The 71,307-nt window shown below is 45.2% G+C and overlaps 1 protein-coding gene across 5 annotated transcripts; it reads left to right on the top strand.

Annotated features, from left to right (window-relative positions):
• Positions 1-23,480: 23,480 nt before the first annotated feature.
• Positions 23,481-68,119, top strand: TROAP (trophinin associated protein). Of its 5 annotated transcripts, none has more exons than XM_030196809.1 (17): positions 23,481-23,521; positions 24,741-24,954; positions 28,330-28,525; positions 29,079-29,215; positions 43,006-43,099; positions 43,795-43,898; positions 45,024-45,166; positions 45,265-45,479; positions 45,671-45,846; positions 45,932-46,016; positions 46,339-46,442; positions 49,584-49,661; positions 58,341-58,439; positions 58,803-58,913; positions 65,733-66,222; positions 66,431-66,663; positions 66,877-68,119. In XM_030196809.1, the coding sequence occupies exons 2-17, from the start codon at positions 24,769-24,771 to the stop codon at positions 66,907-66,909; spliced, it is 2,484 nt and encodes an 827-aa protein (XP_030052669.1). In that variant the 5' UTR covers positions 23,481-23,521; positions 24,741-24,768; the 3' UTR covers positions 66,910-68,119. The 5 variants fall into 5 exon arrangements, with proteins under 5 accessions (XP_030052669.1, XP_030052672.1, XP_030052670.1 ...); XM_030196812.1 differs by having other exon boundaries at positions 23,483-23,622; positions 43,801-43,898; XM_030196810.1 differs by having other exon boundaries at positions 23,483-23,622; positions 49,587-49,661.
• The last annotated feature ends 3,188 nt before the right edge of the window (positions 68,120-71,307 follow it).

The raw sequence follows: 71,307 nt of genomic DNA, 5'->3' as shown, positions 1-71,307 counted from the left end.
TTAATTTGGTTTCATTCAACTCTGCCAGCCAAATTGGTTGCTGCTTTGCATATGTAGTTGCATACATAGTTCTCAGTTTATATAAAATGTCCTTTGGTGTATCTTTTCCCTCCACTAATATGGCTTGTTTCTCTGAGAGAGCTTCCAAAAGCATGCACTTCACATAATAGTTTGCATTGTCCCATTCAGCCATATTTTCAGCTGTTCTGTCTTGGTCTAAGCATATATCTAATCTTTTTGCTCGAAGGAAACATATGAATCTTAATTCCCACTGCTGATAATTAAACTCAGTTAATTTAGGCACCTTGAGAGAATAGAACAATGGTGAATTTCTTCCCTCAGCCATTTTCTTAGCCTTCTGTCTGCTGTGTGGGGGGAGAGAGAGACAGACTGAATCTTTCCTTTAAAACTTAAGAGAAAAATGTGGCCTTTTTTTCTGCCTGGTAATATTTCTCTTCTTTTTCAATTCCTGGCCCTGGGCCCATAACCCTTTTGTTGGATTATTTGTAGTAAATAATTAGCAGATTTTAGTACACACAGCTTCAGCTTTAGAAATGTTAATTTCTTTCTTCATCTCTCTCTCATTCACCCCTGAATAATTCACTGCTGAGTCACTTTAAAGTTGAAGTAACAAAACATCTGTTTACTCACAGTTTGTAGTTAGATTATAATCAGACAGGCTTATATATACATATTACTATACATTTGTATTATCAGCTCCTTCCATGTGCTTAGATGGTAATGGATGCTCACACCACCATAGATCCTCTCAGGTTAGGAGAGATCATGAGCTCCATGTGCTCCATCTGCTGCATCTGCTGTGTCTGAACCCCCACAGGAAGTTGCATAGCTGTGTGACCTCTCTAAGTAATTCACATCAGAGGTCACAGAGTAATCACAGAGAAATAATAGCTGACAGGCAATGCATGTAAAATACAATTACATTCCAACACAGCATGCCAAGGCCCTCGAGAACGCGACAGGCATGGATGGATATGGATGGATGGAAGGGTAGGGATCAGGGAGAGAGGGGGAATTGCTGGATAGGGATGAATGGAGGGGGCAGGGGACAGATGGGCATGGATGGATATGGATGGATGGGAAGGTAGGGCTCAGGGAGCGAGGGGAATTGCTGGATAGGGATGAATGGAGGGGGCAGGGGACAGATGGGCATGGATGGATATGGATGGATGGGAGGGTAGGGCTCAGGGAGAGAGGGGAATTGCTGGATAGGGATGAATGGAAGGGGCAGGGGACAGATGGGCATGGATTGATATGGATGGATGGGAGGGCAGGGCTCGGGGAGAGAGGGGACTTGCTGGATAGGGATGAATGGAGGGGGCAGGGGACAGATGGGCATGGATGGATATGGATGGGAGGGCAGGGCCCAGGGAGAGAGGAGAAATTGCTGGACATAGAGGGGAGGGGAGGGAAGAGAGATGAAGGAGATGAGATGAGGGAAAAGGAAGAGAGGAGAAAAACTGCACATGGATGCAGAAAATAGGCAGAAGCTGGATCCACTGGACAGTCAAGTCTACGGAGGACCCAGCTTTTACTTATGGATATAGAGCAAGAAATGAAGATGAAAGGAGGAAAGTAAAGAAATAAATGGAAAGGAAGCACTGGAAACGGAGTTAAGAGGACAGATAGCAGCAGAATCAGATACTGGGCCAGCATGATCAGAAAAAGAAAGTCACCAGACAACAAAGGTAGAAAAAAAATCATGTTATTTTCATTTTAGTGTTTGGAATATGTCCACTTTGAGAATTTACATCTGCTATCTTATTTTGCAATGTATAGCAATATAATGGAGCTGTAACAGCTTACAGAAATTATTTATAATGAAAACAAAAAAAAACCCACAAGTTATTTTTCTTCTATATTGGTGTAATATTTTCAATGATGCCATAGCTGGTAAAAGGGGTGTGACTACTGTAGGGGCGGAGCCATAGTGATCCTGCCCCTGGATGGGTAGGGGCGCCGACTAATAGGCTGCAGGAGGGCACCAGAAATCCTTGGCACGGCCCTGCTTCCATCTTCCATAAAGCAAAGAATTCACTCAACCTCCCTGAGTGCCCCTCTTGCTCCTTCATAATTTAACAGTCCCATAGATTCCCTTGCTGGCTTTCTGCTTCTGAAAAAGTTGTTACTGTGAGTTTTTGCTTCTGTGGCAAGTTTCTCTTTTAGCCTTCTTTGTCAGTGCTTTGCATCTAACTTGCCAGTGCTTAAGTTGCTTCTTATTTTCTTCATTCAAGTCCTTTTTCCATTCTCTGAAGGATGTTTTTTCATCTCTAATAGCCTCTTTCACTTCACCTTTTAACCATTCTGGCTACTGTTTGCACTTCTATCCACCTTTGTAAATACGTGCAATACATCTAGTCTGGGTTTCCAAGATGGTATTTTTAAACAACACCCATGTCTGATTTAAAGTCCTAACTTTTGCAGATGCTTCTTTCTTAACTGTTTTCTCATTTTGTCATAGTCGCTCTGTTAAAGATTAAATGCTCCGTTCTCTAGCGCCCTCTGGGTTTCTGCACTGTCTTCATCCAACTGTAGCAAAGCTACTAGTGTCACAAGGTGGTAAGAAAGCCTCCCCTGGATTAAGACACGCATTCACCCGTAACCGCTTCAGAAGTTAAAAAAAAACAGCGTTAGCACCGAAACATGTGATAACCCTTAAGAAAAATAAACACACATTTTTTTAAGAGAAACTTCTTTATTGCCCCATGGCAAAAGAAAAAAAAAACTCGTGAAGTTGCTTTTCTTTAAAAGTAGAGTCAAGCTCTCAAAATTATCTAGAATACCTCTAATATCCTCTCATGAAATCGCATTCTCTAAATGCAGTATTTTTTACAATTGTAACATTAACCTTAAAATACATTACAATGTTTATATCACTCAGTTACTAAAAACTATGTTATTATGTGTTACAGTTCATTTCTCCCTCTCTCTTAGAAAGTTGCTTTTCTTTTAATTAAAGGACCCGCCTTCTAGATAAGGAATTTCATAAAAGAATTCTTAAGAAAGTTCTGTTTCACAGTCTTTCCTTAAAAAAAAAAAAAAAACCCACTTTCAGTTAACTATTTAAGTAGTTCGAAAGCAATGTCTTTCAAAGGAACAGAGAAGAAAAAAAATGTATTGACCCAAAAAGAAAAAAAAAATATATATATATGTATATGTGCACACAAAAGGTTTATACTTGCAAGATTTTTCTCAAAAAGGCTGTTTGCTCTGCCTCCCTGTTAAAGCTCTGTTTCAGCAGTTCTGGTCTCACAGCTTTCTTTCTTTTAGTTGGAGTTCTGATTCTGCAGCTCTGTCTCTCTCTGCTGAGGTCCTGAATCTGCAGCTCTGTCTGTCTGTCTCTCTCTTCTCTCAGCTCTAATTCATCAACTCTGATTCTTCAGCTCTGTCTTGCTGGGCTGGGGTTTTGAACCTTCAGCTCTGTCTCTCTCTCTCTGCTGGAGATTTGAATCTGCAGCTCAGTCTCTCCTAGCTGTAGATTTAAACTTGTAGCTCTGTCTCTCCTTTGAAGCTCTGATTCAACAGCTCAGGATAAGCCCTTTTCCCTAATCTTTTCAGACATTGATACCTAATCTCTCTCTCCCTGTAAAATTCATAACAGCAATAACCCTTTTCGTTCTTTTTTCTACACTAAGAAACAAACTTCCTAGTCTTCCTTTAGCTGTAACCATAACAACCAGAACGCTCTGACATCATCTTTCCCTTACTATCCAATCAAAAAGTCTTTCAGGGAAGTCACAGTTTGTACTGATGAAGATGGAACTTTGAATCTTTAAATATCAGCTCCATTTTTGAAACTGAATTCCCATAGACTAATGGGATAAGACATTTTCTTCAATATGTTAACACCCGAATATGATACCTCTTCCCCACTTGCTGCACCCCTATAGCACACCTCTTAAGACCTCTTCACAAGTTTAGATTTTAAAAATCTGTCACACCCTGAAAATGCCACATTTTCCCCATTAAAAACAACCAAACCATTACTGAAATTCCCCATTAATCACTTAATAAGTTCCCATAAATTCCCTCTATCAAGTATTACCCTTAGAATATTAAAACAGGTGCTCAAAGATGCGCAGCCCCCTTGAAACTGCGCCTTTCTATAATCTAGCCTCAAACCAACTCCCCTTTCCGCCAGACCCCAAAGCTCACCTGCACTTATCCCCTTTTCATGCCCCAAGTGCTAAAAAACCAACATATACAGTATTCTCCTTCACTCACAGCCAGCCAGCCCAGCTTTTCACAGCTTATGCCAGCTCCTGTTCTGAACCCCCAGGTATTTATTAATTTCTTTTACTGAGCCTACACTTTGTTACTTCACTCCAGATTTTAGCTCAGATTTGATCGTTATGATCACTGTTTCCCAGCGGATCCAACACTGTTACTTCTCAGTCTTGCCAACTCTGAAAAACAATGTGTTATCAAAATTTCAGAATCTAACAAACAGATCCCTATTCAGACACTTGGCCTTGCAGTCACACATGTAGAACAGAGATAGCCCCTCTTCAAATTCTTCAAAAATTAACCTGAAATCCTAAGAAGTTAGACTCTGCATGCAGCACAATACCATCGAGCACAGCTTAGGATCTAGCTAGGACAGACTTAATCAGCATAAACTAACATATTCTACAATCTGAGTTGGATAGACTAACAGGAGTTACTGAAATGGGAATGAGAGATAGGTGATGGTTAGGAATTGAAATCAGGCATCTAGCCCTCCTGTCCTGTGAGTTGCTGTGTTGGGTGTGGGGGGGGGGGGGGGGGGTGGAAAAGGGTGGGTCAGGTGCAGCACTAAACAGCAGTCTCTTACAAAACAAGGGTCCAGGCTCTGCTGTGCTGTCTCTGTCTGAGCCCTCTCTGGGCAGAGGACAGAGGTTAGCTGAGCTCCCACAAGTTATTTCAGAGCCAGATTCAGTTGGAGCAGTGATGTTCTCTGACAAACACAAGGAGGATATTTCTCTGCTTGGGAGGGGGGAGGGGACGGGACAGAGAGCTGACAGCTTTGGAGCCAGACTGAGATGAGCAGCAGAAATTAGATAGCAGAGCTTGCAAAGTGACGCCCTTGAAGGCAGGCGCCCTCCTGCAGTGCTTACCCTGCTTACCGGGTTTGACCGGCTCTGAAGCATGGGAAAGTATGAGGAAGGAGGAATTTGAGACAGGATGAGAATTGTTGGGAGGGAAAGGGGACATGTAAGAGGCTGTAAATGCAGAGGAAGCTAGAATGAGGCAAAGGAAATGATTGAAGGTAAGAGAGATGCTGATGAGATGGCATGCTTCAGGAGAGGTGGATGGATAGATTACAATTTTCAGTTTCATGAAGAGTTTAGTTCTGTGATGCAAGAGTCTCACCTTGTTCAGTTTACTCCTATCCAGTCAGCCGAGATGTTCACTGCTTGCTGCCATCCTTTGAAATAATAGTTCCCCTGAGAAGCTCAGCCTTTTATAAGCCAGCTCACTGTCATTGTGACATAATAAACTGGTGGGAAAGACCACCTTGGGGTTGATTTTATGGAGGGAGGGTGTCAATGGATGACCCCATTACCTCAGTAGAGGGAATTTAATTATAATAATGAAATAACTAATCTATGAAATCTCCAGTTTAGGTTTTCCTGATCTCCCCTGTACTGTTTTTCCTTTGTTTTTCTTCTTTATTCAAACTCTCTCTCTCCCCTTGACTTATAGCTGCTTGTTTGCATGGCACAGACTTACTATTCACATCACAGTGAAGATTGTGTCATTGATTGCAAACCCTGAATGTATCTTGTTAGCTGGACCTGAAGTACCAGGCAGAACCCAGGGGACATTTAACCCCAAATTAAATTCACTTGTGAGAAAGTGAGATCTTAAACTGAAGAGGAATCTTTTCATCTTTTTTATTTTGAAGCCACTAACCCATAGCTATTGATGCTACTGTTGCTATTACTACTGGGGACCAGAATCTTTAGCCTTGTACGCACCTCCCCCCCCCCCAAAAAAAAAAAACAAAAAAAAAAAACCCTGAGTCTGCCAGAACAGGTTTTAGACATGGCTCGGGCTCCAGGAGAAAAATCTCCAGCATTCTCCAGCAATAGCAGTGGTAAATCTCCTTCTGTGGGATAAGCCACCATTGGCATCTCTGGAATATCCATGAGATAGATTTGCATAAAAAGAAGGCAGTACCTAAAAATCTATTTTATGCATATTCATTGTGAATATCCTGAAAACCAAAATGTCTACATGAGTTCTGAGGGCTGAATATAAGAATTAAGTTAAATGGTGCTGCTGGCATTTAACTTAAACCAGTGATTGTGCCAGCTGAAAATGTACCCCTGTTTATGCAGTAACTTTGTTTGAGTTTTTTCAGTATCCTAGCGTGCATGGCATCTGATCCATTTGATTTACTAGTCTTGAATTTGTCAATTTGGCTCAGTATGTTTTCCAGGTTCACTGAGATTTCTTTCAGTTCCTCTGCATACCAAGGTGTCTGGGGATGTTGTTTCTGCAGAGCTGTGGTTATCCAAATATAGGCTGTTTTTCTCTCTGTGATTCTGCAGGAGAAAAGATAGCTTTATTTCTTTCTTGCGGTTAGCCATGTGTTGTTTTTCTCTTTGGATGTTATGTAGGTCCTCTTTAAGTTGGTTCCTATGATGTGGATGGAGTTCCTACATGTTCCTCATGATTTCATCCCTTCGGGTTTGTATTATTCTCTTTTTCTTGTAGAGTTGATTTATGAGTTCATTTCTTAGTTTCTGACTAGTGCGTTTGCAGATTTTCTCTGCATAGTCAGAATTGTAAGTGGTAGCCAAAGGATTTTTGATCCTCAGTCCTTTGGGAATGATGTCATTCTTCTTGCAGATTGTCAGAAAGTAAAGATAGCTGTTCACTTTTGTTTCTTTTTCCAAAAGTTTGTTCATTTGCTTTTTCATGCGGCTGTATGCGGTATCTTCCATCTTAAGTAGAGAGGTGTGGTAGCTGTGTTAGTCCACTCTTAAAGGTTATCAATAGAAATCAAACAAAATAAAACATGGAAAAGAAACACTTGTTTTTCTGTCTACATCCATTCATTGATGGGCATAATCCACATGTTCTTAACTGGTCTCGTATGGATGCTAAGGAAAGGTTTGTTATCAATAGACAAGCTGAAGTTAAACACCAAAGACCACCAGCAAACAAGGCATTCAAAGCTCCCACATAAGACCTATCTGAGGACAGGGAAGTTCAGGGAGTTCCAAGGTACATGTATGAGCAGAAAGCCAATCAGCGTGAAGCTTCTACAAGGACCAATCAGTTCAGGTGGAACAACTGAGTAGTGCCACATCAGAGGGCTGAGGCAGATGTCAGGAAGAGGCCTGCACTCATTTCTTATTTATTTAAATAATTTCTGTTCTTCTCCATCACTTTCAAAGCACTTAGACATACAACGTTCCATTGGTTACTATGAAACTTTGTAAGTCTAAATGCTTTGAAAATATGCCTCCATGTGTAACATACCAACTCATTCAACATAAAACATTAAAGCAAAAATAGAAAACAATGGACTTCTAGTCCACTATGTTACCAGCAGGTTTAGTGCAGATTACAAAAGAATTGAATCAGGGAGACACAATAAAATCCCTGAAATTTAACAATAATAAAATTAACTCCTATGAAAAAAAACAAATAAAGAAAAATTGTTAAAATAAAAACATCTTCAGCAATCTCCTTAAATGAAGATAGGAAAATTCTGTTTGAATATAAGGAGGTAACAAATTCCAATGCTTCACTGCTTGAAAAGGAACCAGTATAATATCTTTGATATCGAACAGTAGTCCTTGCTGGAAACTTTCTTCATATGAGAAGTTCTTTTAGGGAGGAGAGGAAGAAGAGGTTTACACATGTAACTGGGACCTAATTAATGGAGAACTTTAAATATCATAGTACATATTTTTAAAAAGCAACATGCCCGTATTTGCAGCCAATGAAGTTTGATCAAATATGGAGCCACTCTTTTGTTTACTGTTTCCAAAAATACTAGGACTGGGGGGCATGCGATGAAGCTACAAAGTAGTAAATTTAAAACGAATCGGAGAAAACTTTTCTTCACTCGTGTAATTAAACTCTGGAATTTGTTGCCAGAGAACGTGGTAAAGGTGGTTAGCTTAGTGGGGTTTAAAAAAGGTTTGGACGGCTTGCTAAAGGAAAGGTCCATAGACCATTATTAAAATGACTTGGGGAAAATCCATTGCTCATTTCTGGGATAAGCAGTATAAAATGTATTAAACTTTTTCAGGATCTTGCCAGGTATTTGTGACCTGGATTGGCCACTGTTGGAAACAGGATGCTGGGCTTGATGGACCTTTGGTCTGTCCCAGTGTGGCAATACTTATGTACTTATTATGTAGCATGATGAACATTAGAAATCAATTTTGCTGCTGTATTTTGAAGGACTTGTAAACAAGTTAAGGATGCTTCAGTGCATCCTGCATACAAGGTTGCAGTAATTGAAAAGAGATAATATAGAGCCCTGTTTACTAAGCCACGCTGTAGGTACGCTAAAAATTAGCACATGCTAATGCTAGAGACACCCATATATTCCTATGTGTGTCTCTAGAGTTAGCGCGTGCTCATTTTTAGCACACGCTAAAATGTTAGCGTACCTACAGCACAGCTTAGTAAACAGGGCCCATAGTGGCTTGAGTTAATATATTGAGATGCTCTGTCAAAAAATACTTACCAATTCGCCTTAATAATTTTAGCTTATAGAAGACTCCTTGAGATACTTTTGAATATGTTCTTTCATTGTTAAGCGGGAATCTAAAATCACCCCTAATACACATGATGAAAAACAAGATCTTGAAATCCATGTTTCTGATCTTTATATGCTCATCCAGACTGGAGATAGATGGAGGTTCAAACCAAATAAATTGTGTCTTTTCCATATTTAGCTTAAGATGAACCAAAGCTGCCCAATTTTCTACAATAGACACTCTGCTATAAGAGGACAGATCCAATAAGGAAAAATCAAATGGAATTATAACAGAAATATCATCAGCATATAGGCTGCTAATAAATCGATTTGTTATACCATAACTTGACCCAGAGATAATTGCAATTTTCTCTCGTGACAAGTGGGCATAATATTCTCACGTCGGTGATGTCATCTACGGAGCCCGATGCGAACACTGCCATAATGCACTGTCACTTTAAATCTTTGAGGCAGTGTCCCCACCGTGCATGTGTGGGTGCCTTCCTGCCCAACGCTCGAGCGCAGGACTAGGAGTCTAACATTTTTTGTGGAGCAGACAGGTTGGGTTTCTAATCTCGCCTCAGCACGTCAAACGTTTCCTTTTTGGGATATTTTTCTCATATATTTTCTTTTTTACTCTTAATTGTAACCAATTTAATGATTTTTCAAATTCTTTTTCTTTTTTTTCGGCCTTTTTGTAGCACAGGAGCATCAACAGTTTTGGGGTACAAAATTACTTGAGCTCCCCGAGCCATTGAGCTCCCCATGTTATTGAGGGTGTCAAGCGACTTTAAAACGTGTACTCAGTGCAATAAGACCCCCCCCCCCCCCCCATAACTGTTGTGTTCAGTGTTTGGGTCTGGAGCACCGGGACATACAGTGTGATCTCTGTCTGCGAATGCAAATGAAGAAACTTAAAGTCTGCAGAGTCCAGCGTGAAAAACCTTTTGGTTCTGCATCGGCATCAGCACTGAGCATGGCAGGGGATTCAGCACTGGACATGGCACCTGCATTGGCGTCAGCATCGACACCGGGTCTGCCAACGCAGCGTCAAGAAGGTCCAGCATTGGACTTGGTACCGCGACCATGTAAGGACTCCATGTCCTTATTGTTGATGCTGTGCTCGTTGAGGGATCTGCAGCATAAAAAAACCTAAGAAACATCACCACTGCTCTCCCTCCAGGCACGGTGCCGACACCTCCCCTACATCTACATCCTTAATGCACGGAAAGCATCCTTCTCTACAACTTATTTCCCATCAAGAGGCATCGAGGTCCTCGAGATCTCCCACGCCTACACAGGCTGCAACACAGGCTGCCTCCACACTGATTTCCCAGTCAGTATCAATGCTTACTCTATAGGAGGAAATCTGAACTAAGCTCAAGGAGGAGTTCTGAGGGGTACTGCATACACAGTTTATTCAGGCTTACAGGGTGATTGCGCCAGCCTCAGCCCAGCCCGTGGATACACTGGACAGACAGTCACGGGAGAGTTCCCACACACCAGCTCGGCATCAATTGTTGGGGGCACCACAAACCTGACTAACCCATGCGTCAACATCGGCAGAGGAACTCTCTCCAGCTTGGGGACATATCAGCTGACGTCCTTCCATGCAGAGCTTACACTCTACTTGACACACTCTTCCACATACTTCCCAAGAGGAGTACTTTCAAGAGATGGAGCAAGACCCACAGGACCTCTCAGCTGAGGAGTCCTATGGCATCCCATCTGACCCTTCTCTGCCACCTGAAAGACGTAAGTCTCCTCCAGAAAGTATATCCTTTCCTGGATTTGTCCGTGAGATGGCTCAGGCCATACCTTTCAAATTAGAAATTGAAGAGGAGCCTCGTTCAGAACTCTTTGCTGTTCTTTGCCAACACAGCATCAAGAAGGTCCAGCACTGGACTTGGTACTGCGACTGCGTAAGGACTCCACACCCCACCATGCACTATTGCTGAGATGTGATACTCTCAGCAACGTGTGTCAATATCGCTATGCGTGCCTGTTATTTTTGCTAATGCACCTTAGTAAAAGGGCCTTGCTCCTTTGCACGAATGATTTTATTTGGAGCTTGTTGAGGCTTTTTCCACCTTTGTATATATATTCTTTGAACTCTATGTGTTTCATATATTCACTATTTGGGGTGAGGATTGATTTTTATTTTTGGTGTACCAATTAAATATCCTCTTAACCATCCATTGTTGTAGTTTATATTTGGTCATTTTACTATTGTTGTGCCAGACCTGCCAAGTCTCCCGCTTTGGCGGGTCATCTCCCGCACTCCTGACAAAGCAGGAAAGTCTTCTGCTGAAACATGTGGTGGCGCTAAGCTCCCTCCATTTCCGGCCACTGCTGCTTCTCCTGTTGAGCATCAGCGGCCGCAACAACAAAAAAAAGAGCTAACAAACAAAAAAAAATGTAAAAAAGCAAGCGGGGCACCGCTGGCAGCCTTCAGGCATTGGCTGTCTGCTCTGCAGTTGCTCCTCTCTCCTCTCATGTCACTGCCCCTGGAGCGCTGGAGCAGGAAGTTGAGATCAATCCAAACGGAACTACTATAATGAAAACTAGGTTCTGACTTCAAAGACATGAGAAAGTTATACAAGCTACTGGATAAATTACTAGACACAAAATCAGTGTCCTCAACAAAATCAGGAATCCCAACAGCAGACGATCTTGCTAACTACTTCAAAGGCAAAATTGTCGATCTACGCAAAAATATGTCACAGGACTACACCAACCTTGATACCTTCCTTAATGAGCTAGACCCACGCTCAGAAGAATACCCAGCCGACCGAACTTGGACAAATTTCGCCCAGATCACACAAGAAACATTAGCACTAGCAACCAATAAGATCTCTACAGCCTACTGTCAATTGGACACCTGCCCCAATTATCTAATGAATTCCCCCCCCCCCCCCGCTCGATTCATCACTGGTTTTTGTCTATGCACAGCAGTGTTGCCAGGTGGGCGGTTTTACCGCCCAATTGGGCGGTTTTCCGCGCCCCGCCGCGGAAAATTTTTGCCCGCGGCGGGTTGCGGTTTTTTGGGCGGTTTTTTAGGCTTCTGGGTGGCTTTTTGATTTTTTTCGGCCGCGGGGGGCGGGGTTAGTGACGTTTTTGGGCGGGGTTAGTGACGTTTTGGGCGGGGCCGATGACGTGGGAGGCGGGGCCGATGACGTGGGAGGCGGGGCCGATGACGGGGAGGCGGGGCTGATGACGGGGAGGCGGGCCCGATGACGTGGGAGGTGGGGCCGGTGACGGCGGGGGCGGGGCCGGTGACGCGGGGGTGGGGGTGTCAGGGGCGGGGTTTGTGTTTGGGCGGGTTTTGGGCTGGTTTCTGGCCCGGATTGGGCTGGAAAAAAAATTTCTACCTGGCAACCCTGATGCACAGAAGCTGGATGGATTTGGGAGCTCTCAGATAAGACTATTTTCTGATTACTCCTACCTTACAGTTGTGGCTCTGGGCAACTCTCTCCCCCCCCAATCCTAGTCTGTCACTGTATTTCTATTATACCAGGAAAAAAAAAGACCCTACTTTATCTGCTCAGCTAAACTTGTGATCTCATAATCTGTATTTCCTAACTAACTGCTTAGTGGCTATTTCTAATTTCTAATTGATATCTGTATTCTATGTAACAGATTTTAAAACTGCTTATTGGCTATTTGTATTTGATAGTTGATAATCTGAGAACTGGATTTAACAAGTGCTTTAAAATCGGTAGTAGTTTCTCTTGTGTTTTTTTTTCTTCTGCTTCCATAGTATGTGGAGCCCCTCCCCTCCCCCATCTGCTTTTGTTGTAAGGCAGTTGCATAGCACAGGTGGAGCTTCTCTCCACCTGGTTTTTGTCTCTGCACAGAAGCTGGACAGATTTGGGTGCTCTCAGATAAGACTATTTTCTGATTACCCCTACCTTACAGTTGTGGCTCTGGGCATTTCAATGCTGTTCTAGAGATAGGTTAAACACATTCCATAGGTCTTAAGCGTAAGCCCACCCACCCTGCCCCACAACCTACCCACCCCAAGACTGACACTTCCTATATAGCTTTCCCAAATATACTACGTATCATAAATTAACCCCCCCTAATTATAACCCCATCATAGTACACCTGTTCATACCCATTTCAACAAATCAGGATGACTTTTATTCTCTGTAATAATTGTGGTGCTTTAGTTTCAAGGCCAAGCTTGACCTATCTGTCTTCAGCTCGCTAGTTTAAAACAGGAGCTCAGCAAAGTAAAGCAAGAATTGAATGCACTTAAAGCAACTTCTAGGACTGCACAGAATCATACCAAATTCTCACCACTGCCTCAAAGGATAATACCACCTAAGAATAGATGATTCACAGTAGGCTCAGGCAGGCTTCGTTATGTGACACAGAAGCATCCCACCTCACAAGTGTTGCCCCTACAGAATTCTTTTGCTCCACTACAGCACTGTGATGTTCCTGAAAATAAAACTGAGGCGGAAGAAAAAGAAAAAGCAAGGAAGGTGGAACAAAAAGATATGAAGGTACCCAAAGAGAAAAGACACCCCCAAATCACTAAAACCGAAACACATACTAGGAAATGTAGATGGAAAGCGATGACCACAAATGCTCGCAGTCTAAGCAATAAAGTTCATGACCTTCAAGCCCTGATGTTGGAGGAAGGATAGAGAGGGGCGTAAAGGTGGAGGAGTAGCTCTGTATGTGAGAAATGATATCACAGCAACTGAAATGACAGGGAACTGGGGAAAGGAAGAAGCGATATGGATCACCTTAAAAAGAGAGGATAGAACCTCTGTCCATGTGGGTTTTGTCTACAGACCCCCCGACACAATTGGAGGAACTAGATAAAGATCTGATCACTGATATTCAAAAGTTGGGGAAGAAAAGAGAGGTGCTGTTGTTGGGAGATTTCAATCTGCCAGATGTAGATTGGAAGGTTCCATCTGCGGAATCGGAAAGAAGTAGAGAGATCGTGGATGCTTTTCAAAGTGCTTTACTCAGACAAATGGTGACGGAACCCACAAGGGAGGGAGCGACGCTAGATCTGGTACTCACAAATGGGGATAGTGTATCAAATGTCCGAGTGGGTGCCCACCTGGGCAGCAGTGACCATCAAACGGTTTGGTTTGATATGACGGCTGAAGAGGAGGGTGGCCACTCAAAACTGAAAGTCCTGGACTTCAAGTGTGCTGACTTTAGTAAAATGGGGGAATACCTGAGGAAGGAGCTGATGGGCTGGGAGGACGTACGAGAAGTGGAAGGGCAGTGGTCCAGGCTGACAGAAACTATAAATAGGGCCACAACCCTCTATGTAAGGAGAGTAAATAAAAGCAAGAGAAAAAGGAAACCGATATGGTTCTCCAAGTGGCTGAGAAAATAAAGGCTAAAGAGTTGGCATTCCAGAAATACAGAAAAACTCAAAAAGAGGAACATGGAGAGGAATACCGGATGAAACTGAAGGAAGCCAAGAGAGAGATACGTCTGGCGAAAGCGCATGAGGAAGAACAAATGGCTAGAAAGGTAAGGAGGGGTGACAAAAATTTCTTCAGGTATATTAGTGAAAGGAAAATGACTAAAAAGGGAATTGTGAGACTGAAAGATGCTGCGAACCGCTATGCAGATAATGATGAAGAAAAGGCAAATTTGCTAAATAGATACTTTTGTTCTGTTTTCACAGAAGAAAATCCTGGAGAAGGACCGAGATGGACTGACAAAAGTACATGTGAGAGTGGAGTGGATTTAGCACCATTCACGGAAGAGAGTGTGTATGAACAACTAGGAAACCTAAAGGTGGACAAAGCCATGGGACCAGACGGGATCCACCCCAGGATATTGAGGGAGCTCAGAGAGGTTCTGGTGGGTCCTCTTAAAGATTTGTTTAATAAATCCTTGGAGATGGGAGAGGTTCCGTGCGATTGGAGAACGGCGGAGGTGGTCCCTCTTCACAAAAGTGGTGATAGGGAAGAAGCTGGAAACTACAGGCCGGTAAGCCTCACTTCGGTTATTGGAAAAGTAATGGAAGCGATGCTAAAGGACAGGATAGTGAATTTCCTGGAAGCCAATAAGTTGCAAGATCCGAAACAACATGGTTTTACCAAAGGGAAATCGTGTCAAACGAATCTCATTGAATTCTTTGACTGGGTGACTGGAGAATTGAATCAAGGACGTGCTATGGACGTAATCTATTTAGATTTTAGCAAAGCTTTTGACACGGTTCCCCACAGGAGGCCCTTGAATAAACTGGACAGGCTGAAGATAGGACCTGAAGTGGTGAACTGGATTAGGAACTGGTTGATGGACAGATGCCAGAGGGTGGTGGTGAATGGAATTTGCTCGGAGGAGGGGAAGGTGAGTAGTCGAGTGCCTCAGGGATCGGTGCTGGGACCGATTCTGTTCAATATATTTGTGAGTGACATTGCCAAAGGGTTAGAAGGTAAAGTTTGCCTTTTTGCGGACGATACTAAGATTTGTAACAGAGTGGACACCGGAGAGGGAGTGAAAACATGAAAAAGGATCTGCGGAAACTAGAAGAATGGTCTAAGGTTTGGTAATTAAAATTCAATGCTAAGAAATGCAAAGTGATGCACTTAGGGAGTAGAAATCCATGTGAGAAGTATGTGTTAGGCGGGGAGAGTCTGATAGTTACGGACGGGGAGAGGGATCTTGGGGTGATGGTATCTGAGGATCTGAAGGCGACAAAACAGTGTGACAAGGTGGTGGCCGTAGCCAGAAGGTTGCTAGGCTGTATAGAGAGAGGTGTGACCAGCAGAAGAAAAGAGGTGTTGATGCCCCTGTATAAGTCGTTGGTGAGGCCCCACCTGGAGTATTGTGTTCAGTTCTGGAGGCCGTACTTTGCTAAGGATGTAAAAAAAATGGAAGCGGTGCAAAGAAAAGCTACGAGAATGGTATGGGATTTGCGTTACAAGACGTATGAGAGACTTGCGGACCTGAACATGTATACCCTGGAGGAAAGGAGAAACGGGGTGATATGATACAGACGTTCAAATATTTGAAAGGTATTAATCCGCAAATGAACCTTTTTCGGAGATGGGAGGGCGGTAGAATGAGAGGACATGATATGAGAGTGAAGGGGGGCAGACTCAAGAAAAATGTCAGGAAGTATTTTTTCACGGAGAGAGTGGTAGATACTTGGAATGCCCTCCCGCGGGAGGTGGTGGAGATGAAAACGGTAACGGAATTCAAGCATGCGTGGGATAAACACAAAGGAATCCTGTGCAGAAGGAATGGATCCTCAGAAGCTTAGCCGAGATTGGGAGGTGGGGCTGGTGTTTGGGTGGTGGGGCTAGTTCTGGGCAAGACTTCTACGGTCTGTGTCCTGAAAATGGCAGATACAAATCAAGGTAAGGTGTACACAAGAAGTAGCACTTATGAGTTTATCTTGTTGGGCAGACTGGATGGACCGTGCAGGTCTTTTTCTGCCGTCATCTACTATGTTACCTTCCACCTCAACTTCTTGTTCCAGCATGGCATATTCCCCAAAGACAAAGGTAATATATTACTCACACCATTACCAAAACACACCAAGACACCAAAAAGAAAACTAACGATATCACCAACTACCGACCTGTGGCATCCATCCCACTTACAATCAAACTGATGGAAAGCATTGTAGCTAAACAACTTACTGAATACATTGACAATTTCTCAATCTTTCATGAATCACAGTCGGGCTTCAGATCTCTCCACAGTACAGAAACCGTCCTGGTAACTCTCCTAGCCAAGTTCAAAAAGGAAATTGCATTAGGTAAAAACATGCTCCTCTTGCAATTCGACTTGTCAAGCGCATTTGATATGGTTGACCATTATATACTATTAAGAATACTCGACAAGATAGGCATAGGAGGGAATATACTCAATTGGATCAAGGGTTTCCTCACCACAAGATCTTACTACTACTTACTACTACTTAATATTTCTAGAGCACTACTAGGGTTACGCAGCGCTGTACAGTTTAACAAAAAAGGACAGACCCTGCTCAAAAGACCTTACAATCTAATAGGCGAAATGTCAAGTGTCAAGTGGGGGCAGTCTAGATTTCCTGAATAGAGGTATGGTGGTTAGGTGCCGAAGGCGACATTGAAGAGATGGGCTTTGAGCAAGGCTTTGAAGATGGGCAGGGAGGGGGCCTGGCGTATGGGCTCAGGGAGTTTATTCCAGGCATGGGGTGAGGCGAGGCAGAAAGGGCGGAGCCTGGAGTTGGTGGTGGTGGAGAAGGGTACTGAGAGGAGGGATTTGTCTTGAGAGCGGAGGTTACGGGTAGGAACGTAAGGGGAGATGAGGGTAGAGAGGTAAGGAGGGGCTGCAGATCGAGTGCATTTGTAGGTTAATAGGAGAAGCTTGAACTGGATGCGGTACCTGATCGGAAGCCAGTGAAGTGGCTTGAGGAGAGGGGTGATATGAGTATATCGGTCCAGGCGGAAGATAAGACATGCAGCAGAGTTCTGGACGAACTGAAGGGGGGATAGATGGCAAAGTGGGAGGCCAGTGAGGAGTAGGTTGCAGTAGTCAAGGCGAGAGGTAATGAGAGAGTGGATGAGAGTTCAGGTGGTGTGCTCAGAGAGGAAAGGGCAAATTTTGCTAATGTTATAGAGGAAGAAGCGACAGGTCTTGGCAAACTGCTGGATATGCGCAGAGAAGGAGAGGGAGGAGTCGAAGATGACTCTGAGGTTGCGGGCAGATAAGACTGGAATGATGAGGGTGTTATCAACTGAGACAGAGAGTGGAGGGAGAGGAGAAGTGGGTTTGGGAGGGAAGACAATAAGCTTGGTCTTGGCCATGTTCAGTTTCAAGTGGCGGTTGGACATCCAGGTAGCAATGTCGGATAAGCAGGCCGATACTTTGGTCTGGGTTTCTGCAGTGATGTCTGGTGTGGAGAGATAAAGCTGGGTGTCATCAGCATAAAGATGATATTGGAAACCATGAGAGGAGATTAGGGAGCCCAGGGAAGAGGTGTAGATTGAAAAAAAAAGGAGTCCAAGGACAGATCCCTGAGGAACTCCAACAGAGAGCTGGATGGGGGTGGAGGAAGAACCATGAGAATGTACTCTGTAGGTACGGTGGGAGAGATAGACGGAGAACCAGGAGAGGACAGAGCCCTGGAACCCAAATGAGGACAGTGTGGCGAGAAATAGGTTATGATTGACAGTGTCAAAAGCGGCGGATAGGTCGAGGAGGATGAGGATGGAGTAGTGACCTTTGGATTTGGCAAGGAACAAACCACTGCAGACTTTAGATAGTGCCGTTTCTGTCGAGTGTAGGGGGCGAAAGCCAGATTGAAGCGGATCGAGGATGGCATGAGAGGAGAGAAAATCAAGGCAGCAGCTGTGAACGGCGCGTTCAAGTATCTTGGAGAGGAAAGGTAGGAGGTAAATAGGGCAGTAGTTGGAGGGACAGGTAGGGTCAAGCGATGGTTTTTTGAGGAGTGGTGTGACTACAGCATGTTTGAAAGTGTCAGGGACAGTTGCAGTGGAGAGAGGTTGAGGATATGACAGATGGGGGGGGGGGGGGTGACAGTAGGAGTGATGGTGTTAAGTAAGTTGGTGGGGATGGGGTCTGAGGAACAGGTGGTGCATTTCGAGGAGGAGAGGAGATGGGCGGTTTCCTCTTCAGTGATATCAGGAAAAGAGGAGAAGGAGGCCTGGGTTGGTTGGTTGAGGGAGTGGGTTATAGGGTGAAGAGGAGGAGATGGTTTGGTGGTGAATTCGAGGTTGATCTTCTGCACCTTGTCGCGGAAGAAGTCAGCCAGTGATTGAGGAGAGAGGGGGGGGGGGGGAGCAGAGGGCACTTTGAGGAGGGAGTTAAGAGTGGCGAAGAGACGACGAGGGTTAGAGCTGAGGGAATTAGTCAGTTGGGTGTAATAGACCTGTTTGGCGAGGAATAGGGAGGACTGGAAGCAGGATAGCATGAATTTGAAATGAATGAAATCAGTATGGGTGCGAGATTTCCTCCAGAGGCGTTCAGCTGATCAGGCGCAGGAGCGAAGGTATCGGGTGCAAGGGGTCAGCCAGGGCTGGGGATTAGTACGCCTTGTGGGACGGGAGATGGACGGTGCAAGGGCATCCAGAGTAGAGAAAGTGGCATTGTATGTGGAGACAGCCTTGTCTACAGACTCAGAGGACATGATGGAAGGGAGGAGATCAGAGATACTAGAGGATAAGGTGGGAGGGTCAACAGCTTGGAGATTCCTGGAAGTAGTGGTTAGTGTTGGGCGGGACTGAGGGGGAGGGTAATGAAGTGTGAAGGTGATCAGGTGGTGGTCAGAGAGAGGAAGAGCTGAGGCGCAGAAATTAGAGGGTGAGCAGGTAGAAGAGAGGATGAGGTCAAGACAGTGGCCAGATTGGTGTGTAGGGGTGGTGGAGCTCAGTTGGAGGTTGAAGGAGGAGGTCAGAGTGAGGAACTGAGAAGCGTATGAGTCGGATGGGTTATCAGTGTGTATGTTAAATTCACCAAGAATGAGAGATGGGGATGAGGGCTCAAGAAAAACGGAGAGCCAGGCATCGAAGTTGGTAAGGAAGGAAGGGAGGGACTTATTAGGGGGGGGCGGTAAATGACTGCAACTCTGAGTGGCAGCGGGTGGAATAGACGGATGGAGTGGACTTCAAAGGATGAGAAGCAGTGAAACTGTGGTAGGAGGAGAGGTTGAAAACTGCAGAGGGCGAAAGTAGTAGCCCGACGCCACCAACTGGGTGGGGAGAATGGGAGAAAAGATAACCTCCGTGGCAAAGGGCCGTGACTGAGGCAGAGTCGTCAGGGGTGAGCCGGGTTTCAGTTAGGGCGAGCAGTTGAAGGGAATGGGAGATGAAGAGATCATGGGTGAAGGAAAGTTTGTTGCAGACCGAGCGTGCATTCCACAGGGCGCACGAGAAGGGGAGGGAGGAGGGGGGTAGGAGGGGAATAGAGATGAGATTGGAAATATCGCGGAAACGTTTGCAAGGATGAGACGAGGACAGGTGTGGGGGACCTGGGTTGGGATTGATGTCTCCCGCGGATAGCAGGAGAAGGAGCAAGAGAGTGCGGAGGAGGGTGGGGGAGGTAGGGCGACGAAGGCAGGATGCGCTTAGGAGGAATGGGGAAGGGTTCATGGCAGGAAGGAGGTGTTGAGAGCTAGGAAGGAGGAGGACAGTAGGGATGGTGAGGTGGTGGGGGACAGGGGTGGGTAGGGTATTGCAGTAATGAGCAGGACGGGAGAGGACATGGATGGGCAGTGAGTTTGTGTGGTACACAGCGGTGGGAGGGGGAAAAGATTAGGGAGGGACAGGGCAAGGAAGAGAATGTGTATGGGGGGCCGTAAGTATTGACTGAGGTAACTGGTGCCTATGTAGTGACTGAGGTGTTTAGCAACAGGTAGGGCAGGAAAGCCGGACTGGAGGCTTAAAACTGGAACAGCAGGCAACGATTTGGAATAGGAGGTGGGTAGGCAGGGTGAGCAGTCAGTCAGGAGGGTGATGGGCGGGGAGGCAGGTAGGTATTTGTGCAGGCTGGGAGGCAGGCAGGTTGTAAGCTCTTTGGGCAGGGACTGTCTTTCTTCTATGTTTGTGCAGTGCTGCGTACGCCTTGTAGCGCTATAGAAATGCTAAATAGTAATAGTAGTAGTAGTAGTTGTTGACGGGCAGACAAGCAGGCAAGTTGAGGGGCTGACAAGCAGGCAGGTTGGTTGATTGGCTAGCAGGAGCAGACGGACTAGAACGAGCTGGATCAGGCGGACTGGAAGAACCTGGAGCAGGGGGATTGGAACGAGCAGGATCAGGTGGCCTGGAGCAACCAGGGAGAAGCTGGATCAGACGGACTGGAACAAGCTGGAGCAGATGGACTGGAAAAGCAGGGAGAAGCTGGATCAGACGGACTGGAACAGGCTGGAGCAGAAGGACTGGAACAAGCAGGGAGAAGCTGGATCAGGCGGACTGGAACAAGCTGGAGCAGAAGGACTGGAACAAGCAGGGAGAAGCTGGATCAGGCGGACTGGAACAGGCTGGAGCAGAAGGACTGGAACAAGCAGGGAGAAGCTGGATCAGGAGGACTGGAACAAGCTGGAGCAGATGGACTGGAACAAGCAGGGAGAAGCTCAGGCGGAATGGAACAAGCTGGAGCAAATGGACTGGAAAACGGAGAGCCAGGTAAAAGCAAACTCAAACATATCACCATCATGGTGTACCGATTGCGGAGTACCCCAGGGTTCACTTTTCTTACCCATATTATTTAATCTGATGATGATCCCCCTTGCTCATGCCCTATACAAGCATAATCTTAATCCTGTATGCGGATGATGTCACCATTTACATACCATTCAACTCTAATTCAACAGAAATCACTGTTGCAATAAAGACTAGTTTAAACTTAATGGATGCCTGGGCATCGGCATTCAAACTCAAACTCAACAAGGAAAAAACTCACTGCCTTATTCTCTCTTCTCACCACAAAACAAACCTCCCCTCATTCATAAAAACCCCGGAACAGACTCTCCCAATATGAGATCCTTGGAATTACTATTGATACCAACCTAACCCTGGGGAACCAAGCCTCTGCCACCACGAAGAAAATGTTCCACGCAATGTGGAAACTCAAACGGATCAAACAATTCTTCCCAAGGGAAACTTTCCGTAACATAATTCAAACAATGGTATTATCACATGTTGACTACTGTAACGCCGTATATGCGGGATGCAAGGAACAACTCCAGACCGTGCAGAACACGGCAGCTAGACTCATTTTCGTAAAGACAAGATTCAAAAGTGCTAAACCCCTACGCAAAATACGAATAGCCTTCAAAATTTGCACTCTGGTCCACAAAACAATCCATGGTCTGGCCTCAACCTACATGACCGAACTTATCGACTTACCAACTAGAAACATCATCGAATCATGAAGAACGTTTCTAAACCTGCATTACCCAAACTGTAAGGGACTAAAGTATGAATTTATTTGCATTCTGCAGAGGGAAATAAGTATTTGATCCCCCACCAACCAGTAAGAGATCTGGCCCCTACAGACCAGGTAGATGCTCCAAATCAACTCGTTACCTGCATGACAGACAGCTGTCGGCAATGGTCACCTGTATGAAAGACACCTGTCCACAGACTCAGTGAATCAATCAGACTCTAACCTCTACAAAATGGCCAAGAGCAAGGAGCTGTCTAAGGATGTCAGGGACAAGATCATACACCTGCACAAGGCTGGAATGGGCTACAAAACCATCAGTAAGACGCTGGGCGAGAAGGAGACAACTGTTGGTACAAATCAACATATGCATCCAGCTTTTCCTACATTAGCACCCAAATTATTTTCTGAAATGGGTTTGAGGTCAGTGTTGCCATATAAAAAAAAAATTCCCACCCAAAACAGCCCAAAAACCGCCCAAAAACCGCACACCCCGCCCCTTCCGTCATCACCCCCACCCCCACCCCATCAACCCCGCCCCTTCCGTCATCACCCCGCCCCCACCGTCATCAGTCCCACCCCTTCTGTCATCACCCTGCCCCCGCCATCATCGCCCCGCCTCTGTCGCCGTTAGCCCCACCCCCCGCCGGCCAAAAAACCGCCCAAAACCCGCGCAAAAAAAAACAAGCCCAAAAAACTGCAACCCGCCGCGGGCAAAAGTTTCCCGCGGCGGGTTGCGGAAAACCGCCCATCTGGCAACCCTGTTTGAGGTGTGCCAGGGGGCGGAGCCATGTAGAGTGGGTGGAGCCAATGCAAGGTGGGTGGGGCTGTGGGCGTGTACTAAAAATCTCCCTCTCAAAAATTGGGACCCCCTTGGCAGCTCTCTCTCTGCTGTTAAAATTATAAGCTTTATCTTAAACTGTGCCTGCTGTACACTGCCTTGGGTGAACCTCTTCAAAATCCCAATAAATATTTTAACTTTGCTTTGCGTGGGAAAGCGCGGGGTACAAATGTAATAATAAATAAATAAATAAACTTTTATTGATCGTGGCTATGGCTAATCAGAACCAAGCCCCTAACAGCCTGTGTAGGCTGCACCAGGGTGAATGGAACATATAGCTGTCGGCTTCTTGTTTCTTCGGCGGGGACGTAGTAGATAGATGCCTGCAGGGCCGGCGCAGTTTGCCCATAGGAATTGCGATGGGCAACTGCTCTGAGGCAGGACTGGGGTAGGGGGTTCATAGAGAAATAGGCAGACGTCGGGTCATTAAAAAAACACTATGTATTTGGGTCCACCCAAAATGGCTGGTTTGGCTACGCCCCTAAAGACCCAAACTTTCAAAGAGGTTACACAGCTGCAGGACGCAAAACGTTCAGCACGATGATCACAAAACTGAGCGACAATGTTAAAGGCAAAACATGTAAAATCAAACTACTAACACGTTTTGCTGCTTCACCACGCCTTTTTTTCCGCTTCTCAGAAGGCAACGAGCATTCCTGGACTGGTCTTTAAAAATATTCTACTGTCAGCACAAAGTGTAGAACTACATTTCACAGAATGCTCAGAGAATACAGTTTCCGTTTCTTGCTATCTTCTAAATTCTCGCGAGATGAGTGCAGGCAGTGGTTTCCAAGGCGATTTTTTAATGTTTTTTTCCCCCCTGCCCTCGAGTCAGTGCCTATAGGCTTTTTAGACTTCACTCTGACCAATCCGTTCGCTGCTTGGCAGAAAAGCTCCTCATTTGTTTGCACTCAATTGGTCAGTCGACCTGTATCCACCTCCTATTTCCTGGCTTCTGCCAACCAATTGGGGCTGTTGTTTTTTTACAAACTGGGGGATTGTGCAGTGCTGTGTGTGAGACTTCTAGCACAGCACTGTACACACACGTGATGCTTGGTGGGAGACTGGGAGTGAGTAGTGGAGGCGGGGTTGGATGCTTGGAATTTTTATAGAGGTTGGTGATCTTGGAAAAGGACAAGGCTGGAAGCAGGGCTGGGGAAGCTGACCACAGGTACCCGACCCAGGCAGGGTTAATTATTATTATTTTTTTTTTTTTGGGGGGGGGGGGAGGGATAGGGTATTTTGTTATATGTTACTATTCGTAATGGGAGTGTTGCACTAGCTATACGGGGTGGTACAGCTCCTTGTGACTTTGGGCAAGTCACCTAACCCTCCATCGCCTCTGGTACAAAATAAGTACCTGAATATATGTAAACCGCTTTGAATGTAGTTGCAAAAAACGTCAGGCGGTATATTAAGTCCCATTTCCCTTTCCTCCAATATACTACTACTTATCATTTCTATACCGCTACTAGACGTACACAGCGCTGTACACTTTGAACATGAAGAAACAGGCCCTGCTTCACAGAGCTTACAATCTAATTAGGACAAACGAGATAAGGGAATACCCCTACATTACTTGAGCCCAGCACTCTGTAGACCTATGATTCTTCCTCCTCTTTTTGGTTGGTCCAGAAATAGGTATGACAGCAGCAGGGGGAAAAACATTGTAGGGCCTTGAGCTGGTGGTCTCTATGTGTCCCTCTTCAACAACTCTGTCTCTCACATGGGTTTTCTTGGCCACAGAAAGCTGTGCAGCAGGAGCTGCTGTAGGATATAAGAACATATGCAGGCTGGCTTTGGATCATGTACTGTTTTGTCTTTTTTTTTGTTTTATCAGTGAAGACTTCACCCATGGGGGGTAGCCCAGCTCTGCCCACAGGTGTAGATTTGAACATGCCTTTATAGCCAGAATGGGTGTTCCATGGCTTACGCGTTTCATCTATGGTTATGCCCCTTCTCTCACAACAGAATCAGCTTGTAGCCTGATGCTAGGAACCCTGCCAGCCCTTCTCTATACCCATGTAGTCTCATTGTGACCAGACCCTTATGACTTATGCTAACCCTTTTCACCTGCTAACGTAAAGAAGCACCCTGTGACCTGGGGGATTGTACCTTACTTTAACTCCTCATCCTCCAACTGCAGATTTGTTGGATGGCAAATGATCTCTGAAATAGTGTGACTTAGGGTCTTTGCTATCCTTTATACCTAGCTTTGCTTGTTAGGAACTTACTTTATCTCTTGACTGTATCTTATAAATGTTTCCTCTACATTGCTGTTTTGACTAGGTGACTTCTGACAAACAGCTAGGAAGCAATGCAGTCAGAAAGAGCAAGCCATCTGGGGCTGGTGAAAAATCAACTGGTTGGCAAGGAAAACATTCCTTGCACTGAAGATGGGTTAGATACTGCTTTCAAGAGCAAAATCCCTGTGCTGATAAAAGCCACACCAATGCCATACTTCAACAGTATTCACCAGAGCTTTCAAAACAAATTCCAGAAGGTAAATTATACTTTTTTGATTGTTGATATGTTGCCTTTCTGTGGTACACCAAAGCAGTTTACATATTAGATTCAGATACTTTTTTTTTTCTGTCCCTAGTGGGCTCATAATCTGTTTTGTACCTGGGGCAACGGAGGGTTAAGTGGTTTGCCCAGGGTCACAAGAACTGCAGTTGGACTCAAACCTGATTCTCTGGTTCTTAGCCCACTGCACTAACTATTAGGCTACTCCTCCACTCCTAGAAGTGTGAGATCTGCTGGACTGTAGCTTGTGCTGTTTTTGTTCCCTTTTATTCAACGGTAGCATTGTGCTATTACATCCTTAGTAGTATAACCCAAGCACTGAGAGTGAAGTTTGATCTGGGCCTTACCTTGAGGTCCTGTTGAGCATGAAGGGGGCTGGGTCCATAATTCAATGTGTAGTTCAGGGTGCAGGCCAGAATACAGGACTGAAATCAAATCTGTGGCTTGGTGTTGGCTGCAACCAAAGCCAAAACAAAAAATGTATTTTAAAATTTATATCCTGCTTTATCCAAAGTGGGTTACAAAAATACATACATAATTAAAAATGCCAGGATGGTGGGCGGACTCGTTTTTGTGTGTGTGTGGGAGGGTTGGTTGGTCAGGGGGAGGGGAATGGAGAGTTTGTTTTGGTTTCAGCCAAAAATGCACCATCATTTATGGCCAAAACCCAGATTTTGGTGGTGAAACTGAATTCCGGTCGGCCTCTAGGCTGGAGTAGTCTCCAGTGGGCTGGAGGGATTCTCACCCACCTGACAATATGCCAAATGATAGATAATTCACTCAACATCTGTAGTTTATGAAACAGTGAACTTTTACTGAACAGCTCAATGGATAATTCCACACTCACAAGGGTAATTTTATACAGTATTTACAATTTTAGTCACTGCAGTCATGGTTTTGACAGCTTTAAAGCTCCAATTGACTCTTCCCTCAACATGTTCTTTATTCCTCTTGTTTGCTTATCCCAGACCTTGGAGACCCGCTGTTCACAGATCAGGACCCTCCCAAAATTTGGGCTCTGGTCCCCTCCTGGTGGCGTCATCGTCATCCTCCTCCCTTGTGGCTTGGGCATCTTCCTCTCCCCCCCCCCCCCCTCCCCGGATACAGCACCTCTCTACTGAGGGTGGGGTGGGGACAGAAGAGGTTCAACTGACACAAGTCTTGTGGCACCCCAGTTGTGAATCGCTTGTTTACTCTTTCCAAGGTACAAGGACTAGAGCAATGCTTCTCATCTACCTGTTCACTTCAGCTCATGATTTTTATAAACATTTATTAGATCACCCCTCATCCATCTTTTCTCCAAGCTAAAGAGCTGTAGCTGCTTTAGCCTTTGCACACAAGGAAGTAATCCCGTCCCCTTTATCGTTTTGGTCACCCTTCTCTGTACCTTTTCTAATTCTGCTAGATCTCTTTTTGAGATGTGGTAGTCAGAAATGCATATATTTGAGGTGTGATCGCACCATGGGGCAACACAGAGGTATTATAACTTTTTATATACCGTTTGCAAGCCGAAAGCTATCAAAGCAGTGTACAATAGGTATTTTTCTGCCCCTGGAGGACTAGTTTGTACCTGAGGGGATGGAGGGTTAAAGGAGTTGCTTGAGATCACAAGACATTATGGCCATTCTTGGCCACTGCTGCACACTGAGCAGAGGATCTCAGCATATCATTGACAACACCCAGATGCTTTTTCTAGGTGTCGATTCTTAATGTAGAATCTTGCATCTTGTAAACTATAGTTTGGGTTGCTCTTCCCTATGTGAATCACTTTGCATTTGCTCATGTTAAATTTAATTAGCCATTTGGATAGCTCAGTCTTAGTTTCATAAGGTCCTCTTACAATTTCTCATAATCCTCATGTGGTTTAACAACTTTGAACTTTTGTCATCAGATTTTATCACTACACTTGTTCCTTTTCCAGGTCATTTATAAGTGTTAGCAGAAGTCCTGGCCCAGATTCTGGGGATCCCCCATTATTGACCCTTCTTGATGAGTATATTTAGCTTTACTCTATTTCTCTTAACCAGTTCTTAATCCACAATAGGACGCTGCCTCCTCTCCCATGACTTTTAATTTCCTCAGGAGGCATTCATGAGGTACTTTATGGATTTTTTTTTTAGAAGTAATTTGATATACACAATGGACTGAATTCTGTATATGCTGATAATTGGCTCAGATTTAAAAAAAAATTAGCGCTAAGCCCTATTCTATAAATGGCGCTCAGAGTTGGGTGTCGTTTTATAGAATAGCATTTGGTGCTGGGATCTGCGCTGAAGATTTACACTAACTAAAACCTGATGTAAATTCTCATTCATAAATTAGGCGTGGATCTCCCTTGTTCTGTAAAACTGTACGCTATTTCCAGGAACTGCCCGTTGGGAGGGTCATGAAAGGGTGAGGCTGCATCCAAGACCGCTATTGCCCATTGGGTGAAGGAGGCAGTGGCATCAGTCTGTTTACTTCAGAAATGGCCTATTCCCCACTCCTTGATGGGCCCATTCTACTCTGGCTTTGTGGATGGAGCATGTATTGGTTTTTCCAGTGAAAATTTGTAAGGCTGCAGCCTTGGCTTCTCTTCTTTTCTTTATGCACCACCATCCCTTTGATGTGTTTGCTTGTCAGGATTCGTGGTTTGGAGCCGGGGTGCTCACAGCAGGGCTCCGTGGGTCCCACCCATGATGATCAGTGCTCTGGTACTTTCCCACCTGTGCCGATCTAGAGGAATGCTATGGAATTTGTTTTCTTTTAGTCGCTCTAGACTGGCACAGAGCCCTCCCAGCGGACGGTAGTTTTGTTTTGTTTGTAGCTGGCGCTGTCATGACGCGTTTGTCGGTTCTTTTTCGGGACTGTAAAAAAAATACAGACACGGGGTAGTGTCGGGATTCAGCCCCATACCAGTCTCTTTGCAGGTGGTCAGGGCTAGTGTATCCTGTTCCTCCTCTTTGGCAGCAGCAGTGCAGACAGCCTCGGTCAGGGGATCGAGGTGGAAAAATTGGTTGGAGATTTCCTTTGAGTGTTTTGTTGTTTAGTCCTATGGGTCATCTGCTTTGCTAGGTGTAGACTGGTTTCCTGAGGACCTCACAGCCCACTTATAGGTTCACTAGAAGCTCAGTTTGTTCTCGGTCTCCATCTGCTGTTTGGAGTGCATAATCCATCTGTGCCGGTCTAGAGGGACTAAAGGAAAGCCAATTAGCAGGTAAGATCTAATTGACCCTTTTATTTTCCTTTAGTTCTAGCGTACTCTGGGGTGTGTACCAGACTCAAAATCAGACTTTCTTTGTCCACCTAGGTAGGAAAGGTGCCACATGATATTAAAGCAATAATGCTGCATGTTGCTGTTTTTCCTTTACAGGGTAAGGCAGTAAGAAAGAAGGCTTGCACCCGTCCCTGCCCCTTCAACCTGACAAAGAAAGGGGAGCGGTTCCAACTGCAGCCGGTCACAGATGTCAGCCACCAGCCTCTGCCAGAGTCTGATAGGACCCTATGTCCCTCAAAAAACAGGGGTCTGCAAGGACCTTTGCTGGAGAATCGGCAGCGCACAAAGTGCGGTAAGAGTATCTCACCTTCAGTGAGCTGTGGGCATGTTGGTGGCTGTGTAATTAAACTCTGGAATTCGTTGCCGGAGAATGTGGTGAAGGCGGTTAGCTTGGCAGAGTTTAAAAAGAGGTTAGACAGTTTCCTAAAGGAAAAGTCCATAAACCACTACTAAATGTACTTGGGAAAAATCCACAATTCCAGGAATAACATGTATAGAATGTTTGTACGTTTGGGAAGCTCGCCAGGTGCCCTTGGCCTGGATTGGCCGCTGTCGTGGACAGGATGCTGGGCTCGATAGACCCTTGGTCTTTTCCCAGTGTGGCATTACTTATGTACTTATGTGTTGTCCTGAACTGCGCATGTGGATTGACTTGCCATAGCCTTTACATTGCAAGGAGCTACCCCCTTCTGTTGGTGCTGGGAAGAGGCATTATGATTAGTGGTGGCAGTGGGAATCAGTCTGGTGATTGGAAACAGTCCAGTTATTATAGAAAGCAGCAGCTGAATAGTGTGTGAATAACTGCATAGCTCAGAACTGACCTAATGCTGAACTGAATCTTACAGATGCAACAGCCGAGGGTTTCAAGGCGGACCCTGCAGCTTTAGCAAGCATCCTCTCCAATAGCGGTCTCAGCAGCAAGGCCATGGGCATCAGCAGAGCAGCCAGCGTGGTGCAGAGAGTGCCATTGAGGGAGAGCAGGGTAAGTATACTGCAGGCTCGCAGGGAGGCAGAGTATATGGGGCAGGGGACCGCTTTGCATGCTGGCAGCAGCTTGTGTTGAAGAAATGGCAGTGGGGTATTACCTGCATAGGGAAGCAATGGAGGTGTTAGTGTTCACTATGCTTGTCTGTAGGCACTGAACCGCCCTCCACTGGAATTGTGGTCTTTGGGCCACTCATGACCCAGTGTGTCCACCTTTTGTGAAGCCTGCACCAGTCCAGTCAGACATGCAGGTCTAACTTAGCCAGCAGTGGTCAGTGTTTAAGGAAAAAAAAAAAGCTGACAATCAGTGACTGAATATTGACCAGAAAAATTTCTTCCAGAGTTACTCTAAAGGGGCCAGGTTGTGTCCTTTTGATACACCACAGCTGTATGCTGCAGCATGGGGTTGATCGTACTGCCTGTGTGGCCAGTGACATCAGAACTGTGCCTGATTTGATAAGAGGAACTGAAGAGGCCTATTCCTCCATGTTTCATAGCTCCTAGTATTGGCAGTGCCCCTCTCCCCCATCAGATCATATTGGAAGCATGAACAAGTTTGTGTGGGGGTTTTTCCCCCCCTCTTCCCCCCCCCCCCCCCCCCCCCCCCCACTTTTTTTTTTTTTTTTTAATTGGGTTTATTTTGAGTTTTTAAACTTTTGACATGATATATATTGAAGAGCTGGAAATAGTACCAGATTCCTAAAAGGAAAGTCGGCTCTGGAACTTCTTTTCCATCTGTGGATGGGGTGGGGGAGGGGTGTAATTCACTCGCTTTTGTCTGGTAATACTAAGGGAGAGGAAATGACCATGGCCCTGTGGGAATGGTCTGGAGAGAGAATTAGCAGGTAAGATCTAACTTTTTTTTTTCCCCTCATTGAGTCTCCCCAAATCATTTGCAAACCTGTCCAGATGTTATCAGTGGGATTTTGTGGGTCTTCGGTTCTGAAAGCCCTCAGTTGAGAGTGGTCCCTGATTTTATTTTCCAGACTGCTGGAAGGTTAAGTAAAAGAGAGAAAAAATTCTGCTTTATTTTGTTCTTCTCCTTGGTTGTTGGGATCTGTTCTTTTCTTTATACCATCTTGCTTGGCTATAGAAATACTGGCTAGCTCAGGGTTGCCCAGAACCTTATAGGACAAGGGTTGTCAATCCACTCCTTGGGACACACGTAGCCGTTTTTTTTCAGGATACTCTAATGAAATAATTTTTTATACAATGGAGACATTGCATGTAAATTTATTGCAATGCATATTCATTGATTATCTTGAAAACCAGACTGGCTTGGTGTGTCCTAAGGACTGGGTTGAGAACCCCTATTATAGGATGTAACTCGGTAGTTCTGTCTCATCAGGAACGGTTCGGAGAGACTCTAGGAAAGAAAATTAGCAGGTAAGATGTAATTTCTCCTTTCTGTCCTTCACCCGGTTTGAGATTTCTTGCACTGTTGATACGAGTTGAGTTGCCTTATTGAGTGGTTTCCAGTTTGGTATTAATGTGGTAGCTTACTGGCTGGCAGATCATTGTCTTAAAACAGAATCCTAAATCCACCACTGTCTATTTTATTTATTTATTTTATGGCATTTGTATCCCACATTATCCCACCTCTTTGCAGGCTCAATGTGGCTTACATTTCGTCATGGATACCAGGGGCGTATCTGCGTGGGGCCACAGGGGCCTGGGCCCCCGCAGATTTCGCCCTGGCCCCCTCCCTGCCGTCAACCCTCCCTCGCTGCTTACTTTTGCTGGCGGGGGGCCCCAACCCCCGGCAGCCGAGGTCCGACCCGCAGTCTTCATATTTCGTCTTCCTCCGACTCCTCCGTGGCCATGCTGTAAGTAATGCTGCTGATTCGTTGAATCCAGTTCGGAGTCTGACGTCGCAGCACGTTTGTGCTGCGACGTCAGACTCCGAACTGGATTCAACGAATCAGCAGTGTTACAGCATGGCCACAGAGGAGTCGGAGGAAGACGAAATATGAAGACTGCGGGTCGGACCTCGGCTGCCGGGGGTTGGGGCCCCCCGCCAGCAAAAGTAAGCAGCGGGGGGGGGGGGGGGGGGGGGGGGGGGGGGGGGGGAGGGAGGCAAAAATGTGCCCCCCCTCTCTGGCTCTGGCCCCCCTACCGCCGGATTCCAGATACGCCCCTGATGGATACTGGAAGTAGCATTGAATATACATTTGGTTTACAGAAGGTTTTGTGTTACATGGTAGTAAGATAGATGAGGGCGTTAGAGCAGAAAGACATTATAACGCATTATAAGACAGTCTAGAAGTTTTAAGACTATACAGTTACACATGTTGAATTATACAGTTACACATGCTGATCTTTGTGATATATCTTGTCAAAAAGATAGGTTTTCAATAGTTTGCGGAAATTGGTCAATTCATAGACCGTTTTTAGGTTGCGTGGCAGCGCGTTCCAAAGTTGCATGCTCGTATAGGAAAAGGTAGATGCATGCATTGATTTGTATTTCAGACCCTTGTATTTGGGAGGATGTAAATTAAGGAATGTGCGAGAGGATCTTTTTTGCGTTCCTGGGTGGTAGGTCTATCAGGTCTGACATATAGGCTGGGGCGTCACCTTGGATGATCTTGTGGACCAGGGTGCAAAGTTTGAACGTGATACGTTCCTTTAGTGGGAGCCAGTATAATTTTTCCCGCACGTGTTTTGCGCTTTCGTATTTTGGTGTGCTGAATATTAGTCTGGCTGCTGTATTCTGAGCTGTCTTGAGTTTAAGTATTTGTTCTTTACAGCCAGTGTAAAGTGAGTTGCAGTAATCCAGATGACTAAGTACCAATGATTGTACCAGGTTGCGAAAGACAGTTCTTGGAAAAAATGGTCTGACTCTTTTTAGTTTCCACATTGCATGAAACATCTTTTTAGTAGTGTTATTTGCGTGGTTCTCAAGTGTTAGGTGTCGATCAATTGTGACACCAAGGAGTTTTAGGGAATCCAAGACTGGTAAATTTAGTTTAGGTGTGTTAATGGTGGTAAATTTATTCTTGTTGTATTGCGAGGTTAGTACCAAACATTGGGTTTTCTCTGCATTGAGTTTCAACTGGAAAGCATCTGCCCAGGAATTCATAGTATGTAGGCTTTGATTTTATTGGAGATTTCCCTTAGATCTTGTTTGAATGGGATGAAGATCGTTACATCATCTGCGTATATGTGTGGGTTTAGGTTCTGATTCGATAGTAGTTTGGCCAAGGGTGTCATCATTAAGTTGAATATGGTCGGTGAAAGGGGGGATCCCTGTGGAACTCCGCATTCAGGTATCCATGTGGCTGATGTAGTCGACTTTGATGTCACTTGGTATGAGCGTGTAGTGAGGAACCCTTTAAACCAGTTAAGAACGTTGCCTCCAATTCCGAAGTATTCGAGGATATGTAATAGGATTCCATGGTTGACCATATCAAATGCACTTGACATGTCAAATTGTAACAATAGAATGTTGTTGCTGTTTGCTATTAGTTGTTTGAGTTTGGTCATAAGCGTGACTAATATGGTTTCAGTGCTGTGATTAAAGCGAAATCCTGACTGAGAATCGTGTAATATTGAGAACTTGTTTAGATAGTCTGTGAGTTGTTTGGTCACTATACCTTCTGTTATTTTGGTAATTAGTGGGATGGATGCTACTGGTCTATAGTTCGTTAGTTCATTAGCATTTTTCTTTGCATCCTTAGGTATAGGGGTGAGTAAGATGTTACCTTTTTCCCTTGGAAGAGTCCATTTTGTAGCATAAAGTTCACGTAGTTTGTTAGGTCCGTTATAAATTGTTGAGGGGCCAATTTCATGAGATTGTTTGGGCAAATATCTAGTTTGCAGTAGGATTTGGAGTATCTTTTGAGCGTTTGTGAGAAAAGATCTTCCGGTAGTGTTGTGAATTCAGTCCAAATCCTGTCTGCTGGGTAAATTCCAGGGTCTGGGTCCAGGCAGTCTAGGAGTGTGGTGTATTCGATGTGGCTAGCGGGTATTTTCAGTCGCAGTTGAATAATTTTCTCCTTGAAGTATTTCGCCAAGTCGTCAGCTCCTGGTGTGTCTTTGCAGTTGTTGGTGACTGGAGTGGTGTCTAGTAATTTATTCACAAGTTGGAAGAGTTTGTGTGTGTCTTTGTAATTTGGTCCATTTTCAGTTTTGTAGTATTGTCTTATGGTGTATTTATATTTCCTTCGAAGTTGTTTCCAATCGTTAAGTATGGGATCGTCTTTCTTTTTGTTCCACGCACGTTCCAGTTTCCTAACTTGTGTTTTGAGTTTTTTTAGTTCTTCGTTGAACCAAGGAGTTGATTTCTTTCTGTGCGAAGTTCTGGTTTGGATCGGGACGATGTTGTCCAGTGTTAGTTTACATCTATCATCCCAGTTTGAGAGGAATTGAGTTGTGTCTGTCTTTATTGTCCATCCGTCGTTGTAGATCTGTTGGCAAAATTTAACCGGATCAATTTTTCCTCTTGTGGTGTAGGTTTTTTGTATTTGTTTGTTAGGTAGGTTTTTCGTTCTCCATTGAAGGGTAATATGTGCTTTGTAGTGGTCGGACCATAGTATGGGTGACCATTCAGTGTATGTTAATGTAACGTTTGCGTCCTGGTCAAATTTGTGTGTTATGATGTCTAATGTGTGTCCTTTTTCATGTGTTGGTTGCATATTTGGTCCTTGTAGATCCAATAGTTGTAAGAATTCTCTGCAATCCTGGGTGCTTGTTGTAGTGAGGTCTTCCAGGTGTAGATTAATATCTCCTATTATGATGAGGTTAGAGGAAGAGACACAGGTGTTCGAGATGAAGTCCATGAAGTGCGTTTGGCAGTTGCGCCAGTTGCCTGGTGGTCTGTAGAATATAACTGCGTTAAGGTGTTCCCGCAGGTTTGGGTGACTGATTCTTATGGAAGCGATTTCAAGTTGTGGCAATATGGATTCGGCTGTGTTTGTGATGTTGAACTCATGTTTGTATATTATGGCTATTCCACCTCCTCTTTTTCCATTTCTAGTCCAGTGTGTGATTTTGTATCCTGGTGGGCATAGTTCTAAAATTATAGGATCTTGAAGGTTGTGGATCCAGGTTTCAGTGTTGAAGAGGAAGTCAAGGTTATCTGCGGTGATCCAGTCTGTTATATACTCCGTTTTGCTCACTACTGATCTGGCGTTTACGTAGCTGATCTGGATTGAGTGGTAAGGTTCGGTTAGGGGCGTTGAAGTCTTAATTTTTATTAGTTGTCTGTTTTCCTGATGTTTAGTTTTGTTGTGCCCTTTCTTCCCTTTATGTTGGTGGTTTCCATATGTATTTGTTTTCCCTTTTAGTTGATTGTTCTTTTGTTCTGGTGGGTTATAAATGAGTTGTCTGTAGGGTATATGTGTGGTGGTTAGATTGGTGTTTGTGTTAGGGATAGACCATTGGTGTTCATGTTGGCTATTGTTCTGGGATTAGTAATACGTGTTTAGAGTATATGGCAGGTCGCAAATCGTGTCTCCTTATGGTATTGTTGGAAGTATAATAAGTTGTTTGTAGGACAATTGTGGATGGGCATTTAAGGACTTTTAGGAGCAAAGCAATTTAAGGCTTTTAACATGTGGCATGCGTTGAAGTAACAAGGCAATTAAAACATATCAGTGAACATTTAAACATTTAAGTATAGCTAATTGTTGTAATGCAGGCAATTTAGAAGCGTTTAGAAGCAAGCTGCTAAAGCAAAGTATTTAAAGATCTTACAATGCATTTAAGAGTAAGAGTGCAATTGGAATAGCTATGCTGGCCATATTCTGAAGAGTTTCTTACTACAATATTTCAGCAAACAGAGTAGCAGTTCAATTAAAGCCATTCATTCTCAACCTTTCTTCTGTTGTGACACACCTGACAGACGGTGTTCATGTATGTGACACACTGAACACTAAGGAGCCCTTTTTACTAAGGTGTGCTAACAGATTTAGCATATGCTAACGATTAGCGCACCTAAATGCGAAGAAGCTCATTTTATTTCTATGGACTTTTCAGCATTTAGCCAAACAAAAAAAATACCTAATTCCTTGTCATCAAGCAGATGAAGCCATTACGTATGGGTTGTGTCCATCAACCAGCAGGGGGAGATAGAGAGCACTCAACTTTTCACAGTGCCTCATGGCCAGCCAGCACCACTGCCTCTTCAGTATTCTCTATCTCCCCAAGCTGGGTGGCTGCAGCTTCTTCGAGCTCCATCAAAAATCTGCCTGGGGGTGGCTCCTGGCTTTCCAGTTGTTAGCCGGGGTGTTAGAGGCTATAGCAGCTTCACTTTGAAGGCACATAGGTTAGCTCTTTCCCTGCCTTACCCATGCCCCCGTGGATGTGGACATATTAGCTTGCTTTTCCCTGTCCTTTCCCACTCAGTGGATGCAGGCACATTGGTTTGCCTTTCCCTGCCTTTCCCACTCATCTGACACTCCGGAGTTCTTACCTCTGCTTTCCTCACAGCGTTTAAAAAAAAAAAAAAAAAATGGAACAGAGGTTTTCCTTTGATTCTTCTATGGGACTGGAGCTGTGATACTCGGTCCAGTGAGGTAAGAGTGTTTTCTAACTCATCTGGAGTGGGCCCGCGATCGGGACGTTTTTGGCGTGAAACCGCCATTTTGAATTTTCCCGCCATTTTCAGCGATGGCTGCAGAGAATGTAAAGCGCTGTTCCCAGTGTGGCAAGCGCAAATCAGCGGCGGGGCACTGTAAATCGTGCTGTACAGGTGTAAGAGCCGGCCCGAGCATGGCGAGCGATGATTCTTCCCGCTCAGAGCTGGCAGCGGACGCCATTTTGAATTCTCCACATGGCGCGGCCTCCATAGAGACGGAGAGCCCTGAGCCGGGGGGGGGGGGGGGACCTCGAATTGAGGCTATTCAGGGAGCGGCTAGCCCCGGACGGGATCTGGGTGCCCAGGGCGAGTTTTTCTTCCCTGATTTTGTGTTGTTGCATAAAGCATACATGTTGAAAAGAGCTGTCCCTCAAGGGTCGTCTGAGGCCCCTTCTATTGTCGTCCCCCCCCCCCCCCCCGGTGGATTCTGGCCTGGGACTGCCCGCTGAGGCTATTTTCCCTGATAATTGGCATAAAGAAAAACGTAGAAGGGCTAATTCCCCTTCAGATTGTGGTGCACCTCCTTCCCCCCCCCCCCCCCCCATGGTCGGGCTGTGAGGATTCGGAGATTTCTGGCAGGCCTTCGTGGTCTGAGGAGCCAGAGTCTGGTGCAGAATTACCACAGGATCTGAATGATCCCTCCGCGGTGAGGATTTTCCACCGTGATGAGCTGCCAGCGCTTATTTCAGATGCCCTACAGGTCCTTTCTATTGAAGAGCCTGACAGTGGCACGGCCTCCTCTGTGAATCCTAGGATGGCTAGTACAAAAAAGCCTGCTCAAGCCTTTCCTTTGCATGACTCCATCCAAGAGCTTATTTCCGCTCAGTGGGCTGACCCCGAGGGACCTTTGAAAGTTTCCAGGGCTATGGGGCAATTATACCCTCTGCGTGAGGAGCATTTGGCTCGCTTTGCAATGCCTAAAGTTGATGCCCTAGTCACTGTGGTGACAAAGAGAACTACCCTCCCTGTGGAAGGAGGAGTTGCCCTGAAGGATATACAAGACCGTAGGCTGGAAGCAGCACTTAAACGGTCCTTTGAAATTGCAGGTCTTACTGTTCTGGCGTCTGCTTGCAGTTGTTATGCTGCTAGAGCCTTCCTGGCATGGTTGCAACAGGCAGTGGAACAGCCCGGAGATGGAGCGGAGCCCTTCTCGGATGTGGCTCCGCGGCTGGAGTCGGCCTTGTCCTTTTTGGCTGATGCCCTTTATGATATTGTCAGAGCTTCGGCTAAACAAATGGCAGTAGCAGTGGCGGCTCGCCGTCTTATTTGGCTACGACATTGGGCAGCGGACATGGCCTCTAAGGAAAGGTTGGTGAAGTTGCCCTTTCAAGGCCTTCTCCTATTTGGTGAGGAGTTGGAAAAAAAAATTGTTAAAGGCCTGGGAGATCCTAAACCCCAGCGCTTGCCCGAAGATAGGCCGAGGCCTTCCTCCAAGGGCCAGGCAGTCCACTCCTCTTACAGACCTCGCTTCCGTGAAGCTAGAAGGTACCGCCCGGGGCGTTCTGCTGGGTTCACTTCTCATGCCTGTTTTTCAGCAGAGGAACTCCTTTCGCTCGGACAAGCATTCCACAGCCACCGGCTCTAGGCCTGGAGTTCAGGGGTGACCCTCTCAATGATGGTGCGCCGGCCCCCTCCTCGCTTCCTGTCATCGGAGGACGTCTTTCCCTCTTTGCCGAGGAGTGGGCCAATATTTCCTCAGATTAGTGGGTTCTGGACCTGATCAGAGATGGCTACAGAATAGAATTTGACGCCCCAGTAAGAGACGTGTTTGTGGAGTCCCGATGCAGTTCTGCCGCCAAATGGGCGGCGGTAGAGGAGACTTTGCAAGGTCTGATTCAGTTAGGGGCCGTTTCCCCGGTACCTCCCGCCGAACACGTCTACGGCCGATACTCCATCTACTTTGTGGTGCCGCGAAAAGGTGGGTCTTTTCGCCCTATTCTGGACTTAAAAGAATTAAACAAGTCCCCGAGAGTGCGGCATTTCCACATGGAAACCCTGCGCTCCGTCATTGCTGCGGTACAGCCAGGAGAGTTTCTCACGTCTCTAGACCTGAAAGAAGCTTACTTGCATATACCAATTTCGCCCCGCACCAGAAGTTTCTGAGGTTTGCGGTGTTGGGAAAACATTTCAAGTTCAGGGCCTTGCATTTTGGCCTTGCCACAGCTCCCCGAACCTTTTCGAAGGTAATGGTGGTAGTAGCTGCTTTGCTCAGGTGAGAAGGTATCAGGGTTCACCCGTACCTAGACGACTGGCTCATCAGAGCAGACTCTGTAACAGAGAGCTATCAAGCTACAGCCAGAGTGGTCTCAGTACTTCAATCTCTAGGCTGGGTCGTCAATATGGCCAAAAGTCACCTGACCCCCTCGCAATCTCTAGAATATTTGGGGGCCAGGTTCGACACAGACTCGGGCTATGTATACCTACCCGAGCTAAGGCGGTGCAAGCTTCAGAATCAGGTCCGTCTGCTCCTGAGGATGCCCCGCCCGCGAGCTTGGGACATTGTCCAGCTGCTGGGATCGATGACAGCCACATTGGAAGTGGTGCCCTGGGCGAGAGCGCACCTGAGACCTCTACAGTATTCCCTACTTCAAAGATGGTCTCCAGTTTCTCAGGATTATCAATGCAGACTTTCTTGGCTCCCTGCGGCCCGACTCACCATGGAGTGGTGGCTCTCAGACAGCATGCTGCGGCGAGGAATGCCGCTGGCGCTCCCCGATTGGTGTCTAGTAGTGACAGATGCCGGCCTGAAGGGCGGGGGCGCACATTGCAAGGGGAAGCATGCCTAGGGTCTATGGACACCCGAGGAGTCGGAGTGGTCCATCAACCGCCTAGAGTTGAAAGCGGTGTTTCAGGCGCTTCTGGACTTTCAAGTGACCCTGGTGGAAGGATTGGCTGTCAGAGTGATGTCGGACAACACAACATCAGTGGCCTACATAAATCGACAAGGCGGCACTCAGTGCAGAGCACTGGCCGCGCAGGCTGAACAGATTTGCCACTGGGCCGAGCTGCATCTTCGTTTTCTGTCGGTCAGAGCAACGTGCAAGCTGATTATCTAAGCAGGCATCAGATCGATCCAGCAGAATGGGAACTAGCTGACGAAGTATTCCTGCAGATATGTGCCAAATGGGGCAAGCCTGTGATGGATCTTATGGCGACAAGTTCAAATGCCAAAGTCCCGTGCTTCTTCAGCTGATGGAGAGAGCCTCGCTCAGCAGGGTTGGATGCCTTGACTCATCTCTGGCCTCCGGGCCTACTATATGTGTTCCCTCCGTGGCCCTTGATAGGGCGCGTGATCCTGCGGATTCGGCTGCACCCAGGAGAAGTGGTCCTCATCGCCCCGGATTGGTCCCGGAGGCCTTGGTATGCGGACCTCCGACAGATGCTAGTGGAGGCTCCCCTTCCTTTACCTCTGGTACCCGAACCTGTTGTCACAGGGCTGGTAGCCATGGAGGACGCCTGCCGCTTTGGTCTTATGGCATGGCGATTGAGAGGGCGCAATTGAGGGACAAAGGCTATTCAAACACAGTCATTTCCACTCTCCTGCAGGCCCACAAGCATTCCACTTCTGTGGCTTATGCCAGGATTTGGCACCAGTTTGAGTCTTGGTGTGCTTCAAAGCGATCACACCCATGCGGGCTCCTGTCTCGCCGATTCTGGACTTTTTGCAGGATGGTGTACAAATAGGCTTGGCCTATAATTCCCTGCGGGTGCAAGTGGCAGCGTTGGCCTCCCTTCGTGGTAAGGTTGAAGGCGTGTCTTTAGCTGCTCATCCAGATGTGGCACGGTTTCTTAGTGGGGTGCTTCGGCTCCGGCCTTCCGTGCGAGCACCCTGTCCAGCTTGGAACCTGGGGCTAGTTTTGAAGGCCCTGCAGGCTTCTCCTTTTGAGCCGCTTCGGCGAGCATCGGAGAAAGATTTGACACTAAAGGCCGTTTTTCTTGTGGCCACTACTTTGGTGAGACGGGTGTCAGAGCTCCAGGCGCTGTCCTGTAGAGACCCTTTTTTGCAATTCTCAGAGTCCGGGGTCACGGTTCGGACCGTGCCTTCCTTCATGCCGAAGGTGGTTTCAGAGTTTCACCTAAACCAGCCTATTTTCTTGCCCTCCTTTGATAAGGAGGAGTTTCCAGAATCTTTTGGGCAGTTGAACCTGTTGGATGTGCGCAGGACTCTGCTGCAGTATCTGCGAGTTACTATCTCTTTCAGGATCTATGATCATCTGTTTGTTTTGCTATCAGGTCCTCGCAGAGGGTCTCCAGCGTCTAAAGCCACTATTACCCGCTGGCTCAAAGAAACTTTCTTTTCAGCTTATCTGCTTGCCGGCCGGTCTCCGCCTGTAGCCTTTAAGGCGCATTCTACCAGAGCGATTTCTTCCTCTTGGGCTGAAACTGGAGCACTCTCTCGTCAAGAGATATGCAGTGCAGCAACATGGGCTTCTAAGCTCTCTTTTGCCCGACATTACAGGCTGGATGTGGCTGCTAGGAGGGATGCGCGTTTTGGAGCTCAAGTGCTAGCGCGTGGTGTGACCTGTTCCCACCCTATATAGGGATTGCTTTGTTACATCCCATACGTAATGGCTTCATCTGCTTGATGACAAGGAAGGGAAAATTAGGTTCTTACCTTGGTAATTTTCTGTCCTTTATTCATAGCAGATGAAGCCATGAGCCCTCCCTGTATGATTGTTTCAGGTTCTGTTCTTGTTTCCTGAAGTTCCTTCCTTGGGAGAAAGTTGGAAAACAGTCTTCAGGATTCATGTTCACTTATAGGAGGATGAGTCCATTCCCTCCAGTTTGTTTTGGGAGGATGAGTTTATTCCCTTCAGGAGGTTGCGTGTATCCCCTCCAGTTATACAATAAGGAGGACGAGTTTATTCCCTCCAGGAGGATGTGTTCATTCCCTCCTTTTGAGTTCATGCCCTTGTTAAGGGGCCATCGTTCACTGTGAGGAAAGTTCATGTTATTCCCATTGCGGTTTGCCATACTGCTTTGGAAGCTTCAAATACTGAAGAGGCAGTGGAGCTGGCTGGCCATGAGGCACTGTGAAAAATTGAGTGCTCTCTATCTCCCCCTGCTGGTTGATGGACACAACCCATATTTAATGGCTTCATCTGCTATGACTAAAGGAAAGAAAATTACCAAGGTAAGAACCTAATTTTCCCATATTTAATTTAAAAAAAATGATGCAAAGGAAATATAAAATATTCTTAAACAGAATTTACTTTAATTATAACGGTTCATAAGAGTTAAAAAAAAATTTCAAAATTTTGATCTTTATAATCTATTAATGAGGAATCTGGGACTGAGTTGCAAGCAGTATTTCCATATTCGATTTGTATAATAGGCAAATTCATAATAATCTGTCAAATCAAGCTACTTTTTATCCATTCTAGAACCTATTCAGCATATCATGCAAAACAAATATATTTTCAAATTCTGTTATCACCTCGGTAACAGCAACACAAAATCTCTCTGCCAGATACCTTGAAGTTAAACAAAACCCTGCAAATACTCAAACCATATAGCAAACAGAACATATGGACAGCAGACCTGAACAATTTCTATTTGGAACTAATGGCAGTAGGGTAGTCAAGAAGCAGAAATAGGGACTAGTTATGAATATTTCAAGGGGCACACCCTGCCATCGCTTGGGGACATCAGTTTGTCCTAACACACTGGTTGAGAACCACTGGTCTAAGCCCTGATTTTGGGTTCATCAACTCTCTTCTTAACTGTGTTAAAATCTTGTGAATGATCACTGCAAATAAAGACTGTTTCAGCAATTATGTACATCGGAGCACAGAGAGAATTTTATGCACTTTGAGCCTTTCTTCAATTATTTGGTACCGCATACTGTGTTCTCACTTTAGTGATATTGAGATTGGAGTATTGAAATAATGCATTGTGGATACCAATGTATTAAATTACACTGTAGTGCTTGCAGGTCAAACTGCGTCATGCTAAATATCGTTGTCTTCCAGTAGCATATAGGATCAAATTCAAAATCTTAACCTTGGTCCATAAGACCCTTTACACTGGTATGCCTCATTTCTTAGCCTCTTCTGCATTCCTCATGCTCTCACACCTTTCGATGGTAACAAGGAAACTTCTCTGTCTTCTGTTTTCTAGGGCTCAGCTTGAAGATAAGATCTTTCTTTTTGTTTGTGTGTGTGTGCATCCTCCTTTTTTTGGAATTCCCTGCTATCTTTCTGCCATGAGACCACTTAAACTTAGGATGAGTGTGAAGAATTTGAAGCTGCCTGTCATGGGTGGACTGAGGACTATGCAGGCTGGCTGTGTAGTTTGCAGTAATTTTCTTTGTTTTTTTGTTATTGCTCCCTCCTGTTGGCTGAACTTTTTTTGCTGTTATGGAGTCACTTCTGTTTAATCTGATCTTTCTATTTATTTTTATTAATGCCCTTCTTACACTTTAAAAAAAAAAAATCCCTTTCATTATAAATGGCTCTGTTGCTCACTATGGAGGCTGGTATATCAGGTATTTTGAGCTTAAACTTCTCCAGGACACCTTTCTTAAAAATAGCATCTACCTTAGGGGTCCTTTTACTAAGCTGTGGCTAAAGGGGGCCTGCGTTTGCGTCTGCACATGTTTTTGACGCAAACTGAGGCCTCCTTTTACCGCAGCTGGTAAAAGGCGGCTTGCTGCGTGGCCATTTCAAGGGGGGGGGGGAGCACATACTGCCATCCATTGAGGGTGGTGATAAGGGCTCCCACACTAACCTGGCTGTAACTGGGCAGCTTGCGGCACTGCCCGATTACTGCCGAGTAAACAGTGATGACTACAAAAATGGCGTGCGCTGGGGGTGGGAACTACTACTGGGCTGTTTCGGTAGCCTGATTTAGCAATTGGTAAGCCTGTGTTGGGCTTACCACTGCTTACTAAAAGACCCCCTAAGTGATTCTTGGTGTCTTTTCTCCATCTTCAGAGATCAATAATAGGTTAAGCCCAAACTTTTATTTATGTTTAATTTCTTGCCAGTGCCTTGCACCTGGCTGCCAACTTAGCCAATAATTTCAGGGATGGTGTACTTACTGCTTTCTTTGGACCATCGTACAACAATGCTCTCCCTCCTCCCTCTTCCCTTTCCACAATCTCCATCACAGATAATTCAGCGTATCCCACAATGTCTTCCTACCCTAGCTTTTCTTCCCTCATGTTAAATGGTGGGCTCTTGATTTCCAGATATTCTTCTGTTTTGCAGAATGACGGAGCGTCTGCGTGCTTGAGCTGTGGCAGTTCTCTATCAAGGGTGGAGTCTATTTATTCATCCTGCACGTCTAGAAAGATGGCCAAAGGTACTGTGCAGAAACCAAGCTTGGTCAGAACTCTGAGCCAACCTTGGCAGATGTGGGAAGATGCTGCAGTCATGGACCTGATCTTTCTTACAGGTTGCTCTGAGTTGGAGGAGTAATGAGGATCCTGAGGTAGTAAGAGCCTGCACACTGCACTTTGTGTGTCCTCCTACAAAGTGCAGTTGGTGTTTGAGGCCTTGGAGGAATGAGGTGGGGGGAATCTCTGCTGCATTGCCTACCCAAGGTTTTGCCTGGTCTTTACCAGCTGTATGTAAGGCTGCATTTTCAAGAGTTCCTTTGTTTTCTGTTTACAGATCCAACATTGTTTTACAAGCCTAACAAATGTGATCTGTTCAGGTAGTATGTGTGGGAGTGACACTTCTGTGTACTAAGCAAAAGCCTTCAGAATTGCCAGTATCACCTGGGCTGTGCTTCTCTTGGGTAGGATTCATAACCTCTTGATGCCTGGCATAGTGTATTTTGGGCTCTGAGCCTTAGTTCCAATGTAGTGAGAAGGGGGATTGGATGAGAGGCAGAGTCTCCTGAGAGGAGAGGGGTGGTGCTTCACCTCTCTCTGGGATTTGATGCTGCTTTTTTTTTTTTTTTTCAAAGAGACTGGCAATAATTTGTGAATGACAGCCCCAGAAAAGATTTGTATTTAACTAAGATGTTTTAAAATGTTAAACTTCTTCTGTAAGCATTAGAAGAGACACCCCAGCAGACCCAAGACCTGAAGCCTGTGCTCCTCTCGAGACCTCTGCCATCCTTACTCATGGGGATGAGCTCAACTGCCCAGCCTAAGGTGAGTATCTCCTTCCCTCAGTGGATGCTACTGGGGCAGGGCCCAGAGTCAGATTGGGGATAGGGGTGAGAAAGAGGATTAAAAGCCACCAGTAGTTAAGTGGGTTCTTTCCAGTTTTCTTCTGACATGTATGAATAAATCACACAAATGCACACAGAACGACACTCAAAGGTAGAAGTGATTTATACCTTTATTGGTGTGCAAAAATTGGGTGTAGGCACTCTGCAGATCTTGGAAGTGGTACAACGGCAGGTTACAGCATACACAGGTCTTGCCAAGTCTGTTCTAGGGCAGCAGGACTCGATGCAGGGTGAGCACTGGAGGGACACAGAGGAAGTTACGGAACCCTCTCTGTCTCGTGGGTCGATCAAACACCTGTACCTAGCACAATTTTACCTTTTGCCCATGTAGAGGTCTTTAGCCAGAGTAGCCAATTAGAGTTACTGCATCTACAAACAAAAGGAAAGTTATCTATTACTAGGCATGAGAAAGAGTCCTTGAAGGGGAAGAGAAAAAAAAGTAATCCTGATATCAAAGGTTGATAGAAACCTGTGGTAGAGGGATTCAATATCAAAGCAGTGTAAACATAGGCATGTAAAAAATTAGTTTTAGATAAGAGAAACGACAAACTCTAAGGCTAAAGGTAGAAAAGGACTGAAGGAAGGCCTTGAATACCTAGGGATCCTTCTAGATCTCTCAAAATTCCAATCCCCAGCACAGCCTTGTGAGCAGGTTTAGTTTCCTTCTGCATCAGTTGTCGCTTCTGTGTTGGTGTGGTCAGAATAATCCCTAAGTGGGGTGATGGATTGGGGGTGGGTAGATACTGAAAGAGGTATCAGTCCTTGGCTTGTGCCATTTGCGGGGGGAGGGGCATGTTTGGAATTATGGTGAGCCCTTGATAAGATGTGCAGTGACAAATGGAATGGAGTAGGTTAGTCCTTAGCTGCTGGAATGAAGGGTAGTTGCCAGTCCTTTAGGTGTGACTGGAGAGTATAGGAGGTGGGGTGAATGAATGGGAGGAAGATGTTGGTCTCCTTTTCAAAAATGTATTCTCAGTGATCTGTTTAGCTGCTGTTCTTTAATTCATGGGTGCAGGGAGAATATTGAATGGTTTCTGCTTTATAGACTGATTCGCAGGCACAATCAACTGGAGTAATGCCAGGGACTGAGGAGTTATGCAGAGCTGGGCAAGGAGGAACTGGTGAGAGAAGAGCAGGCGTGGCTGGTGGGAAGGGAAACCTTGCTGAGGATAGGAAGCCTGTGATTCAGTAAGTACAAGGCCTGGAGACAAGGGGGTTCCTCTCCCTTACAGACAGCTGGATCATGCTGCACTCTTTCATTAACTGCTGTTGTCTTTGACCTGCAGAGATGCTCTTGCAGAGAGCCTCCTGTGTCCTGTGGTCCCCAAGAATGTGAGTTTGCTAGACCCAGTGGCTTCAGCTCCAGACACTTGTCCCTCTGTCCCTAACAGTTTAACTTGCTTGGGGACTGTTACTCCAAGCATCTGCTCGGTGGTCCCAGAGAATCTGGCTTGCCCAGCTGTGGCTGCAGTAGCTCCTGATGGAGTGCTCTCCAAAGCAGGTTAGAGGCCTCGCTAGAAGTTGGTAACATCCTACTAGTCCTAAGGGGAGGGAATGGCTGTGCCCTAGGGGAGATAACTTATGCTGGGTGGGAGATGCTGACACTTGCCCAGATGTACTGAGGTGTGTGTTTTGCTATCTGTGTACTGGGGTATACCCTCACTAAAATTCTTCCATTTGCTTTCCTTAAAGTTGAGGATTCCAAAGATTTTGTTCCTGACTTAGAAGCTTTGGCAAGTATCCTGTCCAATACGGGACTTACCAGCAGCAGAATGGCTTCCAGCAAGAAGTCTAGCATGGCCCAGAGAGTTCCAGTAAGGGGCAGGCCTATGACCTCTCTGTATAGTGCTGGTAGCAGCAGCAGCATGGTGAGAATCTAATACTGTGTGCTGGGGGAGTGGGAAGGGTATGCTCTGCTTCAGAGACTTTATTTCCCACTGCTTTTTTGTTTAGGCAAATAGAGGTTCCTTGTTTGGTCAGCGGATGAGTTTTGACCCCAAGATGAGCTCTGGTCACAAGTCCAGGCTGGAATTTAAAGGTATGATGTGTTAAACCCCTTGGACAGGGCCAGCTGAGGATCAGCGTGCACACTACATGCAGTAACAGTATGTATGATGTGGGAGGGAGGAGTATCTCTTTAGGCAGGATGGGTGAAGGGAAGTCCATCAACTGTGAACCTTCCTGCCAGTGCTCCATCTCTGGTTTCATTCCCCAACCTTCTTCTCCCCCCCCCCCCCCCCCCCAAAAAAAAAAAAAAAAAAAAAAAAATATATATATATATATATATATATATATATAAATAGCTAGGGAACATGTAGAATACTTTTGTACTAGACAACTGCTTTCTTTTTCTTGGATAGAGAGAGAAATGTGTGGCACACCCTTCCGAGTCCCAGAGCCCAGCACCAAGCCCTTGCCCCCATGTTCTGCCCAGCGAGTGGCCATCCAGCACCCTCTCTATCCGGTACGTACTTCTCAACAATAACTCCTTGTTAACATTACGATTCTGTGAGTGGGAGTTAATGGGTAGTTTTTACTGGCTTGATAGTGAAATCTTGGCTTTGATCATGTATTCCTGTTAAACCCATGCATCTGTGCTAGTCTCATGCTACCCTACTTCTACTACTACTTACTGTTTCTATAGCGCTACTAGACGTACACAGCGCTGTACACTAAACTTGTAAGACAGTCCCTGCTCGACAGAGCTTACAATCTAATCAAAACAGACAAATAAGGGCATTAAGTTGGGAATGATAAAACACATGGGTACAGAACAAGTGAATAGGTGTTAAAAGCACCCTTAAAATGGTGGGCTTTTAGCCTAGAATTGAAGACTGTCAGAGCTGGAGCTTGACTTATTGACTCGGGAAGTCTATTCCAGGTATATGATACAGCAAGATAAAGGAATGGTGTCTGGAGTTGGCAGTGGAAGAGAAAGGTACAGATAAGAGATTGAAGATGGCACGAAAATAGCCAATAGAGTGGATACACTGGAGGGAGTAGAAACGATGAGAAGGGATCTCTGAACCTTAGAAGAATGGTCAAGGGTCTGGCAGTTAAAATTTAATGCACTCCTTACAACATTAATTTCTTCAATTTATTTATTAATTGCACATATACCTATAATACCTATAATAGGTGTATGTGCAATTAATAAATAAATTGAAGAAATTAATGTTGTAAGGAGTACTCTATGTATGACTGTAATTGCTGGGTTTGTACTCTGGTAACAAACTTTGGACCCTTTTTGTTATAATAGTTAAAATTTAATGCCAAGAAGTGTAGAGTGATGCATTTGGGGTGCAGAAACGCTAAAGAGATACCAGATAGGAGGGGAGAGATTAGTAAGCTCGACTCAAGAGAGAGACCTTGGGGTGTTGGTGTCTGAGGATCTGAAGGTGAAGAGACAAGGCGACGGCTATGGCCAGAAGGATGCTAGGCTGCATAGAGAGGGGCATAACCAGCAGAAGAAAGGTGTGTCGTTGGTGAGGCCCCACTTGGAGTATTGTGTTCAGTTTGAGGCTGTATCTTGCTAAAGATGTAAAAAGATTGGAAGCGGTGCAAAGAAAGCTACAAAAATGGTATGGGATTTGCGTTGCAAACCGTATGAGGAGAGACTTGCTGACCTGAACATGTATACCTTGGAAGAAAGGAGAAACAGGGCTGACATGATACAGACGTTCAAATATTTGAAAGGTATTAATCTGCAAACGAACCTTTTCCAAAGACGGGAAGGCAGTAGAACTAGAGGACATGAATTGAGGTTGAAGGGGGCAGACTCAGGAGTAATGTTAGGAAGTATTTTTTTCACGGAGAGGGTGGTGGATATGTGGAATGCTCTCACGCGGGAGGTAGTGGAGATGAAAACGGTAATGGAATTCAAACATGCGTGGGATAAACATAAAGGAATCCTGCTTTGAAGGAATGGATCTGTGGAATCTTAGCGGAGATTAGGTGGCGATGCTGGTAATTGGGAAACAAAACCGGTGCTGAGCAGACTTCTACTGTCTACGCCCTGATCGTGACTGAATAGTTAGGGATGGGCTGGAGTGTAAATTTTAAGAGGCTTCAACGTTAGCTTCAGAACTTAGTACAAGAACGGTGCTGGGCAGACTTCTACGGTCTGTGCCTTGAGAATGGCAAGGACAAATTAAACAGGGGTGTATATATTAAGTATCACATACCATGTAAAATGAGTTTTATCTTGTTGGGCAGACTGGATGGACTGGATTAGATTGAATGTGGGTGTTGGGGGTGTAACTCAGTATGCAAGTACACAGGCTTCAGTTGTCTCTCAGTAGCTGGTCGCCTGGCTTGGAACAAATTATCGGGTTGTCTGTAATAGTGCAGGGAGGATTCAGTTTTAAAAAAACTTGGACAGCTCTTTTTTTTGCTGAAGCCTTTTCTTAGAGATTCCTGTATTATGTTAATTTTGTTATTATACCTTTTTTATTGTAATTTTGTCAGTTTTCTACTACTCATGTTATATTGTGAACCACTAAGGTTAGAAATTTTAAAATAAATGAGAGCTTGGAAAAGCTACCTGCGCTTGCCTTCCACCATCATTCTATCACACAAGGGACAGAACGAGCTGGTTATGCTACTAATGCTGTAGTTCTCACAGATCTTACATCACTAACTGCAGTCAGTCATGAGACCCTGTCCCCGACCCAGTTCTTACCACTTCTGACAGAGGTATGTTTCTCCCCCCCCCCCCCCCCCCCTCTCCAATGGCTGCTTCTGGAGTGTGGCTCAGAATCGAAGCTTCCTGTGTAAGATTTATTTATGTTGCTTTATTTAGACAAACTTTATTCCCACTGAGGAACAGCCACTACACATCTAGCCACATAGAGCCAGCACAAACAATGGGGAAGGGAGAAAAGGAGGGGAGGGGAAGACCCTATTGCCTTCATCAGCCTTCCAACTCACCATCCCCACAAGGCTGCAAAGGGAGAGCCACTGCCAGGGCCCATTTTATTAAGGAGAGACCTGCAGGCTACCTCTGGAAGCTGAGTATAGATCCATTAGCTTGGTCAGGATAAAGGTCTATAGACTTTGAAAGCACCGTAACACTGAGGACTGCTTTTAATATATAGGCCACAGATCATTACATCACAGAGAGGCAACTAGCTATTGTACTACACCAGTCCAAACTTCCACCTGTTAGAAACAGAATACTGGCAAGTTCCAGGGCTGCATTACTTCTTATACTGGTGATGTCATTGGAAGAATCTTATTCTATGTCTATCTGCTGGCTTGGCCTAAACCCATGCATCCCCGAGGGCCATAACCCAGCTTGGTTTTCAGAATTTCCAAATAAATATACGTGAGATCTATTTGCATACAATAGAGGCAGTCCATGCAAATAGATTTCGTGCATATTCATTGGAAAACCTGACTGGGTTGCAGCCCTCGAGGACTGAGGTTGCCCACCCCTGGTATAGTTAAATCACCTCTCCCGACAAACTAAATTTCGTTATGCTGAGACCCTGTTTGTATGGGGCTGGGGGAGACAGTTTCTCTTACATATCAGAGCGCTGTGCTTCAGATTTCATGTAAATTTCCCTATGCATTTTTTTTTGCCTTGCTAATTTTTTCTTTATAGCAGCTACACAGATCCTTACGACGTAGACCTGTCTTCCCCAAAACTCAAGACAAGGCAACAGTTGCAGAGACTCAGCAGGTAAAAGCGGGAATGACTGTAGAAGGGGGCTAGTAGGTGTGTTAAGAGATTGGGGAGCTTAGGCTTGCTTTTCTGAAGTAGGCTCTGAAAACTGTAAGGCTGTTTATAGCTATTCTGCGTGCTGTTTTTAGATTCTTTTTTTTTAAGTTGTAATTTTTCAATATGTATTTTGTATTATCTTTTCATTACTCTTTATTTAATTTCTTAGGGCTGCATTTTGATTAATTGTGCAATTACAATTAATCACAACGTTTTAAAGGTATGGTGTTTTTTTTTTTTTTTTTACCACTGCAGCTCCCTCTGACTCTGGGCAATGGAGGGTTAAGTGACTTGCCCAGAGTTGCAAGGAGCTGTAGTAGGGAATAAAATATACCTTTTTTAATTGTTCGATTTAAAAGTTTAATCAAAATGCAGCCCTACATTTTATAACATGGTCCTTTTTTTTTTTTTTTCCCCTCCTGTGTGAGACTGGCAAATTCTTTATGTGAAATATATTTTTATTGATAACAGCTTAAACAATAGCATTTAACATTTGTACATCTCAGCAGAAATACAGCAGATAACAAATCATCAACTAATGTTCTTACTATCCGTTGTCATATTTCTTCCCCCCTTTTTCCTCCCCCCCCCCCCCCCCCCCCCCCCCCCACCATCCCTCTGGCAAATTCTTTAAAAGGAAAGTGCTTCTGTTTTGAAAATGTACCCTGTTCTTCAGCAAACATTTTTCCAAGCTTTTGATTATGTACATATGGTAGAATTTTTCAAAAACATGCGCACAAATGCAAGTGGAGGAGTGGCCTAGTGATTAGGGTGGTGGACTTTGGTCCTGGGGAACTGAGGAACTGAGTTCGATTCCCGGCACAGGCAGCTCCTTGTGACTCTGGGCAAGTCACTTAACCCTCCATCGCCTGCCGCATTGAGCCTGCCATGAGTGGGAAAGCACGGGGTACAAATGTAACAAAAAAAAAAAAAAAGCCTGGTCTCCATAAACCGCTACTAAATGGACTTGGGAAAAATCCACAATTCCAGGAATAACATGTATAGAATGTTTGTACGTTTGGGAAGCTTGCCAGGTGCCCTTGGCCTGGATTGGCTGCTGTCGTGGACAGGATGCTGGGCTGTATGGACCCTTGGTCTTTTCCCAGTGTGGCATTACTTATATCTTCACAAGGTGTATGTATATGTTTAGCAGCATAATAATTTTAAAAGGCGCCACCTAGTTTAATGCTAAGAACATACATAACTGCCAGTATCCTAGCCATTTACACATGTAGGTATTTCCAGCTAATTGGTATTTTGTAAGCACAAACCTAATGACGCACATTTTGTGGGTGGGTGTTCACATAGGCAGAATGCGTAATTATTCGTTCATATAATGTCTGCTGTTTTGCAGTCTAGGTGCAAGCACTGTTTGTCTGGTGTAGGTGTTCCCACCTTAAATATAGACACATTTTTGCCAACTTACAAAATACTAGCAAAAAGAAAGGTAGGCACCTGTTTTCCTCATCTTCCCTCCAGACCAGTTAAGACACTTCAGTCTTCCTCTGCTGGCAGGACAGCAAATACTTAACTACTGGTTCAATGCCTTTCAATTCCTTTGTCTAGTAAAGGGTCCTGCCAGTACCTGTCGCTTTAATAAAACAAACAAACAAAAAAAGTCTCTTGAGCAGGGCTAGGACTGGCTGGGCTGGTACATTAGATCTGAGGGGTACAAAATCTGGTGGCCCAGGTTTCTTCCTGCCCCCTCCTCAATTGGACTTGTGGCTCTCTATGATGTGCCTTAGTACTCTGTCCTTGGGAGGGGTTCTTGAGAGCCTACCTGGGAGCAAGAAACGGAGCAATACAAATACATTTAAAAAAACAAAAAAGGAAAATCTTAAGTACAGTGTGCCTGTGGCAGCTGGAGGTCACAGTAAGACTGCCAGGTGGGGGTGGGAAAGAAGCAGACCAGACCCAACTCTGGAGTAGAGCAGATGCAGAAGCCAGCAGTTGCAAGCATATAACAATGCAGGTAGAAGGATGCTTGGGTGCCTAGAGAGGAATGGCCAGTAGTAAAAAGGAGATGATTGACCAGATCCTTATACAGGGGCATCGGACCTCATTTAGAATATTGTGTACAATTCTGGAGACCAAATTTTCAAAAAGATATATAAATGATGGAATTGGTCCAGAGGGTAGCTACTAAAGTGGTCAGTGGTCTTCATCATAAAGCATATAGGGACAGACTTCACGATCACAATATATATACTTTGGAAGAAATGCAAGAGAGGGGAGATAATGATGGAGACATTTAAATACTTATGCGGCATAAATGCACAGGAGGCGAGCCTGTCAATTGAAAGGAAGCTCTGGAATGAGAGGACATAGATGAAGGTGAAATAACCTAAGGAAATATTTCTTCACAGAACAGGTGGTGAATTTGTGGAATGGCCTCCTGGTGGAGATGAAAGCTATATGAATTCAAGAAAGCTTGGGACAAGTACATAGGATCTCTAAGGGATAGTAGATGGCATGGATGGTCAGACTGGATAGGCCAATATGATAAGCATATGTATAGTACTGTTTATTATTGTACACGCAGTATACAGTCTCGGTTAGCTGACGTTAGGTTTACTTGAAGTAATCAGTTATAGTCCTCTGTACACTATTGGGTCTGTGAGTTCCATAGACTACGTCTGACAGACGGTAAAAACTGTCATAGCACTGACATCCAGTGGCCTCCAGATAGGCCTGCACGGTGTTGAGACTCTCCAGCGCTCTTGCAAAAGTGAGAGGAGGAGGTTGTTGAATTTCGTCAGCATGTGCCTCACTACTCATTTCATCATCTGTTTCATCATCAGCCGTTGTTGCCTGCTTGTAGGCGCCATATCTCGACATCAGGTCTGTCGTCAGCTGTTTGTAAATCGTAATCAACAGCTATGTAGCGATGAAACTCCTCTTCAGTAACACCGGCTGGGATGTCAATAACCTGTTCATCTGACGCGTTTGCAACAGCTGCACCTGTTTCGTCCCTCTCCACATCCTTAACAAAGCTTGTAGCAGTTCACAATGGTTGCCTGTGTAACATGATTCCAGGCTTCTTTCTGCATATGTAAGAAATCCAATAGTGATAGATTATGAGCCAGTTCAACAGTTCGTTTATCCTTGCCAGTCTGGTCATCCATAACGCTTATCAGACGACGTAGCACAAGAGCCGATAATGTTGTTTGAAATTGGCTATTATGCCCTGATCCATAGGTTGGATCAGAGAGGTAGTGTTTGGTGGCAGGAAGACCACCTTGACGTTAGACAGCCTGACATCATCCCTGTGTGCAGCACAATTATCACAAAGCAACAAAATCTGACGCTTTTGTGCCCACATTCTAGTGTCTAACTTCTTTAGCCACTGCTGCCAAATTTCCCCAGTCATCCATGAATTTGCGTTAGCCTAGTATGACACAGGAAGTAACTTAACTTTCTTGAAGCAACAGGGCTGTTTGCTCTTTCCAATGATGAGGGGTTCCTACTTCTCACTCCCATCCATATTGCAGCAAAGGAGGATCTTCAGTCGGTCCTTCGACTTTTTACCTCCAGTAATTTCGGCATGTTTGAATGCAAGTGTTCCATCAGGAATCGCTCGCCAGTAGAGACTGTTTTCGTCAGCATTGAAAATATCACGAGGTGCAAACTCGTTCAAGATGGTAGGAAGAATTGAAACAACCCAATTTTCAGCACCAAAGTCATCAGCGTCTTGTTTCTCACCATGCTGTTTCTTGAATTTTATGTTGTTCCTCTCCTTCCATCTTTCCAACTATCCAACAGTGGCTTTGAATTCAGTTAGTCCAAGACTTTCAGCTAGCTGGTTAGCTTTCTCCATAAGTAGTGGACCACTGACAGGAAACTGTCTGCTCCTGACTTGAGAAAACCACCGAAGAAGAGCATTTTCTATCTCCTCAGCTTTTCCCGCCCTTTTACGTTTCCTGTGTGGATTTATATTGTTGTGCCAGTCTTCCAGAAGCTGATCATTCTGCTTCAAGACACGTGAAATGTGACTGGGATTGACATCATTTTCTTTAGCAATAGGTGCTTGACTTTGTTTGTTTTCTAATTTTTTAAGAACTTCTATTCGTTCAGCCAGTGTTAAGTCTTACAGTCTATAAAATAATGTGTAGTTAAACGGGTAGATGCGAAGCGTCTGTTCACACTTTCCAAAAATACTAGGACTAGGGGGCATGCAATGAAGCTACAATGTAGTAAATTTTAAAACAAATCAGAGAAAATGTTTCTTCACACAACATGTAATTAAACTCTGGAATTCGTTGCCAGAGAATGTGGTAAAGGCGGTTAGCTTAGCGGAGTTTAAAAAAGGTTTGGACAGTTTCCTAAAGGAAAAGTCCATAGACCGTTATTAAATGGAATTGGGGAAAATCCACTATTTCTGGGATAAGCAGTATAAAATGTTTTGTACATTTTTTGGATCTTGCCGGGTATTTGTGACCTGGATTGGCCACTGTTGGAAACAGGATGCTGGGCTCGATGGACCTTTGGTCTTTCCCAGTATGGCAATATTTATGTACTTAGGTACAGTTCTCCCGCGACGACGACTCCTCCAGTGTACACTCTAACATTCTTTCGCTTATTCTGCCTGTGGCAGCTAAAGGGGTGATTAAATTTGAAATCTCGTTGGTTGTCACGCGTCAATCGGCTTCCATATTCCATGCGCGTGCTTATGCAGAGTCTTCCCTGAAGAGGAGCAGTCTTAAACCATGCATATAAGCGAATCTTGCACTTATCAGTGGTGCGCTGAACCAAAGTTTGTCCCCATAGAAATTGGAAATTGATGGCACCAAAAACGGGACCGAAGTACGGCATGCAGTTAAACAGAGCATGCGCTTATCCGACGTGCACTTAAATGGAGTGCACTGTATATATATAGATACACAAATCCAGAAATGATCCCAATCAGTGAAGGTGGAAATAAAATCCTAAAAGTTTAGCTTCTTGCTGTTTCAGAAGAGTCACTATCAATAGTAGTAATAGATATTGAAACAAATCAGCAGTGCTCTAAAAGCTCCATATTAACTCGGTTACTGTTATTGTGGAAAGAAGGAGTGTGAGTGCATTCCTATCTGGATGACTAGTTGATTGGGCAAAGCCATGTAGTAATCTAGGAGGTCTTAGCTCGAGTTATCTGCAGCAGGGCCCATTTTATTTGGAGAAGGAAGGAAAACCATTTGGGTGCCCAGTCTTCCAATTTCCTAGGGTCTTCCTGCAATATTTCACAGTCTGCACATGTTTCAATATTTCACAGTCCGCACATGTTTTAACAGCCTTGAATAGTTTTGTGTCATCTACAAATTTAATCACCTCGCTCGTTGTTCAGATTTCCATATCATTTATAAATATGTTAAATAGCACCAGTCCCATTACAGATCCCTGCAGCACTCCTCATGAACAGTCTTTTGAGACTCTGTTCTGGTCTACCATACATCCATTCCCATTAGCATTTTTTTTTCCCCTGCAGTCCTACCCCCGGCTTTTCATCCGTGAACACAGAACAGAAATAATTGTTAAGCAGTTCAGCGTTATCCTTATCAGCTTCTACATATTCTTCCCCTTCAACCTTGAGCCTAACTATGCCATTTTTGGCATTTCCTGTTATTATTTACATATCTAAAACATTTCTTGTCCTCCAATTTTATCCCATTGGCTGTCTTCTTCCATTTGCATCTTTGCTTTCCTGACAGCTTTTCCAGCTTCTCTTACCTTTTATCTTTGTATAGGTATTTTTGCCTGTCTTCCTCTTTCTGCGATGTCTTTTAATTTTTGAAAGCTAACTTCTCCCCCTCCCACTTACCTTTTCAGCTACTACATTTGAGAACCAAAACGGCCTTTTTCCTCTTGTAAGTACTTTTCTAACATAAAGGTTTGTTGCCTTTAAAAATGGCTCCTTTCAGTTTTGCCCTCTGCTGTTCTACTTCCTTCAGCTGTTCCCATACAACTAACTCTTCCTTGAGATATTCCGCTCCCCCATCTTGACAAAGTTGTATGTGTGGTCAAGGAAGATTCCTAGGGTTCTACCTCTAGCATGGCTAATACTGGCCAGTAATGGGCTGCACAGTCTATTTATATGCTCACTTTGAGACTAGTGTTTTTTCTCAGTCTCCATCTGCTGGCAGGAGTGCATAACCTACTCATCTAAACTGGTCTGGGGGAACTAAAGGAAAGAAAATTAGCAGGTTAGATCTAATTTCTCCTTGCTAACATGTTCCGGAATTTGTTCTGATGGCAACTCCAGAGAGTGAAGTGTCGGCATTCCTGCTCATTCAGAAGTCTTTTGTACACATTTCCTCCCTGGTCTCCCAATTAGTGCCTGCAACTCATCCATATCTGATCATCCTAGTGACCCTGGATTGACTGAGATGTCCTTTCTACACAAATTTTAATCTGGATGGAGGGCAAGTCCCTTCAAGGGTCTGCTTTGCTCTGCCCTGCGATGGTAAAAGGAAACAAGTGCCTTTTTTTTTTTTTGTATACTGACGCACTTGCTTCCTTTTGTTTTTGCAGGGCAGTGCTGTGGCAAGATTTGGTCATTTATGGAAGATCTGGATTGCTTTTGGTTTACAGACCAGCCCTTGAGAGGTGGCACTTGGAGTGTAGGGGCTATCCAGAAGCTGAAGTGGAGACCCTGCTGAAAGCTGAGATGCTCTTATCTCTCTTCCTTGTATCAGGGTTTGGAAGACCTTGTGAGGCATGGTATGTGAGACAGGATAGCTTTCTGAGGTGAGGTGAACCTATCCTTTAGCCTTTTCTTTAGGAGTGGTTTTGATCAGGGTTTAGCCCTCAAATCTTTGAAGGTTCAGGTTACCACCCTCACTTGCTTTCAGGGCTAAGCTCAGGGTAAGTCTCTTTGGTGGCCCAGCCTAGCTGTGGTTAATTTTGAGAAGGGTTGAGCATTTCCAAACCCCACTTAGGATGGTGTTGCCTCAGTAGGATCTGAATTTGGTCTTGAAAGCCTTAGTAGGCCCTCCTTTTGAGCCCATCAAGCATACTTCTTTGAAGGATCTCTTCTTGAAAACTGCCTTTCTAGTGGCAATTTGTTCTGTCAACAGGATTTCTCAGTTGCAGGCTCTTGCAGGGATCTGTTCCATGGTTTTTTTGTTTATTTATTTCAAAACAACTTGGCATTGCACCATAGTCCCTCCTTTTTGTCAAAGGTGGTCTTGGCCTTCCATGTGAATCAAGTGGTTTCCTTACTGGCCTTCAGCCAATTGTTGGTCAGGTACTGGACATGGTTAAGATTTTGCTATGGCATCTCAGTCACGAATAAGTTCAGAAGATCAGATTGCCTATCTGTGCTGTTCCATGGGCAGCAAGAAGGGAGGGTAGCCTCTAAGACATCCATTTCTGAATGGAGCAAGGCAGCCATAGAGGTGGCCTATATACTGGCAAACAAGTGATCTCCTGGACATAGTCTCAGGTGGCTTCTCCAGAGGATATTTGCCATGTGGCTTCTTGGTCCTCCATTGCTTTGTAAAGCATTTTAAACTTGATGTATGGGCTAGAAGTGTAGGGAGCCTTGTATATTCTGGTACTTCCCACTGGTTTGGACTGATCTTGGTGGACAAAAGGTGAAATTTTAATCCTTGCTTGTTGGGTCCAACATCCTTCTCTGGAAGATTCCGAATTGGGATTGTCTCAGTGGCTGCTCTGGACTGTGGGCTTTGCCATCTTTTTTTTTTTTTTCTTACACTCTTGGCTTTCTAGTTCCTTTCACATTTGGGTTTGTATTTAGTTATTCGGGGGCTTTCTTGTGTCCCGTGGGTGGGTTTAATCATGTTTGGTAAAGTATATTGACTGGCTGTAGGCTGCACCCTTTCTTATACTGGTGATGTCACTGGAAGTTGCTCTCTTTATCTCTCAACTATCAGGACTTAAGTAAAGCATATTGACATGTAAGATTAATGAAAGCTTATGCTGATGTCCTGGGCTGAAATGAGAAAATAGCCTACAGCAAGAGGGAGAAGCTAATAGCTGAACTGTAGGAAGGAATTCCTTTTTAAACCTCTCCAACTGCTTAGATGTCCTATCCTCTCTGCATCTTTTTTTTTTCTCTGCAACTCTTCTTTCCACTTTCTGTTGATGTTATGTGCTGAGCTGTGGAAGCTGGTTGTCTTTGAATCCTTGGACCTCCTTAGGAGTGTGTACTTTTTCTAGATTTTAGGATAGTACTACAGAGCAAAGATGTTCTTCAGGCTAGAGACGTACAGTTTGTTTTTTTTCTGTGTTTTCGTATTGTGTGTGATGATTTTTGCCATGCTTAACACTGATTCAGCTGATCTGTTTCCTTAGTGAGGGCAGGGAGAGAGATTTTTAATGGGATGTAAAGTTTTGTATTACTGTGTGTGTGTGTGTGTGTATAATTTTTTGTTTTGAATTTGTATGTTTTAATGTGCTATAAGCAGCTTTGGGCAGTTTCAGGGAAGATGTAAATGAAAGATTGAGGTAAGATTAGGCATAACTTCAATTTGGAAACATGTAAGCTGATGAGGACTGATTGAGAAGAGTAGTGCTTGGTTTTTGGTTGTTTTGTGGGAGGGGAGCTTTTTATGCAAATATGTGGAAGGTATTGGGGGAAGGGGAGTGTTTTCATGGTTGGGTTATGGAGTAGATTGCTAGTTTCATCTTTCTGTTATCTAGACCCCTTCCCTGATGTGCAGACAGCGGACAAATGTTCCATCCCCACAGTCTCTGGATTCCGGTGGAGGAGCAGAGGAAGAAGATGCTGGATTGCCCATGGTAAGTGTCCAGCAAAGAAGGGTTTGTGAATTAGGACAATGACAGTAGCTGGTGGTGGTGTTAATTGGGAGTGGCACTGTGCTTATGCTTGTTCTTGTTCTGGAGACTTCCGGATTCTGCACATAAGGGTTTCTGGAATTACAGCTCATTCTGTATAATGCCTTTGCCTCCAAAGGATGGGAAATGTTCTTAATGCATCAGATTAGATATACAATAATGACTGTCTCTGTATATGGAGGAGGAGAGAGGGTGTCTGTAAGATAGATGTTTGTATGATGGGAATGAAAGACAGTAGGGTATATGTAAGAGGATAGGGATTGGGGTACATTCCATCTCTCTCTCTGCCTCTGCTTTTCTTTCTAGGAGAAGATAGCTGTGCAGCTGTTTTCTGATGTGGGAGCTGCAGCTGGGGATTTGGGTCCAGCGGTGGCGTTGCCCTCTGTGGAAGTTAACCAGGACATGAATAAACTAAAGGTGAAGAGCTTCACTTTTATGCTATGTGCCGTATGCTATAGTTCCTAGTCTGTAGTAAGGTCACTCGGTCCTGACCAATACTAGCCACCAGGAGACATGGATCTGGTGGGAGGTGTTCTGGTATGTCTGAAAATAATTTCCTCTACATCTTTATCAGACAAGTGGGTAATGTTTGTCTGCCAGCAGATGGAGGCAGAGGAAAAACATGCCAAAGGGACTCTCCTTCCCTTTGGAACTCTCTGGTACCAGTCTTAAAGCCAGCAAGAATTGCCATACTGGGTCACACCAAAGATGGGGCAGGCAGAGTGGTCGGGGGGAGGGGGGGTTGCTTTTGGTCGAAACTGAAGCATGACTAAAAACAAAGTTTGGGTTGGTTTCACTGCCAAAACTGAAACAAATTCAGTTGGCCTCTAATATGTGGAATTGGTTGTTGAAATATCCCTCAGTGTAGATGCTGGTAACTTAAGACTGATTCTGGTGGAAGAGAGCAGTTTTAAGGGATCCTCAGGATTACAAGGTAGAGGGGCAGGTACTGCATCTTCTGGAAGTCTTAGATTTAGCCCTCGGGTGTAGTGGGTTGATAGCTTTGAGTTGGGTGTGGTCTTTTTAGGCAGATTCTTCCTGACTTGGGCCCAGATGCACTAAACCTTAATGACCCTTTAACGAAGAAATTTTCAACCGTAGCATGCATTAAAGGCTATTTTACGACGACGCTAGCAGCAAATGAAAACGGAATGCAAACGAGTAACTACCATTGAAATGTGGACAATTCGGGATGCACTAACCATACCAACGATTGCACCGAATCATTTACCGTGATAAATTTAACGTGAGGTCAGAGCTGTCGTTAAGGCCTGAGCTGTCATCTCCCCGCTTCCCCCTGCAGCATAAAAATCCAAGCTGGCATATTTAAAAACAAAAGTGAGATAAACACAAACACGTCGCTCCCCGCTTCCCTCTGCATAAAATAGAAAATGAAAACAAAATCAAAAAAGATCAGGAGGGGGCAAAGGCGCTCTTCAGGAGCGTCCTGTATGGACGGCCTTGCTCCCCGCTTCCCCCTGTATTAAATAAAAAATCAAAGCAAAAATCAAAAGTTTAGCAGCCCCTGCCCCCCTCCCTTCCTCTCTCTCTCTTTCTCCTTCTCACACAGCTCCGCCTCCCGCCATCCTCCGCCCCATGCCCCGCCCCCTGAGGTCGTCACCACCGGACCCCCCCCCCCCCTCCGCCTTACCGGGCCCGCGCAGCGCCTCTCACCTCTGTGTGAAGGCGCTGCACGGGCAAGAAGACCATCTGATCGCCGCGAGTCTTCAGGATGTCTCTCCTTCCCTGACCTGGGCCCGCCCCGTCTGACGTAAGTAACCTACGTAGGTTACTTAAGTCAGATGGGGGCGGGCCCAGGTCAGGGAAGAAGGAGAGACGTCCTGAAGAAGACTTGCGGTGATCAGATGGTCTTGCCCGTGCTGTGCTTTCACACAGAGGTGAGAGGCGCTGTGCGAGCCCGGTAAGGCAGAGGGAGGGTCCGGTGGAGGGGGGTAGCGGCGGCGACGATCTCAGGGGGGCGGGGCACGGGGGCGGAGGATGGCTGTGGGACAAGGAGAAAGAGAGAGGAAGGGAGGGGGGGCTGGGATTGCTAAACTTTTGATTTTTGTTTTGATTTTTTATTTAATACAGGGGGAAGCAGGGAGCAGCGACGACCTCGGGCGGGGGGGGGGGGGGGCGGCAAGGCCGTCCATACAGGACGCTCCTGACGAGTGCCTTTGCCCCCTCCCGACCCTTTTTTGATTTTGTTTTCATTTTCTATTTTATGCAGAGGGAAGCAGGGAGCCACGTGTTTGTGTTTCGTTTTTTTTTTTGTTTGTTTTTGTTTTGACGTTTGTGGCATGCGCAGAGCAGCCAGCATAATGCTTGGCTGCTCTGCGCATGCTTTAGGGACTGATTACCGATGGGGATTACACCAGTTTAACGAATCTGTAATGCATTGTACTTTACAATACCGCACTGAACATGTGCGACTTGTTTTTTTGGTGCATTCTTCGTTTTTTCAAATTCGGTAAGCACTTTTACGTTTTAGATTTTTTTACGTATGGTTGATGCATCTGGGCCTTGGTCTGGGACTTTGGCTAAGTCAATGACAGCTGCAGTGTCAGTAAACTGGTCACTTTGGCTCTGATGTTGGGGCGGTGGACACAGTTTCCAATGTATGCCTTTTGTAAGCTGCCATTTATGGGTTTGCTTCAGGAAGGAACTTTAGACTTACTCCAGGTCTTTCTTAAATTTCAAGCCCCCTGGTTTCTGGAGGACAGGTCCCAAAATGTTTGCTTCTTGAGGACTTATCAAAACTGGAATCCAAAGCTGTTAAGAAAAAATGGAAAAAGAAAAAGAACTACAGAATAATTGATAGGACAGAAAGAGGGGGAGGAGAAGTGAACTGCAAGCTAAACATCTAGCACCAGCTTCAGAGCCCTTTATCAGGGCAGGAGTAGGGAGGCTAGGAGATGAGGTCCAGCAGAGTGACCTGGTCAAACTTTGGGCCGAACAACAAGCAGTTGCCCTGGAGTTTTCCCATTTGGGGGGACTAAGAAGGAGCAGGCCAGGGCGTGGAACTAGGCTCTGTTGGGGGTTTGTCTTTGTCCAGTGAACATCAAGAGGCCTACTCCAAAATTTATGCTGGTGAGGTCAACTAAGCTGGTGGTTTTGTGGGGGTTTTTTTTTTTTTGAGTGGTCCTGTGCTACATCTGAATACCGGGTCTTAGATATTTTAGAAGGCTGTGCTTTGGAACTCCAGTGGCCAGCTTAAGGCCTTTGTTGGAATCTCCTTCAAAGAAGAACACCGTAGTGCAGGAGATGCTGTGTAGTCTTGCTCTTTGAGGCAGTCAACCCAGTGCCAGATGGGGGAACAAGGGGGAGGAGGGATGGATTGTTATGGTCCCAAATAAAGGGAGGCACTTTCAGGCACCTCAATTTCAAGAAGGTTAACTGTTCCTCTTGGTTTCCCATTTTTGACTGGAGATGCTCTGTTCAGTTGATTCTGTGGTCAGATGTTCCTCACGGAAGCCTATTTGCATATTCTAATAAGAGGCCATTGGTGGTTTCTCTCTTTTGCATTGATGGGAGAGACTGCCAGTTTCAGACTTTCCTTTTGGCTTACTACAGCCCTGAGGACCTTTGAAAGTTGTATGGTCAGTGTGGCACCTTTCTTTCACATGGAGGGGGGGGGGGTTCCACCCCTATCTGGATGACCATCTTATCAGGTCAAAGTCCTATCAGGAGAGCTTGATAGCTTCAGCTCTGGTGACTCAGATCCTTTAGTCTTTAGAGTGGATTGTAAATACCAGTTGGTTCCATCAGTTTCTCAAGTATCTGGGACTTTTCTTCAGCGCCAACCTTGGCAGGGTGCAGTTGACCACAGAATGAGTCAGCAAGCTGCAGCATCAGATTCATGGACTGCTGTCAACTAAATGTACAACAGTCAGGCAGTATTCACAAGTGTTAGGGTTGATGGTAGTGATCCTTTCTAGGTGTTGGGCATCTCCACAAGCCATTAAACCAGTGCCACAATTTTGGAGTGACCCAGACCTCGGACATTCCCCCCCCACACACACACACGCTCCCCTTGGCTACACCCCTGGGCCATAATTCTTACACTTTAAAAGGGGTTTTGCTGCTTTATTAGCAAAATACTGAGATACTGGAGCTGCACAATATCCTTAAAATACAGCACATTTCTGTGTTTTCCATATCCATCTGCTGGCTGATGGACACAACACTCTCACAAGTTCTGAACTGATCTGGTGGGACTAAAGGGAAAAATTAGGAGGTAAGGTCTAATTTCTCCATGCTCGCAACCTAGCCCTTGAAAGAAGGAGGTTCAAGAAGGAATATTCCACAACTGTAATTGCTACACTCTGAGGGCTAGGAGGAGCTCACACCTTTAGCCTGTGGTGAGAGTATGGAAACCCTTTTATTTATTTATTTATTTTTTGCATTTCTACCCCACATTTTCCCACCTATTTGCAGGCTCAATGTGGCTTACATAGTACCGTCAAAGGCGTTTGCCCAGTCGGTGGATAACAAATACAAAGTTGTATAGTGATTGTATGAGGTATAAGTGGAGGGTCGGAATGGATGGTGTTGTCCTGTTCGATCATAGTCATGCTGTGTTGGTAGGTGAAGAGGGTTACGTGGGGTCGTTGGGGTTGGCCTTTTTGAAGAGGTTGGTTTTTAGTGATTTCCTGAAGTTCCAAGTGGTCGTGGATTGTTTTCACAGCTTTTGGGAGCCCATTCCATAGTTGTGCGCTTATGTAGGAGAAGCCGGCTGCGTAAGTTTTGTATTTCAGTCCTTTGAAATTTGTGTAGTGTAGGTTTAGGTGTAGGATCTTGATTTTGATGGCACAGGTTGGTCTCTACAGTCTGCTGGAGCTTTTGGCCTTTAGGAAGGCTTTGCAGGGAGTCTAGGGCTGATTTGGCTTACAGTGGAGATTGCAGCCCTTACCCTGAAAATTATACAAAAGGGGTCAAATGCCTGTCTGGGGGTAAAATAACTTTCTAGAAACTTAACAGAATGGGATAAATCTTTGGCACGTGGAGGATGTGGGAGGGTGGGGAAATAGTTAAGACACATGAAGTTAAAAAATGACCCAAACTGGATTTGGTTCCAGATAAATAAGCCCTGCCCCCCTCCCTCCTTAAAAAAACAAAAAAGGCCCAATGCATTTGTGAAGGGAATGGGAATTGATATTATACCGCCTTTCTATGGATTTTGCAACTACATTCAAAGCAGTTTACATATTATATATAGGTATTTATTTTGTTCCTGGGGCAATGGAGGGTTAAGTGACTTGCCCAGAGTCACAAGGAGCTGCAGTGGGAATCAAACCCAGTTCCCCTGGATCCAAGTCTGCTGTACTAACCACCAGGCTACTCCTCCACAGCCCCAGATTGTTCATCACAATTGTTCCCTGTCCCAGTAAATAAAGCTTATTCCATATATCCAGCTACTCTTGCAACAGTCACCTTGTTTACATGAAGAAAGAAATACTACTTTTGGCAAAAGGGGAATGTGACGAAACAGGGGATTTATGTCTATAACTTATGTGAATGTATGACATATTTGTTCCCTTGTTTGACCAGCAGATGGTGACTGACTTTCTTTTGTAAAGCTGTTACAGAACTGACAGTTTTTTCCCGCCTAATCTCTGAGGGGGAAAAAAAAAGTAGCCTGCACTTCTGTTGGCCGCCAGTGTTTATGCTCTGGGCTGTGATTGTATCTGCTGGAAATCTTTAGTCTCAGTATGGGGAGCACATAGGTGAACATCTCTGTCCTGAGACCTTGTTGAAGGCTTATTCTGGCTGTGGCAGTTAAAAGTGCGGTAAATTTGAAATCTTGTTGGTTGTCACACGCCAGTCAGCTTCCATATTCCGTGCGTTCGCTTATGCGGAGTCTTTCCTGCATAGGAGCGGTCTTAAACCATGCATATAAGCGAATCTTGCACTTATCAGTGGTGCGCTAAACCAAAGTTTGTCCCCATAGAAATTGATGGCGCAAAAAACGGGACCGAAGTACGGCATGCAGTTAAACAGAGCATGCGTTTATCCGACGTGCACTTAAATGGAGTGCACTATGTGTGTATATATGTGTGTGTGCACCCCAACACACATGCATATATGTGTATTTGTGTGTGTGTGTGTGTGTTGGGGTGCTCACACACACATATAGAGGTGTTAGAAGGAATTCATGAGCCATGCTTCACTTTATTTTCTCCAGGGAAGCGGTGACCACTCACTCTGTTCATCCCCCTTTTGCCAAAGGTAGTATTTCTGTTTTCATGTAAACAAGGTGACTGTTGCCAGCTTTCCACAGGCAAGAGTCGCTGGATACATGGAAGAAGCTTTATTGGATATGCATCAAGTCCTGTTCAGATATTTAAAGATCACTAACCTTCTGGAAGATTGATAGGCTGTTTGGGGGATATGAAGGATGTGCCTGTGCAGTGGATCAAGGAGGCAATAGCTTCTGCATGTATCATAAAAAGCTGACAGATTCCAGAGGGTTTGCAAGCCCATTCCACTAGGTCACATGTGGGCAGATTGTTGGGCAATTCTGGCAGCTGACATTTGCAGGGCAGTGATAATGGTATCTCTACATTTCTTCTTGAAGCATTACAGACTGACTGCAGGAGAAGGGTAGTGCATGTTGAAAGTGTTCAGAGCTGCACTTTTGCCCCCCTTTCTCAAGTAGTTCAGGAGCTTGGGTACATCCCGATCATCTAGACTGGTCTGGACATACATGAAGGTAAAGTTTGGATTTTCCCAGTCAGTGGCTCTGGGGCACATTCTGCTTCATTAAACATAGTTTTGTTTGCATGTTTAGGCTATATACAGCCTTATAACCAACCTGGGCATTACCCTTGGGGTGGGTTTGTTTATTAGTGCCTTGTTACACAGTTGTCTAAAAGCCCAAGTTACTTAGATGGCTTGTTGAGTTCATATTGGCTAGGGAGTTCTGTGGTACCAGCTTTATAAGGGAGGAGAGTTTGCTTGGCATGTTTTGTGGTTTTGTTATCCCCCCTCCCCCCAGTCACGCTCTGCTGGCAAGGAGACAAAGCACACTCATCTGAATTTGTCTGTTAAGACTCAGGAAAGAAAATCGATGGTGAAAGTTCACATTTACCTTTTCTTTCCCTTTGCCATCCTAAGCTTTCCTGTCTTAACCAGCACCATCCTATTCACCCAGTTGCTGCTTAGATTGATATCCTGTCCAAATATTGTATGGAATTTGCTCATGGAGTAGAGGTGTGGTGGTCTTTTGTTTTCTAGCGCATTGAGCTTTTGGCCAGATTGTTCATTCAGGAGATGGAAGGTATCGCACAGCCAAGTGCCAGCCGAGACCTGGGCACCTTTATGCCTGCAGACAAAATCCAAAGCAGCAGGAATTCACCAGCTTCATCACGGACCTTGTCCAAACCGGAAGATGGTATGATAAATAGCAAACGGTGTCCTGCTCCCTGTCAGCTGAATCAACCAACAGCAGAATCTGGACTTGGAACTTGTGTGTTACAGAACAGGGTTCCAAGTGGTGGTGGTCTTGCAGCTGGATTGTGGGACACCGGGGGCTCCAGCACTGACCAGAGTGGTAGTCCTCCTTGTTGCCCTGTGCCAGCTGTGGCTTCTGACACCTTTCTTGATGTGGACAAAACTCTTGGGCACCCATCTCAGAGACCTTTGTGTTCCAACCAAACATCTCAAGCTTGGGGGCCACCACTGGACTTGGGCCCTGGCCCCCAGTCCCTGACAGCTGTATCTCTAGGTAGGATGTGCACCTTTGTTTCATCTCTTGAGTTGTGCTCTGCTCATGTTTCAGTAATTGGGTGATAGCTTACACAAAGAAGGAGATTAAAAATTGTTTTTGTTTTTAGTGACAGGGGGTGTGGTCATATGCTCATATGCTGCCTTTTCATTGAGGCAAGCAAGTCTATCTCATACGCTGTCTCTTTATTATTATTATGGGAATGCAGATAGAGCTGTGCATAGCCCCAGGCTCCCTAGGATTCCCACCACGTCTCATGTAGTGAAGCAGAGGCTATATCGGCTGGCTACCTCATCACAACGTTTCAAAGAATCCTGCTTGGATGACGAGTGTGCGTTCTATACATCACGTATCGCCAGACAATCACAGGACAGCAGGCTAGACGCCCGGGAATACTTCCTGAACCCTGTCGCCGAGACGTTGGCCTGGCAAGAAGCTCTGGTAAGGATCATAATGCAGGAATGATTAGAGCTGTGTAAGACAAGGAGAGGAGTATTCTGAGGTGTGGAGGTAGGGGTGTGATTTATAAAAGGGGATGGTCTGAAGGAAGGAGTGGGAGTTTGATTTGTAATAGGGGTAAGGTGGTTCTTGTTGGGAGAGAATTGTGGAAAGATTATTTTCTTGTTAAGATAAATTGATTATTTCTGTTCACAGAGTTTTATCCCCATTAAACATGGAGAAGTCTGACCTGGGTTTGCACAAGGATTCACAAGCAACTACTCCTTACAGCATTGTTTTGCACAAGAGCTGGATTCCCTGCAATAGAGAAGCCAAATGCATAGACTGGGACATTGTCCTTCCCATACTTCTCTGGCTGTGGGAAAGGCAACTTTACTAGGACTGGTTTCTGGTGTTAAAAGCAACAGATGGGTCTGGGCTCCTCATTCGATCTGACTTTCACAACGTTGCCAAAGATCAGTTGCATTTTAGGAGTAAGAGAAATAGTGCTGTGGCATCTATAGCATGTAGTGTTCTATATATTTTCTAACTATCTCTGGATTGGGCTATAGGAGCATCCAAGGTCCGTGGCTGAGGATTGTCCCTGTGATGCTGGAGAAAGGTGTGAATGAATGAATGTTCATGGTACCAAACAGTGCTAGGTTCCAATTGAACTGGACTTCCAAATGGCCAGGCCGAAGAATCATAAGCTCTATGCTGCTCTTATATGCTACCTATGAGCATCTTAAATTTTCCTGGTTGACAATGATCTTCCATTTGTCAGGTGCCCTTTGTTTGTTCTTTTTTTTTTTAAGATGAGTGAATTGGTCTCAGGACCTGGTGCAGCTGAGATTGTAAACCCTGGCCAACAGGGAAGATTAAGAGTCCATCTTCCATGTTGGCCAGGGTTGACAAATCTCATCTCCACCAGGGGGCTGGGTAATTCAGGAGGGATTACTGTGTAATTCCAAAACCACTCTTCCAGAAATGTTGTTTTATTGGAGCTTTTCAAAGATCTTATCATCCTCAGTATTTAATGGCAGCACTCATTTCAATGTTAGATTGTGTCATCTCCTCTGTGCAAGTAGTATAAGTGATTGATTGGTTCCAACAGAGCAGCTTGTAATATGAGAGACAGCTATCACTTTACTTGCTGGCTGTGTGAAATAGTGTGCTGTATCCAAGGTCCTACTACCCTTAGGGTTTTTATTAGAATGGAGTCTCCAGTAGCAGACACAAATGTATAATCCAGGATCTAGCCATGTCCATCCTGTCTGACATGAACTGATGATCAGGTTTTTTCTTCTGTATGAGTATTTTTAGTTGGAAGTACTGAGTGAGATAGTGTGGCTGACACAGGTCACTCAAATATGTAGAAATAAAGTTTAGTGCAATAAGTAGTAAGGATACTCTATATTTTTAATTGCCAATAGAAGGATTTTATTTCTTAAAAAAAAAACCAACTTTATCCTGCCAACTGAATTTATCTGAATTCCTCATGCACTGTAGTGCTGCTTCCTTCCATGATTTTTAGGAGGAAGGGGGTATAGGAAGGCGTGTCTGATCTAGGTAGAGTCGTACCCAGAGCAAGCTGCATAAAATATGACTGGGGTATGCTCTTCCCAGTCCCAAAAAGCACAGGTCAGCACCTTCAAAGTGCAATACTTGGGATAACGCCCTGGTTGTCTCACTCTAGGTGCAGCCCTGTTTAGAGGATGTGCAATATCTGGAGGTTGATTCAAATGGCTCAAAACTCTTACGTCCAGGAACCCAAACAGCAAGGCTGCAGTTCCATAGCAAGGTCACCAGATGGCACTGACAATCTACTAGTTCAGGTGCTGCCTGTGCAAGTCAGTGTGTGTGGTTTTGATTCTTTCCTTTAGGAAAATGGTTAGTTTAAATGTAAAAGAACCCTTGCCAGCTTGGCGCAGCATGTCACATTCAGCACAACTAAGGTGCTTTTCTTTCCACTCATGCACTTTCACTTCAAACATCTGTATTTGTATTCTTGACCTGAAAGTTTTTGCTTTATACTTTCAGCTCAGTTAGAACTAGGGCTGGGATCAGGTCCATGAGTTTTTATTTACAACTGTTACTGGATTTCCGCGCCCCCCCCCCCCCCCCCCCCCATATCGCTTCCACACCCAACGTACATAGTATGGTCATTGCAGCGCAAGTCCTTAGCCAGGTATCACAGCTCCTTTCAAAACCCTGTAATCATGGATCCTGAATCTGGCCACCAGTTATCACTGTGGCATAACTGGGAGTTCTAGGCTTGGGGAATGGAAGACCTGAGAGGAATTGAACCCAGGTCTCAGTGAGCTGTTGGGCCTTGAACAGTTTGCATTGCTGACATCAGTGTAGCAGTGGAAAAATGTAATTATACTGCCCCAATCTTGGACATCCTAACAAATTGCATATACTGAATTCTGTATACAACTAACAGCAGTAACATTTTATCAATTGTTGCACTGTTTATAAGTTGTTTTTAAGTTATTGTATTTCGTGTTTTAAAACATGATCTGTGCAAAAATAAAATATGATTTTAATACTGAACTTTTGGTTAGTGGTGGTGTCACTGCTGTTCATCTTTTCTGTACCTCTTTCCCATTTATCGTCACTTCAGTGCTATCTCTTCCCTCCACCTCAAAACTAGTCTTCCTGTCTTTTTGTTTATGTCCATCCATTCACTTTTTTCATCTCCCTCCACTTCTGGCCTTTGTAAGCTCTTGCTGTTCCTCTTCCTGCTTCTACTCTACATGTGCTCAACCTCACTTTTCAGATGTGACCATAGCTGCATTTGACTTAAGTTGCTATCATGTGGACATGGCAGAGTTACACACATTATCCCAGCACTGTTCTTTCTTTGCACCCTTCCTCCTTTTGTTTTAGAGAATATGTACTCTGGGGGTAAAGCACAGCATAGATTGGGAGCAGGTTTATTGCATTTCTGGGTTACTTCTGCCACTGCCAACTTCACTTTGAATGCTGGCTGGGGGGGGGGGGGGGGGGGAGGAGTTGAAGAGAGACATACAGGCCTTACCCACATGCAACCCCATTTTTTGGGTAAGCCAGTAGTCTAGGATGTGCAAACCTGTGCACCCCAGGTCTAGTAGAAGTTAGTAAGGTATCTAGGAAGAGTTTAGGCAAATGATCCTGCGGGAAAAGTCATAAGTCATGTTGGAAAGCCAGGTTTGGCGGCAAGTGTCAGTTCTTCCTGCTTCTTGCCTAAGGGGTGACAACATATGGTTCTCTGGATTGTTCCCCACCCCAACTGGGTGCTATGGGATTCTTGTGCCTTAGCTTCTTTCCCTTTCCTGGGCCTGGAGGAAGAACCTTGAATGCCTAAGTGAGATATTTAGTGGCAAGCAGGGGACAGAAGAGTAAAACCTGAAAAAAGGATTTTAAGTTGTTCCCTGAACAAGGAAAGTAGCGTAGCTAACCTCTGGTTTTTGAGGTATGGAGGAGGAAGGGATTGGGAAAGAGGAGACAAGGTCCTAGTCCTGTGGGTTTGTGGTGGTTGCATAAGCCATCGGAGCCCTAGCATAGCAGAAGCCTGAAGCTGCGGCATTGCCGACTTCCTCCCACCACAGCTGGTAGCACCTTCAGGTTCTGTGATTCACAAGCGGGGAAGCAGAGCCATGGCACCTGGAGCAGTATCCAGGGAAGAAAGCTTGAACCTGGAGGCTCATGCACCTGAGGTGGGTCTACTGGCAGTAGTCCTGAGTTTGACGGGACCCACTGCCATTTTGAATACAGTGTGTGAGGCGGCAGGCCTGAGGCACATGGAACCCATAGAGCTGCAGGTGACTGCAGGACTGGGGCACAGTGGAGGACCCCTCAAAAGGGGGATCTCCACTCCCCGAGTTTATTCTCTGTGTACCAGTCTGGATAAGTGGTATTGTTTCCTTGCCTACCAGTAAATGAAGGTAGAGAGTTGAAACTTCCAGTGGATATAGTTTAGTCTCTGCTACAACTTTCTGGTATTTATCTCTAGCAGATGGTAAGGATGTTCAGGCTAGTGCTGTCTTAGGCCTAGTTCCCTGGTGCACAGATCCTTTGGCCTAGCACTGTGTTCAAGCCTAATGGTCTCACTCCTGTTCCCCAGCCCATTAGTTGAGGCCAATCAAGTATTGGGTGTTAGGCTTGGTCTCCACGGTGTCCTTGGCTGTAGGAGAATGGGTCTCTGGCCAAGGGTTGTTTTTGGCTCTGGGTAGTGTAGTTTTCAAAAAAAAAAATGTTGGAGGATCTGGGCTTCCCAGCTTTATTTTTATTTCCTTGCTATTCAGGGAAATATAGTTAGAGAAAAAACAAGCATGATTTATGGCTTTGAAGAAAAAATAAGAGATAAAGCATCTGCTTTGTGGGCCTGGGAAGGGAAAGGCTGATCCCTGGGCAGAGGAGTGCAGTACCTCAGACAGGTCAACCACATGGTTGGGCTTGTCAGCCAGCAAATGCTGCATGGTCTTAGAAAGCACAGCTGCTACTTCCCTTTTACTTGGCTTGCGATGGGACCATTTCCTTCAGTGGAAACACCCTTGGGGGGGGGGGGGGGTTTTGAAGAGGCTGAATTGGGGCTGCTGGCCCTGCCTTTTAACCTGAGGAATCTGTGGTCCTGATGGACAGTGGAAATGGCCATTTTCTCCT

Source organism: Microcaecilia unicolor, chromosome 3, assembly GCF_901765095.1.
Source record: "Microcaecilia unicolor chromosome 3, aMicUni1.1, whole genome shotgun sequence".
Taxonomy (NCBI): Eukaryota; Metazoa; Chordata; class Amphibia; order Gymnophiona; family Siphonopidae; genus Microcaecilia; species Microcaecilia unicolor.
The sequence above is the reverse complement of the archived record's forward strand: the minus strand, read 5'-3'. Positions and strand labels throughout refer to the sequence as shown.

Bases quoted from the DNA above. Each gene is read 5' to 3' on its own strand.
- TROAP (XM_030196809.1), top strand. From the start codon at position 24,769: ATGCAGTCAGAAAGAGCAAGCCATCTGGGGCTGGTGAAAAATCAACTG. The intron at 28,526-29,078 runs GTAAGAGTATCT...TGAATCTTACAG, and splicing joins TCGGCAGCGCACAAAGTGCG to ATGCAACAGCCGAGGGTTTC. The intron at 45,480-45,670 runs GTTAGAGGCCTC...CTTTCCTTAAAG, and splicing joins TGGAGTGCTCTCCAAAGCAG to TTGAGGATTCCAAAGATTTT.